We start from the raw sequence: 72089 nt of genomic DNA, 5'->3' as shown, positions 1-72089 counted from the left end.
TCCTTAATCAAACAAATCCAAAACCAATGCAAAGCTCTCCAAAACAAAATCTTCAAAAGCTTCTGAAATTTTCCAACCCTCGTGAATGTAGGGAAGCCGAATTAATACAAAAATCAAACTCAAAACTTTAATCCAAGCTGACCATTAATCAAAATATTCCATAAATCATATATTATACCTAACTTGCATAGTTTCAAAAAATATATTATTTACCCAATATAATTTGCCTACCAAATAAAATCACCCAATCACATGGAAGGATAGGTAAATATATTACAAATGCAATTACCAATAATATTAAATATATATAAACATACTAATTAACAATTCTTTACCCAATAAAATCAATTAAAGAAATTAAATGAATAAGGCCTTAAAAATAGGGTCCTTAATTAAAACTATAGAATCAAATTATAAATAACAATAAATAATTTAATAAAGCCAATAAGTCAAAAACCATAAATAATTATCAATTCAATAATGCAACACAACAATAAATAAAATAAATAAATAACTCATTCATCAATAAAATATCATAAATAAATAATAAATCAAATAATTGATAATTCATCAAATAAATAAATAAACCATTAAACATTATATCAACATAATTCAATCTCAGTGTTAATTAATTAAATAAATAAATCATCAATAAATAAACAAATAAATAATCAATAATTTGCCAATGCTTAATGATTAAATCGATTAATAATCAATAACTGATTAAATTAATCTCAATTGGCAAAAATAATCAAATAAATATTCAATAATCTAATAATTAAACAATAACCACATGGTATAATCATCTTATGCCAAAGGAACAAACTCAACACGAGACCCTAAACTCAACTTGCATTGTAGCGCAATCGACAAGGTACACAACTTAGACCTAGAGTGTGTGAGGGAAACTATGTCATCTCTGATAACTTGACATTGGGATAAAGACATGCCCAGACCTGTGAAGCTAGGTGGAGTCTATGTTTGATACCTACAAACCTACATCAAACACTAAAAACAACATATACAATACATATACATCATGATAAACAGACAATTGATAGAGAATCGCGATGACATGTCATGCTCGCAATGAGTGATATGACATCGTCTCTACTCACGAAGATAGTCACACACAATAACATCAAACATCGTATATAGTCATAATTACCAAATAGGGTTAGTATCCTGACAACATCGCAACTCATATAATCCATATACAAATGTCAATGCATATAATCCATCCAATAGAGTAACCGATAAAGTATCATCACCCACATAAAATCCTAATGACAAGCACAATAATATGTCTAGCATCCATAATGAAGCATTTGAATCATGAGTTAAACCATAAACATTTGTCTAGAACACCACAAGATAGTCTATACTATACCAAAATAGTTTATCGATGCACAAAAGGGATAGGTAAATCAGGGAGAGGCACTACATCCTACCCCCCTTGGTCTCGACTTACTCCTAGAATTCGAAAGGGTTAAATTCAAAGCTTCTTGAACATACACAAATTAAAATCTTTCCTTAAGCACATTTACCAACATTACACCTTATCTTTCTCATCTAAGAATTCATCAATCAATAAATCATCTTAATTCAAGCATTTTCTAGCTCATGTAAGATAATGACATTAAAGGTTGCTTTCCTATGTTTCAATTATTCAAAGCAATAGCATTACACAAGAGATAAAACAAGTCACAAAGCTCTTACTAGTCACAAAAAGCATGTTAGATCATTAGGATACCTTCAAAAGTACTGCATGTAACCATATTTTACAAGACAAATGTATGATTTCTTAACACCGAGCCAACATCTATAAGCAATAATAACAATAGTTCACACCATTCAAACATGACAACCTTAATTTAACATCTAGTTCATACAATTATGAAGTCAAATATGTAATTTATACAATATTTTACACATAAGTATGCATTAAATATAGGAAATTTGTGATTCATTTACATTTAACTACTAAACATTTCTCAAATCCAGATGTACTTTTATCCAATATTTCATAAAATCTAGATAATTAGCAATACATTTCACCCTATTAACATATTTCAATTTCTCAACTCATATCAACATTATCTATCTATTCACTAAGTCTAGTGCACTTCTCCGCGGTGTCCTCCCTTGCACACACTATCAAGGGTTTGTAGTGAACATGATAGATACTACACTTAACATAAAATGAGGGCCCAAATACTTAAAATTCAAAAAAAACACTAGAGACAACAACAACAAAAGAGAAAAGTCCAAAAGAAAAGATCATCAAACCAAATATTGTCAAATCATGAAAGATTACCAATGAAATCAACAAGAGATAAGACATGACAAGTGTCACCACAAAGAACAAACAGATGAAGAATAACTATGAAAATCCAAAAATCAAATTAACTCCAAATAAATCAGAACAACAATATGGCCAACTCATCTCAATCTACATCACGAGGTGACCATTATCAGTCACACCAAAGGGAATAATCGCTACACAGCCTCCAAGGGTATGATGCCCTGGATGTGTTAGAGAGTGCACAATAAATTTTATTCTTATGCCCATATTCCTTACTACTGTTCATGCATTGCAATCTCCTGTGAAAGTTTAGGTAAATGAAAAATAAAATTTACTAGGTAAAGATTAAGTGTTTCACACTAGCTTTCCAGTCACATAATACAAACATTTCAACTTCTATTCTTAAGGGAATCAATATATATTGTTCCACTATTGCAAGTTAATCTTGTAAGCATAACATTAGTAAAGAGGATGTACATTATTTATATAGCATAATCATTGATACATTTCTAGCATTCAACGTCAAGTACAAGAGATAAATACACATGTTACACATAATAAATGTTTTCTAGAGAGGGGTAGAGAGAGAACACAATGCATAACATCTTAAATCTCCAAGAGCATCTCAAGTCAAGAGAACATTGAGGCACACCATACAAGGCTAAGAGAAACAACCTTAACCAGAGATCCCAGTGTTTACAACACTCGCTCTAAGTAACATATCTCATACATAAAGGACTATGAAAAAAGAGAATGGGTGGAGAGGAGTGGCAAGCGGAGCGACGAGCAGGAAATTCAAATTTTAAATATGGGGATGGTGGAATTCTTGGGGATGGCAGTCATTCTGCGGGTGGAGTTGGTAATCATGCTAGACCCCAGGCTTCTCAGAGTACTAAGGGGGACAAGATGACAATCAAATCGGTGGAAGAGAAAGATTCCAAAATCAGGGACCCACATGATAGAGGTAAAGAAAATAAATGGTCTGCTCTATTTGGAGTCAGGCCTCTGGTGAAATCTGGTCTTTCGGAAGTTAAAAATATATCTAATCTGGTGACAAGGGTTTTTGCTATCTCTGTTCTAGATATGCTGGTTGATTTTACTATGTCTGGCTTAGCTATAACCTTGGTGGGAAGGTTTGTTGGTTTTAGACCTAACATTGATGATGTAAGGAATTTCATAAGGAGGAAATGGGTTCTTAAAGGTCAAGTGGATGTGGCGGCTTTGCCTAGGGGTTTTTTTTCCTTTGCTTTTAATAATGAAGAAGATATGAATAAAGTGCTTTGTGAAGGGCCATGGATGTTAGGCAAGTCAACCTTGGCTTTACAAAAATGGGCTCCTAACCTCCCTCTAGATGAATCCTTTTTTGTTTTGGTGCCTGTGTGGACGCTTCTCCTTGGTCTTCCATTGGAATTTTGGAATGAGGAAGTCTTTAAAGGGATCGCGGGATCATTTGGTGAACTTCTGTCAATCAATCCGATGACAACAGCTAAATCAAGGTTGGTTTTTGCTTGTATTTGTGTGAATGTTAATCAAATGACGGACATGCCTCAATCTATCAAGATTTTGTCTAAATTAGGGAAATGGACCCAAGTTATTGAATATGAATCTCTTTCGTTTGTTTGTTTTCATTGTAAAAAAATGGGTCACTGGGTGAAATCCTGCTTGCATAAGAACAGTAAGATTAGTAAAAATGATAGTAAAATGAAGCAGAAATGGCAAACAAAAGGAAAGAATGATGATATACCTTTAGAGGTTGCCCTAGAGAAGGAAGTTACTGAGATGGAAAATGAGGAAAGTAAGGGTGTGAATAGTAACATTGAAAAATCAGTTTGTGAATGTTCTAACAAAAATAAAGAAACTAACAATGAGGAAGAGTATGGGAAATAAGAAAAGATCCAAAAATTCGAATCTGTGGAACAAAAGGTTGGTCCCATCATCCAGGATAAAGATGATGAGAGTTCATATGATGATGCTTTGGCCTCATTTAACAATAAAGAAAATGAGGAAGACTTTAATGAAGCGCAGGACTATAATATTTTGAATATTGAGCCTTTGTTGTTATTAACAAATGGAAGTCTGAAGTAGAATGGAATTATGATCCTGAAATCCCAATGTAAAACTCCTCCTAAAATTTTGGAAATGGCAGTCCTGGAGGGAAATCTTAGGAGTCTCAGAACTAAAGAAGGCAAGTCATATAATGGAGGACCTAATGTAGGTATCTCGACTAGAAGTAAGAATAAGAAAGGAGCAGATGTTGGAAGTCATAGCAAAAAGAAAGGGAGACCCTCCCTAAAGAATCAGAGGGAACAGGAAAGTTGGAAGAACCGTGCAGATGGAACACAGAGCTCCATTGAGTCAGCCTTATCCCTGGTTAACGTATGAAGATAAACTCATGGAATATAAGAGGGTTGAATGCCCCCCATAAGCAGGATGTGTTGTGTAATTTTGTTAGAGATCATAAGCCGGATGTAATTCTTATTCAGAAAACTAAGATGTGTAAGGATAAAGTGAAAAGTATTAGAATTTTTAAAAGTAATGGATTTATAGGAACTAGTTCAGAGGGTGCCTCAGGTGGAACAACTATCTTTTGGAACCAGAATACTATTACAGGTAAGGAAATTGCTTTAGGGATCAATAGGACCTCAGTCTTGCTTGAGCATATTAAGGATAACTATGTTTGGGTTATCACTAATGTCTATGCTCCCAATTCTAAAGATGGAAGATCTAAGTTTTGGAGGAGTCTGGCTGAAGATAGATTAAGTTTTGCTGACAAAAGCTGGATGATCATGGGAGATTTCAATACTCCTTTGAAAGAGAATGAAAAGATGGGAGGCCTCCCTTTGCAAATGGAGGGTAGACAAGATCTTATGGATTTTATTAATGATCAAGATTTGATGGATGTGGATCTTCAAGGGATTAATTACACCTGGACCAATCGGAGAACTGGATTTGATCTTATTAAAGTAAGGCTTGATAAATCCCTTATTTCTCCCGATTGGATATCTAATTATAATTGTTCTTTGGCGTCAATCATAAAGATTGGATCTGATCATTACCCTATTTCCTTCACTACCAATTCAAATTCATCTAAGCAAAACTTTCCTTTTAGGTTTGAAAAAGCTTGGTTATCCCACTCGACGTTGGAAGTCTGTGTTGCTGAATGGTGGAACTCAGAGATTGAGGGAACGACCTTATTCAGAGTTGCTAAAAAGCTTAACATTTAAAAAGCTAAAGTCAAGATATGGAACAAAGAGACTTTTGGAGATATCTTTAAAAGTAAAGATCAAATTAAGATTAATTTAAAAGATGTTCAAGAAAAAATCCAAGAGGAAGGGCTTTCTGAGGATTTGAGAAATGTTGAAAATGGGTTGTTGTCTAAATACCATGAAATTATCTCTAATGAAGAAACCTTTTGGAGACAAAGATCAAGAGTGTTGTATCTGAAGGAAGGTGACAAAAATACAAGGTTTTTCCACTTGACTGCTCTTAAACATAGGGCGGTTAATAGAATTTCCAGATTATCTTGCAATAGGGGGATTTTATTGGAGGAAAATGAAATAAGAAAGGAAGTTATGGATTTTTTTAGCAATCTGTTGGGAGGGGTGGATGCATTGGATATCAGTAATCAAGACCTTCTTGTTCAAGCTATCCCTCCTATTTTAAAGGAGGATGATAACAAAAATTTATCTTAGAATCCTTCAAATCAAGAAATCAAAAAGGCAGTGTTTTCTTTTAATAAAGATAGTCTCCTGGTCCGGATGGATTCCCAATGTTTTTTTTCCAGAACTTTTGGCATATTTTGGAGACTGATATCTATAATGGAGTTAAAGAATTCTTTGGTTCAAGTAGGCTTTTGAAAGAACTTAATGCTACCTTCACTGTTCTTATTCCTAAGATCTATGGAGCTGATTCTCTTAATAAGTTCAGACCTATCAGTCTTTGTAATTCTATTTACAAGATTATAGCTAAGGTTCTTACTTCTATAATGCTAGATATTCTTCCTCACATTATTTCGGCTCAGAAGAATGGCTTTGTCCTTGGAAGACAGATTCTGGATTCAATTATTTTTGTTCATGAGAATATTCATTCTTTAACTGCTGCTAAAAAACAAGGCTTTTTTCTTAAGCTGGATATGTCTAAGGCTTATGATAGAGTGAATTGGCAATTCCTTTTTAGAATTATGAAATCTTTTGGGTTTGGGGATAAGGTGATTAAGCTTTGTTCTCAGTTGATCGGTACTTCTACCTCTTTAGTTATTATTAATGGATCCCCTTCCAGTTTCTTGAAAAGTTCTAGAGGCCTAAGACAGGGGGACCCCATCTCTCCAATCTTGTTTACTATTTTAGCTAAAAGTTTGGGTAGATTTATCATGAGAAATGTAGAAGAAGGTAAACTCAAAGGCCTTAAACCTTCATCTTCCAACATAACCTATACTCATGAACAATTTGTTGATGATTCAATCACAATGGGAGAAGAAACCATTAGGGAAGCAAGAAACATGAAGAGTGTTATGGTTTCCTATGAATCTGCATCGGGTCAAAAAATAAATTGGGATAAGAGTTCTTTGTTCTTTATCAATGCCCCTGAGGATAGACAAAGAAGGATTGAAAGAATCCTTGGTTGCAAAATTGTTGAGTTCCCTTCAACCTATTTGGGTCTCCCTCTATGTTTGAAGCCTTCGAAAAATTTCTGGATGAAGCTGGTTGATAGATTCAATTCTAAGTTGGCTGGGTGGAAAGGAGCCCTCCTTAGCCAAGCGGTAAAGGTGAGTTGCTTAAAGCTACCCTTCAAAATTTGCCTATCTATGCCCTTGGTTTGTTTAAAATCCCTAGAAAGTTTGCAGAGGCAATTGAAAGAATTCAAAAAAAAATCTTATGGTTGGGAGTGGAAGATAAAAATAGAATCCCCCTTATTGCTTGGAATAATATTTGTACTCCTAAGAAGTATGGAGGATTGGGATTAATAAATATTACTTTTATGAATAATGCTCTGTTAGCTAAACAAATCTGGAGAATGAAAGGGGAGGAAAGAGAATGGAATTTAATCTGGAAAAAGAAATATCTTTATATGAAACCATCTGAGGAAGAATTTATGGAAAATGCTTTTTTGGTTGAAGGTTCTTCTATTTGGAATGCAGTTCAAATGGCTAAAGGTTGGGCAGTAGCTGGAAGAATGTGGAAAATGGGAAATGGGAGAATTATAAGATTTTGGGAGGATAGATGGCTCATGGATAAACCATTGGAGGAAATTCCTATCTTTAAAGAATGGAAAGACTGGTTCAAAAGTAGGTATGGAAGATTTGTTAGAAACTACTGGATAAATGGTAAATGGATTGAGTTTAGCCAACATTGTCCGGGATTAAAATGTCTAGAGATTCTGCTATCTTCTAAAAATTTTATGGACAATGTTGAGGATTCAATGATTTGGAGGGAAACTTTGGATGGGAAATATTCTGTGTCTTCTGCACTGTCTATCCACAACAAAGTGCCAGATGATATCCCTTTGTGTGCTAAAGTTTGGATAAATAACTTGATGCCCAAAATTAATATCTTCTTTTGGATTTTTATCCAAAATAAGGTGTTAACTCTTGATAATCTCCACAAACATGGATTTGTTTTTCCTAACAAGTGTTCTCTTTGTTGCAGGGAGGAGGAGTCTGCTTGTCATATCCTCTACCAATGTAACTTCAATCAGGAAATCTGGAATATTATCTTTAGTAGGTGGAAGTTGTGTTGGGTTTTCCTGAATTCTTTGGAAGAGTTTTGGCAACAATGGTTTTGTCCTTCTCCCAATTCTAAGAATGTTGAGCTCTGGAAACATACTCTCCCTATTGTTATATGGAACATTTGGAAGGAGCACAACAACAAGATTTTTAGGGACAAAAGTGCTAACCCTCAAGTGGTGGTGGAAAAAATCTATAGAGGGATTTTTGAATGTTTAAATGGAATTGATCATGGTTTAGCTGCTAAAGAAGACTTTATGAAAGATGGAATTTATCCAATAACATAATTAGTGTGGATAAGGGAAGGGATGGTCTTGTTTGGTGATTTCCTCCTCAGGGATGGATTAAGGCCAACTTTGATGGGGCATCTAAGGGGAATCTGGGGAAAGCTGGTTATGGGGGAATTGTCAGGAATTTTGCTGGAAGTTGCCTTGTGGCAGTTGTTGGCCCCTTGGGTAATCAGACTAGTCATTATGCTGAAGTTGTTGCGGCGTTGAACACTTTGATTATTGCAGAAGATCTTAATCATGATAATCTATGGTTGGAAGGAGATTATCTTAACATAATTAAATGCCTTAAGGGAGAAATTGAGCCTTCGTGGACTATAGAAAATATTATTTTTAGAGCTAGAGAAATAATTGCTAGCTTTAAATTTGTCATTATTGAGCATGCTTATAGAGAAAAAAATGGGGTAGCGGATGGGTTAGCAAACCTAGGAGTTATGTTCAAAGCCCAATGTATATGGAATGGGGAAGTTAATATGGATTTTAATATTAAAGATCTTATCAGAAAGGACAGATTTATGGGGAAAGAGGGATCGCACGATTAATCATGAATGTTGTAATGAGTAATATTCAAATGTTTAGAAAGGTAATGATAACATGTCAGAACGGCAGAGTCCTAATCAAAAATATTAATTTATCGCACACTTTGTGGGTATGCATTTTTAAAATTTCGAGTGTCATTGGAAAGAAAGCTTTGAAGTTGCAGAGGAGAAGAAACTGTAAATCGAATTCTAAAATGGGGGGGGATCTAAGAAGGGAGGAACTTGATAATAATTCGACATGGAAGGAGATGCCTAAGGTCTGGGAAAAGCTAGAGAAAGGTTTCCTAACAAATTTCATGGAAACGCTGGTCTACTATGATAAAGGTAGAGTTAACCTAGCGGTCACCAAAGTCACTGAAAATTGGATAAACGACTCCTTCAAAATTTATGGTGTTAGGTTTAAGCTGGATGCAGATCTCATTGTGACGGCAACAGGTATGCCCCACTCTGGTCTTAACTTCTTTAGAGACCTGAAAGTGTCTAATAACGTTGTTAAACTTTTTCCGCGAAAAGAGAAGGAGATAACAAAAATTGGAAAAGCTACGGGGGGTTTTATGATGCATCCAATATTAAGAAAATCTGGGGTTGTGTGCTCAATGCAATCATGGAATATATTACTATGGAGGGTAATTTTACCAAGGTCCACACATATCATTTTGTGCTTTTAAATCATTTTAGACATGAGAAGAGGATATCTCTGCCTTATTATCTCTTTAGATCTTTGTCACAATCTTTGAATAAACATAGCAAGAACCCTGCATCACCTGCGATTAATAGCGGCCTTATTTTGCTCATTTATGAGCATTGCAAGATCCTCGCTATCTAGGAAAACAAGATATTGTCAGCATCTCTAGGGAAAGGTAAGAGGAAGATGGAGGAAGGCGGGCCTATCAAGGAAGATGGTACACAGAGCAAAAAAGATAAAAAAGCTACTTTGGAAAAAATTCAAGAGGAGAAGGGTAATCAGAAGCACATAGAGATTGATTCTGAGGGCATTGGTAAAGATGGAAATGAGATGGAGACCGATGAGTCTGAAGGAGAGGAGAGCTGGAAGGATGAGGAAGTGGGAGAAGAGGAAGGAGGAGTTGAGGAAGTTTATGATCAAAATAGTCTGACCCACTGTATGAGCATAGGAATTGGTAACAGTCAGCCTTTGGAAGAGCAGGACAAGGTTAATGAGGAAAAGGAAATGGAAATTGAGTAGGGAAAGGAAAAAAAAAGAGCAGGAGAAGGACAAGGAGAATTCAAGGAAGTGCCAGGATAAAGATGGAGAGGGGTTATTCTGGACAAACTTAAAAACTAGTCTGAGGCTTGCATGGGTTTTGACAGGTGGGTTTATGAAGGAATCAAGAAGCTGGAAAAAAATGATAAACAACAGGAAGAAAAAGGGAAGAAAGCCAAAATAAACCAGGATCAGTGGAAAAAAGGAATGGAGGAAAAATTGGAGAAGCAGGAAGCTTAGATTGGTAATCTTGAGGAAGGAAAAACAGATATGAAAAACTTTATGATGATGATTCTGGATATCCTTACCTCTGTCACTAAGAATTTAGAGGAAATTTCCAAGTTCCTTGATGGTTCCAGCACCCCCAAACCTGTTGTGGATCTTGATATTGATGAGGATGCTATTGAGGCAGGAATAGTGGAAAGTTATCCTAGAGGTGTGGTGAAAAGGACAAGGGCAAGCATGAAAAAAGCAGCTACGACCTCATCCAAGGAAATCCCTAAGCTTAGGGATAATATCAAAGATTTGCAAGGGATTAGTGGAAATTTGGCTAATGCCTTGAAAAACATGAAGTAATTTGTTTTCTATCTAGTGTATGTTTTAGTTGGACTTGGCTGGTTTTGTTGGGCTTTTTTGCTGATTTATGCCCATGATTGTGTTGGTTTTTTGACAGTTTGTCTTTTCTTGTTGCTTAATTCTTTTATCTCTTAAGGATATTTTGTAAAGGGTTTTAGGACCCCTTCAAAACCCACTTTTCCCATAACCAAAAACACTCGCTCTGATACCAAATGTAATGCCCGCCAAAATACCCTAGAGAAATAATCTAAAATTTACTAACAAAAAGGAGATAATTATTTTTTAAACAATCGGTATTCTAAGTTATCACTATCATACAATAATGCAACATAAATTCTCACAAGATATCATTTACCACAATGTACATAAAAATGAAACTATATCACGCAAGTGGAATTAAAACATTTAGAACATCAACATATTACATTATACTCTTGCAAACACATCCATTCCCTAGGGTATCTTAATATCACTACTTGACATCATACTAACATAACACTTATCCATCTAGAACATCATATTCTACTATTCAACTAACCATTTTATTTCCATGTCACTTACATAACATAACAAATGTACATAACTCATTCACATCATAATTTCTATTAAAACATCTTAGATCCACTAAACCATTTCATCTATTTAGCACCAATTTGCTCATTCAAGATGACTGTTCTATCATTTCTATCATTCATTCCATAGATTAACATTTCATAATTCCATCTCACCAATATAAATTCAACATAAATTTATATAAACTATCTCACTTATCTTCCACATAACATTCATAACCCCTATTACATAAGAATATCCAATACATCAAGAAATAATCAAGGAACACTTCTCCTAATCTCTTAATCAAGTTCATTTTCAATTTCACTTACAAATACATAAAGATACTTGATAAAAAGATGCATAATCTCTTTTACATACACAAATCATCATGATACAAGGTCTTGTTTCCCATGAACATAGAAATCGGCTCTGAAGGATAATCACATGAAGAATCCAAGAATCCAATCCACACACGCTAGCATCCAAGAAGAGGAATGTCCCAATGGAAGAAGACATCAAACCACCCAACCATGTGGAACCAAATAGGAACCACCCCCCATTCTAGGAGATGACATAAGGTTCCAACTCACACTCTAGCCCTAGGCTTGCACTTAACAACCAAAGGACTCAATATCACATCACATAACACCACCATGAATGCAACAATGAATCATATAATCACAACATAAAGAATAGAGACCTCCAGAGGCACAACAACAAGAAAAGCATAAGGAGATAGCACCTACATGTAGGTATAGGAGTGTCATCACATGAAGTCATCATGGGAACTTGGGAACCTATTCCCAACATCTGTGATACTCATGTTGAACCATCTAAACCTATGAGGATATATAAGGAGATCAACTTACCTAGGTCACCAAGGTCTTCCCAACCATTTCTAGATCCATATAACCATACCAGGGATGTGAGTTGAGGCCACAAAACCAATTTTATTATTTTTAATGTGAGAACATATCACTACCCAACCCTCATAGATTTAATTATGTTATCACTTGATTACAAGAAAACTCCCATGATATATTCTGGTAGTCTAGACCCTCAGATATCTTGGGTGTCTAATCCTCAAGACCCCCAGTCACTCGCTAAGAAGCCCACTCCCCCTAGCATGCACTTAGACCTTAAGTTGGAACAAACATCAAAATAACATCATAACTATTGTGAGTGTGAAGTAGGGTACTTGCAACTGCAACACAAACACTCAATAGATCATTATAAGCATGGTTAGAAAATTGAAGTCAAATGAAAGATAAACCATGGCAAAGCAACCTATCGCCTCCTAAGAGATGCAACTGTGGATTTTCTCTCAGATCTAGATGAGCAATCCTAGTGACTTGACTACACCAAGACAGAGGATTTAAAATGATATGATGTGCAAGATAGATGAATGCATGATTAAGATGGATTGACCCAAGAAGCTAATTATGCTAATGATATGCATTGATTATGCTAAATGATAGATGCTGGATGAGAGATTGATTATGCTATATGATTAAGCAATTATGCTAGAAGATGATCAAATTACACTATATGATGCAATAAATGATAACAATGCTAAACTAGAATTCTAGAAATGATATTCCTATAATAACAATGCTTAAGATGGGATCCTTTGTGCTCCAAAATGGGGGATATTTATAGGATTTCCAAGGCCAGGGGTGAGGTGGCAGGAATCAACGGTCAAGATTGAGTCTGAAGATATCAAGGGTTGAATTGGAGGAGGTGGGAAAATATGTTGGAGGGAGGGACACTTGTCATCTCTGTGGTGACAAGTGTCAAGTAACCTTGCTCACAAGAGGGAAAGTGTCCAAGGGAAGATACATATGGAGAAAGTGTCATGTGTCTCAAGGGGAGAATATCCAACCCATAGGAGGTTAGGATAAGGAGGTTAGGATGTGCAAGAGGATAGGGTTAGTTAAACCTAGGGTTAGGTGGAATGGGTTAGGTTAGGGGGTGGTTAGGTTAGGTGGTTAGAAGTTAGGAGGCATGTGGGGAATTTGAATTTAAAAATTCAAATAATAGGAAAAGGATAATTAACTTTTAACAACTCATAAATTGATTTGTTTTAATTGATTAGGGGATTAAAATAATGAATTAAATGGGGGGAGGATTAATTAATTTAGATTAATTAATCAAAGGGGACTATTGAAATGAACTTATTAAATAAATCCTTAGATTTATTATTAAGCAGGTGAATGGGGAATTTAATCAAATTGCTAGTGAATTCAATTAAATTGGGAAGGAGGATTAATTAAATAATTACTTATTTAATTAATTATCTTCAGACCATTTTTAGGTGTATATAATAACCACAATAATGAATGCTCACAAGAGATATAAAAGTACTCATAACACCATAAAGAACATAATATGCATAATAGTATACCCAAGGCCTCATACATGACAATAGCTTTCACCAATGCATAACAATCAAAGAGAAAATCATGAAAATAACTCAAAGGTGAATCAAAATACTTTATAAATACTCAATAATGATACATAAGACATCCCACTGGAGTCATAAGATCATCCCTCAATAGCAAGGAATTCTCCCTCTTGTCGGAGCAACACAATGCACAAGAAACACCTCAATGGTGGGGCTCAAATCCTCTGACCAGAGCACAAAGGACCTCATGAAAGATCAAAATACATCAAATACAATCTCAAATAAGATAAAAAAAAATCACCCATACCTCTGGAGAATGCACAAATCCCGACAAGACACTTACATGGCCAAAAACTGACTTTTTAGGACCTCCAGAGCAATCTGGAGCTCCCAAAATATAGTTCAGTGCTCCTGGTATGCAAAGTGGCATTTTTGGTAGGTTACATATCAATTTTGGTTCATACCATAGCATTCTTCGGTCATCCTATAACATTTTTGGGGAAAAGCCTTGCAAATGCAGTTTTAGGGCTTTTGCACACTTGGCATGACTCTCAACGCCCTAGGTACACACCATGGAACCACTGGGGTGCAGTATAGTTCCCCTGGTATGTCCCTCAGTGCCCATGGTTGGTCTTGTATTTTTTTTTGAGAAAATACATAAAACCACTCAAAACAGGGATGCAAGGCTTAGTAACTGGCATAGGTAGACTAAGGGGTCAAAAACGGCCCACATGCTATAAGAAGAGTGACTGGAAGATCCAATTTCCAAGGACAACCAAAATAATCACAAAAATACTCACTACTGAAATTCGCATAAGGAAATTCATCTCCCACAATGCCAAATATGAGACAAGGCTAAAACAACAAGGAAGGGAGAGAACAAGACTAGAATAAACATTAGGAGACCTATGCAAGGCTTTCAAGGTTCAATAGAAACCTATGCATATGCTTGAAATTTTTTGCACATCCAAATGTGCATTCTCAGAGAGTCACAGAGAACTTCTGGCAATCACATAAAGGTTTATACATCAAAACAACCTCAAAATGAAGGGAGATTCAAGTATACATCTCAAGGGATAAACCAATCCAATCTCAAACCAAAATCAATCAAATACAAGATCTAAAAAACATAATCATACACAAAGAAGACAATAATACACTTCCAGCAATTCAATCTTCTAAAAGAAAAAAATTAAAACCTTTAGAATATATTTTTTCCCCAATCAATCCCCTTTAAAGAGCACTAAATTTCTACAAATCACAAATCTAATGTCCCCAAGGAATCTTTTCAAAACACAACAAACAATCTTTTCCAAATCAAAATGTTGAGTGCACGAAATGAAGCCAACCTGGAAAATGAAGAAATAAGATGTAATTTGAAGGTGCAATCCAAAATCCAGTAAAAATCCTCAATCAAATGAATCCAAAACCAATACAAAGATCTCCAAAACAAAATCTTCAAAAGCTTCATAAATTTTCCAACACCCTTGAATGCGCAGGAAACCGAATTAATACAAAATTTAAACTCAAAACTTTAATCCAAGCCAACCAATCAAAATATTCCATAAATCATATATTATACCTAACTTGCATAGTTTCAAAAAATATATTATTTACCCAATATAATTTACCTACCAAATAAAAATTACCCAACCACACTCAAGGGTAGGTAAATATTACAAATGCAATTACAAATAATATAAAATTTATATAAACATACTAATTAATAATTCTTTACCCAGTAAAATCAATTAAAGAAATTAAATAAATAAGGCCTTAAAAATAGGATCCTTAATTAAAAATATAGAATCAAATCATAAATAACAATAAATAATTTAACAAAGCCAATAAGTCAAAAAACCATAAATAATTATTAATTAAATAAAGAAACACAACAATAAGTAAATAATACATTCATCAATAAAACATCATAAATAAATAATCAATTAAATAATTGATAATTCATCAAATAAATAAATAAACCATTAAACATTATATCAACATAATTCAATCTCAGCGTTAATTAAATAAATAAATCATCAATAAATAAATAATCAATAATTTTCCAATGTTTAATGATTAAATCGATTAATAATCAATAACCGATTAAATTAATTTCAATTGGCAAAAATAATCAAATAAATATTTTATAATCTAATAATGAAATAATAACCACACTATACCCAAATGAATAATAATCTTACGCCAACGGAACGAACTCAACACAAGACCCTAAGCTCAACTTGCATTGTGGTGCCATCGACAAGGTACACAACTTAGACCTAGAGTGTGTGAGGGAAACTATGTCATCTCCAACAACTTGTCATTGGGATAAAGACACGCTCAGACCTTTGAAGCCAAGTGGAGTCGATGTTTATGTTGGCATTGCATGAAGATTGCATTAATGAAGTATAGTATTGTCATTGATGTCAATAATAACCGGTAATGGAGTTGTATTGCAACTAGTAGTGATGCAGTAATGCAACCGGTAGTTGAGCAGTGATGGAAACCGGTATTGGTATTTCAAGAAGAGTGATCAACTAGTAACCCTAACTTGTTGATATGTCAAACCCTAACCGATGGAGTTTGGTGAATCAGTTATGTTGATCTATGATAGAATGGTGATTAGAGATAGAGATGCCAGGTATGCATGATGCACGTGATGAGTTTCAAAGTGGTTTTGGCACGTAGAGGTATTTGTTTTATCTTGGGAATGAGAAAATGCATAGCATGAAGTGAATAACGCGTGATGAGTTATAGGATCCAATGTGCGGTGATCCAGGAGCGGTCGAAGTTGTCTTGAACAATGTACAACTGATTGCTATGTAATCCAATGCTCATGTTTGAACCGATATGTTTGTAATCTCTATGAGATCTTAGGTTTTGTGATGTGTTACCGACCTATTGTATTTGCTTATAAGGTCTATGAGTTGTTTTGTAATTGTGTTAGCAATTTGGTTAAGTGTGGTAGTGTGATTGATTGCTGAACCAGAAGGAGTATCTGCAGAATATTTTGAAGGCAGATAGGAGCATAAAAGGATCTAATTAAGCAAGATAGTGATATTACTAGATCATCAAAGAGCATGTTGTTCTCTAACCATTACAATAGTTAAATCCCCTAACCGAGTAAGCTTTAACAGGCTTGGTGCTTTCTAAATTCCGTAACCAGGTGATCCATTAGCTTGGATTTGAAACCCTCTATAGAGGTTACTCCTAACAGGGTATTGACTTTAACAGGGTATTGTAGTCATTTCCTTGACCGGGTGGTCCTTAACCGGATCTGTTTATAATAGGACATTTTTGTAAAGCTTCTAACAAGGCTTGGCTCCTAACAGGGCAAACTTCAGAAGAGTTCACAATACTTGTGGGTATTCATCCCCACCGTTGTTTTTCCTATTTGGGTTTCCACGTCAAAAATCATTGTGTCAAGTGGTGAATGATTTCGTGGTTATGTTTTGATATGGTTGATATGATTAACTAGTAAAGCCACTTAGATATGATTAGATGACTGAAAGTGATATGAAATGAGCTATTACTAATGTTAGTAAAGTAGTTTGATGTTTTGGTTAAATGGTGTATATGGTGAAAATGGATAACAATAATAACGATATTGAAAGGATAAATAGATTCAACCACAAAACCCTAGCCTAACAACAACAAAGATCCACCATAACATATGAAGATTACCTAAGACAATGCAAATCAAATGAAATCACAAAGATTTTACCATCACATGTCCAATAGGGTTTGGATCTCCATTGATCTTGCTTGATATATTTGCTCTCAAATTTTATGTGCACAAGAGCTCAACAAAGAACGGAATGTGGTTGCAAGTAGGATTGCATATGAAAAGCGTAGTGTAGTCAAGTAGTCGGGTAGTTAGGTCATTAGGATGATTGATTAGGGTTTGATAATGAAGGAAGCACCTCCTTATATAGAAGACACAATATGAAATGGAGGGATAAGATTGAGAGGTGTAAAAGGAGGTCGGCTATGATTAGAGGGTAGGTAAAAGAAATAACAAAATAATGAAAGGGGTAGGTAGTGTATGAATTAAGAGATTAATGACATGTGTCATGGGTAGAAAAGGTTAATGAATTAATTAAATAAATAAAGATTTATTTAATTAATAGAGGAAGTGGGATGATTAAATAAATAAGATATTTATTTAATTTAGGAAAAGGATAATTTAAATAAATAAGTGTATTTATTTAAATGAGAAATAAGGCTAGAAGAGGATAAATGAATTAATTAAATAAATAAAGATTTATTTAATTAATAGAAGAATTAAGCTTAGATAATTAAATAAATAAAATATTTATTTAATTAGACATGACAATTTTAGGTGTCTACAAATGGTATATGAGTTTCAGATTTGTTACATTGTATCTTTGGTATTTTAGTCAACCGGTAAGCTTGATAGTGCAGTATCAGTTTTTGATACAGTCTCTAAACCGGTTAGTTCAGTGAATGGCTTATGAGTTGGGATTAAGTTTGGTGAAAGTTTAGTTTTTTGATATCTACTAATTCACCTCCTCCTCTCAGTAGTTGACCGGATCCTTATTGATTCATCATATTATCAATTGGTATCATAGCATTTCAGGTCCTCTTGTGTTTAAGCCTAACAACTTGAGGTAAAGATCTAGGATAACATGATTAAGAAAGAAGGTCTAAAATTCAATAGGGAAAACTACAGAATCTTTAGTGATAGGATGAAGATCTATATCAAGAGTATAGGAAGCCAATATTGGGAACATGTTGTTACTAAATATAACTTGCCTAATTGGATTTTGTTAGATGATCAAATAAAGGAGCAACATGAGAACAATCAAGCATTGGAGGCCATTATCAGTTCCTAGTTTGATTCAGAGTATGTTGATGTCCATGGTTTGGAGACTGGTTTTGAAGTGTGGAAGAAACTTGAGGATATCTATAGCGGTGATGAGCATGTAAATATTTCCAAAGAGGAGAGTCTGAGAGGTAAATTTTATGATATGTGGATGGCTGAAGGTGAAAACATTCAATAGTATGGTCAGAGGATCAAGGAAATAGTCAGTGAGATCAAAAGTGTTGGTGGTACAGTGGAGGATACCACAGTGGTTAGCAAGGTGTTGAGAACCCTTCTACCGGTCTACGTTATCCGAGTTGCATCCATTCAGGAACTCAAGTCTATTGATAAATAAAAAGGAACTCTTGAATCCATCATTGGTAAATTAACTACATTTGAATTAAATGGTTTTGATGGAAGTGTTCAGAGATTAGAATTTTCTTTTAGAGCCTCAGTTTGAAATCCACCAGTAAGGAAAAGAAGAGAAGCTAGTTACAGTAATGAGTCTAGATCTAGTAGAGAGGTTGATGACGAAGACAATCTGATTGAGCTTGAAGCATTGTTGGCCAAGAGGTTACCCAAAGGTAAATTACCTTTGAAGTTTTTTGCATGTAATCGGATTGGACATATTGTTGCTAACTATCCAAATGGAGATAATGAGCAAAAATGTGAGAAGTATAAGAAGTAAAAAGGAAAAGGTAAAATAGATTGTCTCATTGCAGTGGATGGAGGAATTACAGATGAGGAATCTGAGGAAGATGCAAATGAGGACATTGTCTTTGTTGCCATTAAAGAAGAGACATCATATCAGAAGGCATTAGTCTCTTGCATGGATAGTTCTGATGATTGAATTATAGACAGTGGTTGTTCACACCACATGACTGATGAATGGAGTAAGTTTCTTACTTTGAAGGAATTTGATGGAGGTGTTGTGATATTTGGGAATGACTCACCCTGCATGGTAAAAGGAAAGGGAACCATCTCTTTGAATGGAAAGAGCACTGCTGATGATGTCTACTGGGTTGAAGGACTGAAACACAATCTTTTGAGTGTTGCTCAACTCAATGACAAAGGTTATCCATCAGAATTGAAGAATGGGATGGGAAAAATCTATGGAAGCAAAGGTGAACCGATTGCAACCGACAAGCAGACAAAAGGTAACTTGTTTCATTTAAGTTCTAAAGTCAACAATTGTTTAATTGCAAAAGTAGAAGATAGTTGGCTTTGGCATCGGAGATTCTATCATGTAAATTTTGATAACATTGTAAAAGTTAGTAAGTCCAAATCAGTAAGAGGTTTGCCTCAATTGGACAAACCGGTGAATTCTCTGTGTAAGGAATATTAGTTAGGGAAGATGACATCCTCAAATTTCAAGAGAAAATATTTCTCAGCAAAACATTTGCTAGATTTGGTTCATACCGACCTTTGTGGACCAATAAGGACTAGGAGTATTCAAGGTGATCGGTATTTTATGATTTTTACTGATGATTGCTCAAGAATGATGTGGGTCACATTCAGAGCCTTAGTTGAAAAAGAAAGTGGAAGAAAGCTTAAGTTATTAAGAACTGATCAAGGTGGTGAATTTACTTCAGAGGAATTCACTAGATACTGTGAAGACAATGGGATTATGAGGCAACTTTCTGCACCTAGGACACCACAGTAGAATGGTATTGCAGAAAGGAACAACCGATCAGTTGTTGAAGCTGCTAGGACTATGCTAATACAAGGAGGTGTAGCTAAGACATTTTGGAGAGAAGTTGTCAGCACAACTATCTATACAATGAACTGGATATTGGTTAAAAGAGGTGACTATGTTGGTAAGTTTGATGCTAAGAGTGATGAAAGTGTTAGACAGTTCACATAACCAGAAGATAATTGAGAGGGGGGGGGGATTAGTTGTCACAGATTACTGGAAGCATTAGCAATTTCAACTCTAATACCAGAACCCAAAATAATAATATTGGAATAGCAGAAAAACCAATTAAGCATAAACAGTAATCACATAATAAAAGCCATCCACACAACACCAAGATTTGTACGAGGAAAACCCAGTAAAGGGAAAAACCACGGTGGGAAGACTACCCACAGTCAAATAATACTTCTACAATAAGTATGCAAATTACAATGAAGGGGCATGCACTTACAGGAAGGCTAACAACCTAGAGCACACTTCTCATTACAAAAGGAGCCTCACTGACTGCATATAAATCCATACTACAATCCGAAGAAGTGTGAACTACTTAATATAGCATCTCCAATGCCAGAGTATAGTTTTGGTTAGGCTCAATACCAGAGGACTAAATCCTCTTACACAAACCCAATTTGATCTCCAATGATCAACCAACTCCTCTGCCTGAATGATATTACATTATTCGCACATTACATTCCTTGACCATGACCTCTTACAATAACCATGATGATCTACAATGAGATCTTACAACTAATTTATACAAACCCTCGACCATAAACAATCAGGTTGGACACTAGACAATAAACCAATTTCATAATTACAAACCATGTCGTCCTAAGACCAAAAAAAATAATATTCACACATACGACATCCCAGAAATACAACAATAGGTCCTATCCACATGTTACATCACTGTTGGTCCTTAACCTAGATCAACCAGGACCAAGTATAGGTCAACACGCTTCAACAATGATCTCCAAATGCCAAGTATCAAACATGATCACCAACAATATCCTGAAACTCCATCAGAAGCTGCACCAACACCAATTATGCAATGCATCAAAGATCTCCACCAAAAGCTCTGTCGGTGAAACCCTCACCGAAACTAGAAACCCATCTTCTAAGTAAGCAAGATAGCATCCAATCACCAGACAAAAACCAACTAACCAAATATGAGTATGAGTATCATGAACAAGCCAATTCCATCACCAGATTATACCAGAGTACCGGATCATGTCGTATCCAAGTTAACCAAAAACTACTCAACGTACCGGGACAAGAAGGGTGTTGGTAAATCATCCAAACAACTAGTGTTGACATCAATGACAAAACATTAATTCAACACATAATCAATTCCACCAAATGGCCAACAATCTCCCCCTTTGGCATTGATGGCAACACTAGATGTGAAAAATATCTAAGTACCAAGAAATGCCAAACAAGTCTCCCCCTGTGGAAGACAACCAACAATCTCCTACATATAGCTCTAAATATCAATAAATCTCCCCCTTTGAATAATATCTCTGTAAAGTTCTGAATTTATTTTTCACATCACTATCTCTCCCCCTTTGACATCCATGCTAGAAATCTGATAGAAATATCAAAGCAAAAACATAAGCCTCTGAATCTCAAAGTTGACTACTCTCTCTGAGCAGTAGCATCCCACATAAATGCCATAATGAATAGTATCTCTGATAATATATGCCAGACTGATTCCAAACCGCATCAATCAAGTCTCTATCAGAGGGACAGAAACCCCCAATCTATCTCTCAGGTACTCAAATGATTCCTTGGATAAAGGTTTAGTGAAAATATCTGCATTTTGTTCTTTAGTGTTCACATAAACCAGTTTAACTTCATTTTCTTCCACTTTCTCCTTCAAAAAGTTATACTTGATAGATATGTGCTTTGTCTTAGAATGAAATACCAGATTCTTTGATATATCAATAGAAGCAAAGTTATCACAGTGAATAACTACCAGTGCATCACAATCCACCTTTATATCCTTCAACATTTGCTTCATCCATAAAACTTGTGTACAATTAGTAGCAACAACAACATACTTAGCTTCAGTAGTAGATAAAGAAGTACATGTTTGTTTCTTGCTAATCCATGAAACCAACTTCTTTCTAAGAAAGAAAGCTCCACCGAAAGTACTTTTCTGATCATCAACATCTTCAACCCAATCAACATCTATATATGCACATAAAGTAAAGTTATCATCCTTATGGTACCATAAGCCATATTCTGATGTACCTTGCAAGTATCTAAAAATCCTTTTCACCACCATCTCATGATTTTCTCTAGGATCACTCTGAAATCTTGAAACAATACCAACAACATTCATAATGTCAGGCCTAGTTTGAGTCAAATAAAGTAGACCTCCAATCATAGATTTGTATCTTGTAGGATTTACCGGTGCAAAAACATCTTTCCTTGTCAATTTCTCACTTGTAACCATAGGTGTACTTACCGGTTTAGAATCTCCCATACCAAATTTCTTCAACAATTCCTTAGCATATTTAGTTTGACAGATAAAAATACCTTTGTCAGTCTGAGTAATCTGCAAACCTAAGAAAAATTTCATCTCACCAATCATAGACATCTCAAATTCTTTCTCCATATTCTTAGAAAATTCTATGCATAGTTTATCTTCACCTCCAAAAATAATGTCATCAACAAATACTTCAACAATTAGTATATCATCATCAGTGATTTTATAATATAAATTACTATCAGCACTACCCTTAGTAAAACCTAGCTTCAAAAGATATTTATCCAACCTTGCATACCAAGCTCTAGGTGCTTGTTTCAATCCATATAAAGCTTTCCCTAACCTGCAAACCATATCAGAATCATCTGATAGTGAAAAACCATTATGTTGCTCAATATAAACTTCCTCATTAAGATCCCCATTCAAGAATGCACATTTAACATCCATCTGATAAACCTTGCAATTTTTATAAGCAACATAGGCAAGAAATAATCTTACAGCTTCAATCCTAGCTACCGGTGCAAAAGTTTCTCCATAATCAATTCATTCCTAATGAGAATATCCTTTACAAACCAATCTAGCCTTATTCCTTATAACTTGACCATCCTCATTTAATTTATTCCTAAAAACCCATTTAGTACCAGTAAAATTTTTATTTTTAGATCGGGGAACCAAGGTCCATGTGTTATTTTTCTCAATCTGATCTAATTTTTCTTCCATAGCTTTTAACCAAAATTCATCTTTACATGCCTCAATTACTGATACCGATGTTCAACTTGTGAAATTAAACATACCTCATTAGTTGTCAGTCTTCTTCTTGTCATTACTCTATTGCTCTTATCCCCAATGATTTCATCTTCAAAATGATTCAATCTCACATACCTAGGAGTCTTCTGACTCTCTGTTCCTCTTCCCTGATCTTCAGTTACTGTAGAATTCTTTGATGTTGCCAGAGTAACTGGTTCAACTCTCTATTCGATTAAAGGTGCTATCGGTTCAGATATAATCATTTCCACTGTCGGTTCCTTCTCATAAACTCTGATTTGACTTTTGCTCAGCTTGTAATGCCCCGCCAGGAAACCCTGAAGGGATAAAACCAAAACACAAGAATAGAGTGCAAATAATTTTAAAAAAAAAATTAAACACAACACAATGATACAATGAGATAGCAAATTTTAGATTACACAGTGGAAGACTTCAAATTACACCTAAAGAGTTTCCCAATGTGATTATTTAATTCAACAATTAACTCAACTCAAGCTAATTAATCCAATTAAGCTGATTAACTTAATGACAAGATAATACTTTAAATAAGGATAAGTTTCTTTCGGTAAGATAAAAATATAGATAACATGATAAGGTTCATCCATTGAGGTTAAAAGTATAGATAACATGATTAAGGTTCATCCAATAAAATTTAACCATACATTACGTTCAAACTTTCATTTAAACTTAAGTCATACATCTAATTTCATAATGCACTTAAATTTCATCATAAACTAATGGATACTTTTCATGCATATTTAATCTCATTATCAATAACTGAATATATTCCATTATTCTAATCTACATTCTTTCATGATCCAAATTACTGCATTTAATAAGATGACTACATACATGCTTTTAAGATTAACTTCATCTAATCTAGATTGTACTTTCTAACATAATGTCATCCATACATGCTACACTAAAAAGGAAACATAAGAACATAAGCATCACATAACACCAAATTGATATCGGAGTTCACCCCTTGAGGGCTACATCTCTGGGTTTGCTCAACTGCAAGACCCCTCTGATAATTAAATAATAGTGAAGAGTACATAAGTTCACATCATTTACAATCCTGCCATCAAGGCGAACATAACCAATAATACATACGACCACGTCGGTCAAATAAATACATAAATCATCCCTGAATAGGAAATGATCCAACTGAACATAATAAGAAACAATTACAAAAGATAAACTGGAGCATCCGCGAAACTAAGTCTTCGAAACCCAAAGTCTAACATGAATATCAGGTTCTCACATGGGTATAAGCATCAGGACGACTCCACAACAGTGCTCCTATCAAGACAATACAACAACTCACTAGCGAACATAAGGGACAAGAGTCATCACATAACTTGGTATGGTTACCATGGCAGGTCTTCATAGGTTCTGACCCCATCCACTGGGTTACCCTAGCAACCTAATCCAAACCTCCAACCCATCCAAGCCCCATGTGGACCCACACATCCTTTCGTGAAGACAAGGATGATGGTTCGCCATTTTAGGCCTTCTCACTGCATGTCGAGTCTGTACTAGCACTCATCCCATATGTGAGGCACAATTAACTTACTTAGTGATTCATTAACTAACACTCTAATATGCTATTAGGTTATCACTTATTTAGACACACTTTCGATGGGTTACCCAACAACCACTTTGGGCACGACCCCCAATCAAAGGCCACTTTCCCATGTGACACTAGACTATACTCAAACGAACTCCTAAACCAAGGAATACACAAGGTCAAGCAAACAGAGTTCAACATGGTAGGAATGCCCACTTGGTCAAATGAGACTTCATTCAAGGTGCACTAACTGATGGTACTCTAACTAGAGACCTGACTAGCTATGGTCAACCGCAAACCAACATTCAACACCCGCATAAAGGACATGATTAGATACAAACCATCACATGAAAACAGTAAATACTCAAGATCAAGGACATAAGAAGGTACCCAAATCAACAAATGATAATAACCAACAATCACAATCAAGGACTTGCCATTTCATAAGCAAATGCGAATACAAAAATTTAAACATGCATAGGCATAGATTGGAAAAGACAATCTTCTTTCCTATTATTTACACACAACAATTGATCCAGTTTTCTAAAGGATCTAAGTTTGATTCCAGTTATTTACCTTAGCTAGGTACTATCGTTCATGGTTTATTAACTCACTAAAGTTCAATTGCATCGTACAATAATTTAAATACTTCATCGGGAGTTTTCAAACCAAACTCACACGATAATAAATATAATGTATGCAGTATACACAATGGTATAAAATCAAATATTCATTAATCAGCTAAAATATGATATTCATTTTTCCAAATTAAACATCATTTTCATCCTTGGTCGAATGCAATAATCTAATTTCATCTCTTGCAGTACAAATATACACTTTCCAAAAATGAAAATATACATTAAAAAGGAAAATTAAAATCGATAGTCATTTCCCAAATAAACCGATACTTCCTTGCATACATAAAAAAAATACAAATTAAATATATATATATATATATATATATATATATCCACGATTAATAAAATATATACAATTAATAATTAATAACAAAATTTACAAATTAAGTATTAACTAATATATATATATATATATATATATTAATCCTAGATTAATAAAATATATATTAAATAATAATTAATAATAAAAAAAACTATATTAAATTTTTTTTTAATAAAACAAAATTTATTAACTAAAAAAAAACTTTTTAACAAATAAAAAAAAAAAAACTTTAATATTTTAAAGCGCCCCCCCCCTTGGGAAACCCACGGGCCCACCATGTGGGAACCACATGGTTCCCTTTCCTTTTGGGAAGGGAACTATGGGGACCATGACATGGTCTCCCCACAGCCATGGTTGTGTGGAGACCATGCCATGGTCTCCACGCCATGGTTCTCCCCATGGATTGGGGAAGCCACGACTCTCCCCGCCAAAGCCCTCAATTAAAAAAATAAAAATTGTTGCTTATAATATTTAAAAAATAAAAATTATTAAAACTAATAAATTCAGAACCCCAGTCTCTAGGCATTCTCAGACCCAAAATTTTAAATTTATTTATTTATTTTTTATTTATAAAAAACTAAAGAAAACAATACCCAATCTCTGGGTATTCACAGACCCAGACACAAAAACAAAATATAATCATTTTAAACATGAAGCCAACACTCAGAAAAGTTTTTTTGAGAACAATCACTGGGGATTTCTTTTTCTTTTTCAGAATTAAAAAGGAGATTTACACATACATATGCATTTTTTTTATTTTTTAAACTCAAACAAAACCCCCAAATAGAATAGACTTAGAAATTTTCTGAGACAAAACAGAGAATGGATTCAACCAATTTTTAAAAACATCATTTCTTCCCAAAATGAAGAAATGGATTTGCATTCATGAACAAAGGGTTCAAATCTTAATTTATTTCTCACTTCATAACCAAAATGAAAGAGTTTTTTGAAAGAAAAAGGGCAGCCACACACATAGGAAGCTCCTTAAATTTAGACAAATTTCAACAAAAATAAAGGGTTAACCAAAATGCCAACCTTGAATGCTATCCTGGAGGTGTTGAAGATGAGCTCCACCTGCAAAATACCCCAAACTCCTTCCACCAAAATTCCCCAAATTCTTCCATAAAAAAAATAACTCTTCCAAAAATAATCCTCTCAAAAATATTTTAAAACCTAGGTTAAATGGGAAAAATTTTGACCAAATTTTTTTATTTTTTTATTTAAAATATTTCCATTTAAAATAAAATCCCAAAATTCATTCTTTTCAACAAATCATATATATTAAACTTGCTTTTCAAATTAAAATTGATTTTCTTAAATACTTGAAATTAACCTTTCTATTCCAAAATGCCAAAGAGATTAAATTAATTCTATTTCAAATAAATTTAATCTTTCCTTTCAAAAAGCATAACTGAAAATATTTATGAATTTAAATTAACCATTTAATTGAACTTGCTACCAACTTGCATTGAGCAATTCTAATTAACGATAAATCGCATAAAGGAAACCTATTTAATTTAGTCCCCAAAATACTAATGCGCAAACACACATTAAATCAAATTAAGTACTAAGGATTAAATACCCAATTTAACCACACACAAAAAATGCAACCCAAGAAAGCCAAACAGACAGACGACCTGCATACCCAGCCAAAGGGGATACCGACGGACGATTGATGACGCTCGCTTGAGCACGACTATGGTCAAACGAGGGTCTTATGACCACCTAATCCAAATTATAAGGACCAAAGAAGTACACTCAAACCTGCAAATCCAGGTGGAGACAAACCTTGCACCCATGCGGTACTGTACCTAAAATCTCCTACAACCAAGAGTCATACATGCATACATATATAAACTTAATGAAAGTGTTAGCTTGAGATTAACAACATGAAATAGGAGAACTAATACAATTGCATACGAATTGGTGCGAAAGCCACATTAATGGGTACGCACAAAAATCAAAACATCTGACTATAAGATTATAACATGATAAACTAACCAAGGTCAAACCAAGATTAGAAATTGATTAGGGCAGGGGTACTTCAGATCTCATCTACTTTGACATTAGTACTCTCCACAATTCTCTGCAATCTCTTGTTATAACATCTATATGCTTTTATTTCATTAGAATAACCAAGAAATATGCCTTCATCAATTCTAGGATCAAATTTCCCAATAGTATCATCTCTCCTGATATAACATTTACTACCAAAAATTCTGAAATACTTAATTGTAGGTGTATTGCCAAACCATAATTCATAAGGCGTCTTACCGGTTTCTCCTTTGATATGTACTTTGTTGAATGTGTAAACCATTGTACTAACTGCTTCTCTCTAGTAGATATGAGGTAGATTTTCTTCCATCATCATTGTTCTAGCAGCATCCAAGATAGTTTTGTTTTTCCTTTCCACAACTCCATTCTACTGAGGTGTTCGGGGAGAAGAAAATTGTCTTCTTATACCATGCTTGTCACAAAAGTTATTAAACTCATCGGATGTGAATTCTCCACCATGATCTGATCTCAAACATTTAATCTTCAATCATGTCTCAGTTTCCACTTTAGCCTTAAAGATTTTAAAATTTTCAAATGCTTCAAATTTTTCTCTCAAAAAAGTAACCCACATCATTCTAGAATAATCATCAATGATTAGCATAAAATATCTATCATCGTGAAAACTTTTAACTCTAGTAGGGCCACACAAATTACTATGAATAAGATCAAGAACATCATTTGACTTATCTCTAAAAGAGGTTCTGACCTGTTTACCCATTTGACATTCTTTACATACCGGATTATAGGGCTTCATAATCTTAAGTATATCTCTAACATCCTTAGTTGAACTGATCTTCACAGTGCAATAGAAGTTCACATGACACAACCTTTTATGCCATAGCCAACTCTCATCAATCTGTGTAATCAAACATGTCTTCTCACCGGAGTTCAAATGAAATATATTACCTTTTGTCTATGTACTAGTTGCAATCTCCAAGCCAGATATGTTAATGATTTTGTATTTTCCATCCTTGAACTGTAATTGAAATCCCTTATCTACCAATTTTCCTACACTCAAAATATTATGCTTCAAACCTTCAACATAATAAACATTGTCAATATTGTTCTTACCATCCAATGATATAGTTCCTTTTTCTTTGAACATACATGCCTTGTCATATCCAAATCTAACTAGTCCACCATCAATTTCTTGCAAAGAGAGAAACTTCCCTTTATCTCCAATCATATGATGTGAACAACCACTGTCAATTACCCATTCATCCTTGTCCTCAATTTTAGCAGCAAGTGCCTTCTCCTCAGGTACATTCTCTTCCAGTTCTAGATCATCTTCCTTGATAGCCAAGAATACCCATTCTTTCCCATTGCCGGATCCACTAGCAGAGTCTTCTGTCAGTTCATCATTTGAATCAGTAATGCCTTCCTCATCCTCTATGTAGCATGATTTGTCTCTATTTTTCTTGAATCTATACTTGTTCTGATATCTAGGGTTAGGCTTAAATGATCTTTTAACTCTTTCTTCAAATCTTGAATTCCTTTCAGGACATCTAGATGCAAAATGACCAATCTTATTGCATGCAAAACATTTAAAAGGTGTTTTTCCTTCATACTTACTTCCTACTGGTCCTTTCGGTACTCTTCTAGCAAATAGTGCTTCAAGTTGCTCAAACTCATCATCTTCTCTCTTCATATCTGAAGAGGGAAAAATAGATTTGAAAGGTAAACTGATCAAAACATAACGAAATAAACATGTAGAATGCTAAAATATCATAAAAAGACCATTTCACCTTGCTATTTTACCTTCTCCTTCGGATTGAGCTTGATGAAGTGAAGGCGCCCCTTGATAATGCTCCACTTGATGTGCTCCTTTGATTGCTGGATGTGGATGGCTCTCCAATATTGTGCACAAATGATAAGGATGAGATGATCAAGTTGCCAAGATGATTTCCTGGGCTCAAAAGGGCAGCATAAGCTTACTGAATTTCAAGATGTTTTGAATGAAGGGATGGAACCCTATTTTATAGGAAGAGGAGAGGAAAACGGATGGCTAGGATGAATTCGAGATGAAGGGCTAAGATTTACTTGTGAGGTCACACAAGGTCCAAGAGAGGGTGTGGAGACCAAGAAATATGCCTTAAAGGCATTTCGTATCTCCACACTCTACAAGATGCATTGGAGGAATTAAAAATTCCTTGGGAGAGGGAAATGCCTAGAGGAATGTGAGATTTCGAAAATCTTACATTCATCTAGAAAAAGAGCATTTAAAGCTAGTGGCTGGATGAAAGGACAAAGAGTTGACTTTGTGGCTAATCATGATGATTAGCCATTAACGACTCATTAGGAGGGGAATTAGAGGAAATGTTAGGTGGGATTTATATTTGTAGGAGAATTTGACTAAAAGAATAATGTTAAGTGAGTTTAGGGAGTTTTTAGAAGAATTTATTAGGTTAATGATGAATTAAGAAGATGATTTGTAGGAATCATGTAGGTTAACTAATTAATTGAAATTAATTAGCTAAGAGGAAGATTTGTGAGGATTTGATTTTTTAGAAGAATAAAGAAAGGGATTGATTTATTAAATAAATCAATCATATGCTATAGTGACAATATTAATTATATTTAATTAATATTGAGAAGAATTTTAATTAACATAATTAATTAATTAATTATGTGAGGAATTAAAAAATAATTAAACTAATTATTTTTAAGTGTCTACATTTTGCCCCTCTTTGAAGTGAGGTGTGATGATGCATTGATTCAAAGAATAATCTTGTTTTGATGTTGATATTGGTTTGATAGGATGCCCCGGCTCTTGATTTATAGATTACGGTATGGTGATGCCCCCTCGGGAGATCAATTGAGGTATTTGATCTTTGGAGTTTTGCGAAATTGATATCCTGATAGATTTGATTTGATTCGATTGATAAGATCTAGATTCAGTCTGGTTTCAAGAAGAATTCATCCTATATAAGACAAAGATGATCAAAGTGTCTGGTTTCAGGAAGGATTCATCCTGTATAAGACATGATTGATCACAACGTCTGGTTTCAGAAAGGATTCATCCTGTATAAGACATGATAAGAGCGTCTGGTTTCAGGAAGGATTCATCCTGTATAAGACATGATTGATCACAACGTCTAGTTTCAGGAAGGATTCATCCTGTATAAGACATGATCGATCACAACGAATGTCTGGTTTCAGGAAGGATTCATCTTGTATAAGACATGATCAGAGTGTCTGGTTTCAGGAAGGATTCATCCTGTATAAGACATGATCAACTCATTTGGTTTTAGGAAGGATTCATCCTGTATAAGACATGATCAGATCACAACGTCTTGTTTCAGGAAGGATTCATCCTGTATAAGACATGATCAGATCACAATGTCTGGTTTCAGGAAGGATACATCCTGTATAAGACATGATCGATCACAACGTCTGGTTTCAGGAAGGATTCATCCTGTATAAGACATGATTAGATCACAACGTCTGGTTTCAGGAAGGATTCATCTTGTATAAGACATGATTAGAATCATAATTGATTATGTGAGGAAAAAAAAAGAAAAATAGAGGAAGAAAAATTAGGGTGGAAGGGATAAATGAGGAAGATATATGAAGTAGTCGTGAGGTATTTGGAAAGAAGAATAAGAGATGCAAGACCGCGGAGGAAAATGGGGGAAATTGAGAACTCCCTGGGATTATTGAGTTTAGGATTTGATGGAATGATGGTGAGATTTTGTGTACAACAAATGTGGAGAGCCAACCTAGTTTGATGTTGCCCTGAGTGACTTGCACCACTGCTTATAGAAATCAGGATGCCATGAGAAACCCAGGGCGTGGACTGACTCTATAGACAAATGGGAATTTCTTGCACACAACAATGCAAGTGTTAAGAAACACTAATACAAAGTTGTGGGTTTGTGCAAGGAAACCCTCAAACACACCGATACCTCTTGTATACGAGAAGGTAAGTGTTGATAAACACTAGTACCAGGTTGCCGGTTTATACAAGAAGGATCCAAAACATGCCATACTATGAAATATGCCCCAGTATGCACCTATCATAACATACCTGGATATGGAAGAACCCAGGCAGTCGTAAATAGTGGCATTTGTAGGGAAAAAGATGCAAGCCTATATGAAAAAAATCTAACAAAATCTAACAAGTCTCTTCCTTGTGACCAAATGATACCTCTTGCCAAGAGTAGAACTAGGATGGACTTGGGATTGTTTCTCAAGACTTCTTGAAGCATATACAAAGGCATGAAAGCTCAGTTTCACTCGGACATTTCTTGTTCATGACTTAGGCGAAGACTCATCATCATATGCATGTTTTATTGGGAGGCGGAAAAGAAGGAATGTTGTGCATGGGTGGGCTAGATGGCAGATGATTTGTAGTATCGACCTGATAGACAGTGGATCCGGTTATTTACCTTGGCACCTGCACAGAGCTTTTCACCAAGATACTTGCCCATAGCGCCACGAATTGTTTTTCTTTCTTTTTTCTTTCTTTTTTCTCTTTTTTTTAAAAATTTTTTTTGTATCATAAGGTGCCTGTTTGCCAGGTTTGCACCAAAGTGACAATTTTTTCAGGATCTTTTTTTTTTTCTTCATTTTTTTATTTTTTTTGACAATTTAAGACTTTCTGAGGACTAAGAATAAAACCTTTTGAGGTGCATGATATTCATCGGATCATCTAAAGGATCGCCTTCAGGAGTAGCCAACTGATAAGCTCCTGATCCATATTTCATTGTGATTACATATGGTCCAAGCCAGTTAGGCTCGAACTTGCCTTTCTTTTCTCGTTCTTGTAGATTTTTCTAATTCTCCATGAGGACAAGATCACCAACTTGGAATTCTCGGGTTCTGACTTTTTTATGATAACTCATGCACAGATGGTTTTGATATACCCGGAGATGATTCAAGGCCTTGAGGCGCCTTTCATCTAACAATTCTAGCTCTTGTAAGCAGGCAATTCTGTATTCTTCCTCTGGTAGGATGTTTTGCAGCAATACCCTTAGAGAGGGGATCTCGATCTCAAGGGGAAGGATAGCTTCAGAACCAAATACTAGGGAATAATGAGTGGCGCCTGTGAGGGTGCCGATGGAGGTGCGGTAGGCCCACAATGCAGGATGGATTTGGAGGTGCCAATCACGGCCCGATTCATTGATTGTCTTTTTGAGGATTTTTATTAGGGTTTTATTAGAAGCCTCAGCTTGGCCATTGCCTTGGGGATAATATGGAGTGGAGAAGCGGTGTTGGATGTTGAATTTTTGGCAGAGTTCTTTGACATCCTAGTTTTTAAATTGTTTACCATTATCTGTGATAATAACTTTTGGGATGCCATATCGGCAGATTAGGTAGTTCAAGATGAATTTGGATATTTGCTTGTCGGTGGTGAAAGTAAGAGGGATAGCCTCTACCCACTTGGTGAAGTATTCGATGGTGGTGATAATGAATTTATGTCCGTTGGGAGATGAAGGGTGGATTTTCCCAATGAGATCGAGCCCCCACTGCGAGAAGGGCCATGGTGTAATGAATGGCTGCAATTCTTGTGATGGTGCATGAATCTTGTCACCATGTTGCTGGCAAGGGATGCATTTCTTCACATAGTTGTATGCATCTTCTTCCATTTTAGGCCAATAGTATCCTGTTCTCAAAAGTTTTTTAGCCAATGTGAGTCCACTTGAGTGTGCCCCACAGATGCCCTCATGTACTTCGCGTAATGCCTATTCGGCTTCTTGTTTATCTAAACACCTTAGGAGGGAACCATCAAAATGCATTCTGAACAAGGTGTCTGCAAGGATGGTGTAACGGGCACATCGGTGGATGAAAGTTTGTTGTTGGGTTTTGGTGAGATGTGGGGGAATGGTGTTGTCTTTGAGGAAAGCAAAGGTTTCATGGTACCAAGGGGACTCTGGACCAACGAGAACACACACCATTTTAGATTCTGGTAGGTCGTATGCCGGTATAAACAATTGCTCGACCAAGAACTCGCACTTCTAACTATGTGCTGGCATTTGAAGGAGGGAGCCAATGGTGGCCATTGCATCTGCAGCCCTATTGTTTGTTCGTGGGATTTGATCAAACTTGATTGCTGTGAAATGTTGCTTAAGTTCTTCAACCATGGTACGGTAGGAAAGGAGTTTATCATCTTTTGTCTGGTATTCATCATTGACTTGTTTTATGACGAGCTGGGAATCGCCATAGACTTGTAATTCCTTTATTTTCCAATGGATAGCCAAGCGTAAACTTGTGATGAGGGCCTCGTATTCTGCTATGTTATTAGTACATGCAAAGGCTATCTTGTATGATTTGGGGATGCCATCTCCTTGAGGTGTGACCAATAATATTCCTGCCCTTGATCCATTTTGAGTGTAGGAGCCATCAAAATACAATTTCCATGTGGAGGATGTGGTAACAGTCATAATGAACTCATCTGGTAATTCTGTGAGAAGAGGATGGTCGCCTGGAAGTGGAGCTTCAGCCAGTTGATCTGCAATGACTTGTCCCTTGATTGCCTTTCTGTCCACATATTCAATGTCAAACTCACTTAAGAGCATGACCCATTTAGCCGTTCTGCCAATGAGAGTAGCCTTTGACAGAAGATATTTAAGTGGATCAATTTTAGCAATTAATTTTGTCTTGTTGTTTAACATATAGTGTCATAGTTTCTGTGTGTTGAATACTAATGCCAAACATGCTCTTTCAATGGGGGTGTAGTTGAGTTCATATCCTACTAGCGTCTGACTGATGTAGTAAATGGTGTGTTCCTTCCCTTGATCATCTGTTTGCGCCAGCAATGCCCCCAATGCCACTGTAGTAGCACATATGTACAAAATGAGGGGTTTTCCAGAGGTAGGTGGCATCAAAACTGGAGGTGATGCTATATATTCTTTTAATTTTTCAAAGGCCTTTTAACAGAGGTAATCCCATTTGAATTTTGTGTCTTTACGTAACAAATATGCAAATGGATGGCACTTGTCGGCTAGCTATGAAATGAAATGCCTGACAGACTGGAGTTTTCCCTGGAGACTGCGTAGTTGTCTGAGAGTTTTTGGCGGAGGCATTTCCATAATAGCTTTTACTTTTGTGGGATCAACCTCAATGCCTCTGTGGGAAACAATGAATCCTAGTAGTTTTCCCGATGTGACGCCAAACACACACTTTTTAGGATTTAGGCGCAGCTTGTATTTTTCCAATCTTTCGAAGATCTGTTTTAGAATAGGGATGTGCTCTTGTCTTGTCTTGGATTTGCCTAGTAGATCATCCACATAGTCCTCCATAATTTTGCACAAGAGGTCATGAAAAATTGTTGTCATTGCCCGTTGATATGTAGCTCCAGCATTTTTAAGGCCAAAAGGCATGACCCGGTAACAGAAAGTACCCCATGGTGTTGTGAATGTGGTTTTATGCTGATCCACATTTGCTATCCTGATTTGGTTGTATCCAGAAAACCCATCCATTAGCGATAGCATTTCATGTCCTGTTGTAAGATCCACAATCATATCTATGTTTGGGAGTGGGAAATTGTCTTTAGGACAAGCTATATTTAGATCTCAGAAATCTGTGCAAATGCGGATGCCCCCAGCAGGTTTGCCAACAGGCACAATGTTGGAGACCCATTCAACATAGTATATGGGTTTGATAAATTCTGCGTCTTGAAGTTCTGCCTTGACCAAGAGAGCAATATGTGGGTGCATTTTGTAGAGTTTTTGTTTTACAGGTTTTGCATCTGGACGGACAACGAGATTGTGAACCACCAAGGTAGGATCCAATCCTGGCATATCAGAATAGGACCATGCAAAATTGATTTTAACCTCTGTAAGGAAGTTGATGAAGTCTTGTTTCTTGATTTCGGTGAGGGATTTGGCAATGAGCACATTTTTTGGAATGACTTTAGTGCCCATGTTGATGCTATCTATTTCTTCTATCAACAAATTTGATTTGTCCTGTGGAAGGTAACCAATGGCAGGGAGGTCAAATCCCTCATCATCAAGTGCCTTTTCCAGTTTTTCACTTTCAGATATGCCCTTTGTTTTTATTTCTTGTTCATCCAAAGGTGCCTCAGGGAGGTTTTCACCTAGGAAATCATATCTTTTTCTTTTATTATCTTTTTTGTGGATAAGGGCATTGACTTGACTACCAAAATATCCCTTTTCGTGTAGTTGAATACCCTCAATTCTATTATCGTCTTCCATATTTTGCATTGTTAGGAGAGAAATGAGAGCATTATCGTCGACGCAGATATCTAAATTGGGTTTGTCTCATTGGCCCCAATCAATGAGTTCAGGATGGACAAGATGTAGCTCATGTGAAGTGGGAGGGGTTACGGGGGTGATGGTATTGATGTAAGCATCGAAGAAGGTATCTTTCTCGTATTCATAAGGCATTTCATGGAATTCCTCTTCGTCAGCGCTTTCGATATCCAAAGAAGGACTAGAAGGGGCACCGGCGATAGTAATCTTAGGCATCGGGGTGTACCCCAAGCATCTGTTGTATTTGTAGGAGATAGGATTTATGGGTACTTTTCTTCCTTTCTCCTCTGGTCCCAGACCGTGTCCTTTGTAACCCATTTTTTCAACTATGGCAAATGCTTTTGGATACATTTCTTTGGATATTCTTGTTGGATCATCGTCCTCTTCCCGGTACAGCCATGAAGAGATATCTACTTCGAGGTTCTCGTTATCAAGTGGGCCCCATTGCTGGAAGGTGGTGCTTTGGCATTGCATGACTGGTTTCGGGTCCTTTTTTAGCTCTTTTGGTTTGCCAAATGACTTAGGAGAGAGAGGGAGGTTTCCTATTAATAAGACGTCCTCCAATTTGTATTCTCCATAGCCATTATCCAAGATCTTGATTTGATTATTTGGTTGGGATGATGTGGAGGCAACATTTGATGTGTCAGATGGAAGCGTTGGCAAAGGTCTATTTAGTGGGCAATGATACGGATGCTTCCCCTCTAATAGTTTGCAATATTGAAAAGGTTGGGGATCACCTTTGATAGTGATCACTCTTCCATTATAGGGGAATTTGATGCATTGGTGATAGGTGGAGGGTACAGCCTGCAAGGAATGAATCCATGGCCTCCCGAGGAGAATGTTGTAGGGGAGATCAAGATCTAGTACTTGGCAAGGGGTTTCAATTGTAATGGGGCCCACTTGAAGAGGTAAGGTGATCATGCCCTTTGAAATTCTTTCTGCATCATCATATGCCTTTATTGTGGTCCTTCTTGATGTGTCTATCAAATCCTCAGAAAGTCCCAATTGTTTTATCAATTTGTATGTACACAGATTAAGCCCAAATCCACCGTCTATCAGGATACGTTTGACCTTGTGCTTGTGGATGAGAGCTTCGATGTGCAAAGGTTTGTTATGGTCCTCATCTGCGGGAGCATCTTTGGAGTTAAATACAATGTGTTGCTGAGCAACAAGGTTTCCAATGAGGGTTTGAAATTGGGTGGCATTGATGTTATCAAGAACGTGTGATTGGAGAAGGGCTTGTTCCAAAATTTCTTTATGGACTGGAGAAGTCTTGAGAAGTTCCAAAATGGAGATCTGCACAGGTGTCTTCCCAAGTTGATCAAGGAGGTCATATCAGTGGGTGGAAGACATGGGTGGAGGGTTTTGTGGGGGAGGAATTCCTTGGATGGTGACTCTTCCTCGGCGTGTAGTTGCATTACAGTCATTCTGGAAATGGGAGGTGGAAGGCGTGGCACCTTGAATGACTATTCTAGCCGGGTTTGGTCTGCTTTGGGAATAAGGAGGATTAACTCCTTGGATAGTTATGACATTGACATGATTGTCTGCAGGTTCAATGCGACTTACTAAAAAATCAAAACCGGTTACGTGATTAGCATAGTCATAATCCATTACGTTAGATGATGAGCCTTTTCCTTTATCATGCTTTGGGAAGGGTTCTTGGTACATTTTGAGTTTGTCATTGTTATTACCAGGTTTTGCATTTGCTACCTCAATCTCACCTCTATCAATGAGATCTTGTATGTAGATCTTCAATTTCATACACTTTCGTGTATCATGTCCCTTGATACGATGGTATTCACAATACTCATTTTCATTATACCATCTTGGTTTAGGTTGATTGGGATCAAACGGGCGAGTGATTGGAAAAACCACTATACCTGCTTGGACAAGTTTTTGAAACACCACTTCAATAGGCTCAGCAAGAGGAGTGAAATCTCTTGGAGTCCTGTTATTCGATCGGGGTGGTTGTCCTTGGATTGAGACATTGTTGTGAGGTTTTTGAGATTGATTTGAATTATTTTGATTGTTGAATTGATGAATATTGGTGGTGGATTTTGGGGGAGTGGCCACGGTTTGGACCCGCTTCACATCAGTTACACCATCATTGACCATGTTTTTATTTTTAGCCCAGAATTTTGGCTTGTCGTTATGATAAGAGGAAGAACTTTGTGATGACTTCTGGTAATGTTTCAAGGTTCCTTCCTCCAACAAGACACGTTTGAGGGCGAGGCCCTTATCGGTCAATTTTTGGAAGGATTTGATACATTGAGATATTAAAGGTCTTGAAAGTTCAGGCACCAAGTTCTTTTGAAATAGTTCAATTTGATGTTGTTCTGGCATGTCCCACTAGAATTTTTTGATAAGATGTCGCCATCTTTGTAGGAAATTGGCGAAGGTTTCTCCAAGCCTTTGTTTTGTATTACATAGGTCCATCATAGAAACATCATTACCCATGTTGTATGCATAGTGGGCCACAAATTTTTCTGCCAAGTCTGGAAAAGAGACAATGGAACCTCGTCGTAAAGATGAGAACCATGCTAGGGTGTCTCCCGTGAGACTCTTGGGAAAGAGTCTACGAAGATAAAGGTCACTATAGGAGACTTCTTGGCATAAGATGTGGAATTCGCGAACATGGTCGCGGGGGTCTCCTTTGCCTTCATACTTGGTGAATTTAGGGATCTGAAATCCTGGGGGATACGGTGCAACTGATATAGATGGGTCATAAGGACAAGGGAAAAACTCTTCGAATGAGTAAGCTTTCCTTTTATTAGTCTTTTCTTTGATGTTTTTGATGATATTCTTCATGTCTTGAATTTCCTTGATGAGGTCTTGTTGTGGACTTTGATATTGATGAATTGTATCTGCCCCAAGAATTGGATGAACTAAAGAAGGTGCACCACCACCAATATATTGATATGATGAGGAAGTGGGAATGTGGGATGTGATGACCGATGTTGCTGGGGTTCGTGTGATAGTTGGTTGCGATCCGCCAACTGTTGTGATGGGATTGAATGTGGTCTGGATAAAATTTGCGACATTGTTGGGAGAAAGGGAAGTTTGTGGAATAGAAAAATGTGGTTGAATAGAAGGAGGTGGTATAGAAGTTTGTTGGAGAATGGATGAGATTGGATTTGATAGTGGTATGGATGGTAAGGAAGAAGAAGGAAGGATGGAGATCATGGTGGGAGGTGTCGTGGGTGGCATTGATTGGGCTTGGATGATTGATGGGGCTGCAATTGATTGAGTTTGAATAGTAGGTGCAGCACTTTGTGTGGGAGCGAGGTCTCCTTGTGGTTGTTGGATGAGAGCGGATCTATTAAATTTAGGTGGAAGTTGAGCTCCATGTTCAAGAAGAGTTTTCAAAAGTGCAGTAGGATTGTGTTTAATAAACTTTTCTATCATCTCTTGGTTATAAGAATCCGCTAGGAAAGTTTGCACTTCCGGACAAAATTCATCTTGGTTAACCATGTCAATATTTTGGCTTTGATCTTGATCGCTTGGTTGCCCACTTTGTGTATGATCTTGCATGGGATCTTCATATAGGACACCAATGTCTGGCATGCCATATTGTTGATCAGCCATCTTTTTCTTTTGGGATCGAGTTGCGACCATACACGATATTTGTGATGAAAAGACTTAGGAAAAATGTGATGAAATGACTTAGAAAATTTGTGATGGAAGGATTTTAGAAACTTGTGATGAAAGGACTTAAGAAATTTGAGAATGAAAGGACTTAAGAAATTTGTGATGAAAGGACTTAAGAAATTTGAGGATGAAAGGACTTAAGAAATTTGTGATGAAAGGACTTAAGAAATTTGAGGATGAAAAGAATTAAGAAATTTGTGATGAAAGGACTTAAGAAATTTGAGGATGAAAAGAATTAAGAAATTTGTGATGAAAGGACTTAAGAAATTTGTGATGAAAGGACTTAAGAAATTTGAGGATGAAAGGACTTAAGAAATTTGTGGATGAAAGAACTTAAGAAATTTGTGATGAAAGGACTTAAGAAATTTGAGGATGAAAAGAATTAAGAAATTTGTGATGAAAGGACTTAAGAAATTTGAGGATGAAAAGAATTAAGAAATTTGTGATGAAAGGACTTAAGAAATTTGAGGATGAAAGGACTTAAGAAATTTGTGGTGAAAGGACTTAAGAAATTTGAGGATGAAAGGACTTAAGAAATTTGTGATGAAAGGACTTAAGAAATTTGTGGATGAAAGAACTTAAGAAATTTGTGATGAAAGGACTTAAGAAATTTGAGGATGATTGATGAAGAAGGTATGGTAGTGATGGTTTAGAAGAAAACTTGATGACTAGGTTGTCTTTTGCATGAACATGAAGGATCTATTTAAATGGCAAGTTGTATGAAGGGATATGACCACCCTGATTTGGATGATAGTAGGTGTTTCAAAGGACAAACTTGAATGTTGACGTAGAGGATAAACTCTTAGGCTTATGAAAAATGGGACGGATGGAGTTTTGACGCAATTTTGAACTTGGTGTGGGTAATAACTTGGACTATTTGTTTGTGTCTTGACAAATATTTTTGCAAAGTTTTTTGGGGATAGTGATGTGTTTTTAGTCTACTCTTGGCAAGTATGTATCAAACAAAGCAAACACAATGATTAAATGCATATTATCTCAAAGACACTCATGCTCATATACAACATTCTTAAGGCTAGCAAGGACAATAGTCATTGAATCCCAATTGGTTTCCCATCTACGCTTACCCAGAGTGGACACTTAGATGCTTGACCCCACTGGCTCCCCTCCACGACACTTACTTCTCGGGGCAGCCAAGCATCCCCATGAAAACTCCTCATGGCGAACTTTGTGTCTCTACTAAGGGCCGTAAGAACATGGGCCGCTTCAAAGGTCCGACCTCTTGCACCAATGACTAGAGGGTTTTTGGCCACTATGAACAAGGTGTTTAGTAAGTCTTCCCGTTAGGAGCTACCCTTCGAAGTTGCGCAAGCGCAATTGAGGCCTATAGCCCAACGAAGCACCAAGAACTTAGTAGTCACGCAAGCATGATTGAGATCTCTAGGATCCTACTAAGCACCCAATGTGAGAGTAAACTCTCATATAGCCCCAACCTTTAACCCTTTCGTAGTCAATGGCCTATTTATTATAGTGAGTTGGGAACCCCAGGTCCGAGTGTACTCACTTGGGTCGTTCCCCTCTTACCTTCTCAAAGAAAAAGTTGGGAGGGCAGGCCTGCTAGAGATAAACACACAATCAAACAAGAAAAGGTTGGAGGGTATGGATTTTTGATTGTCTAGTAAGACGAGAGCATACTTTCCTACATTTACGCTTTTCTTAAAGACACATAAGACAATGGTTCATTCCATTTTAATTAATATCTAGGTGCCTAATTTAAATAAATGCACAATATTTGGTTGAATTAGCTAGGCAACCTGCAAAACCACTTGATTAGTAGTTTGAAAAATGGAGTCTTCAAAAAGCGTCCTGCAAAACAACTTGATTAGTAGTTTGGAAAAATAGTCTTCAACAAGCGTCCTGCAAAAAATCAACAAAATGACAAAAATATTAAATTTTTTTTAATTTTTGGGAATAAATAGAAAAACATGAATAAAAACTTTTTTACTAATGACAAATGTGGATTTGAAGAAAGCTTTGATGGGTAAATGGGGTTTGACTAGGTTTTTACCACTTTCTAAGGGATATGCAAGCGAAAAAATGGGGATTTTGGAGGAGAGATGAAGGAATGGGAAAATTTGTCCAAGAGGGACAAAGAAGCAAAAGTTGAAGATGGATAATATGGGAAAAATTTGGAGGTGATTGGATGAAAAGGGAAGAAGTTATGGCAAACCCTAAAAATAGAGAAATATGGGATTTTGGGCTTCAAAAAGTGGATTTTTGAGATAAGGCCTCCAAGGAAGAAAATGTGGAAAATGGCAATGTAGAGAATATGGTGAAGTTTAACAAAACAGAAACCCTAAATTTAACAAAACAGAAACCCTAGATTTAACAGAGCAGACCCTAGATTTAATAGAGCAAATTGTCGCACTAAACAGAATAAAATAAAAATGTCAAAGGTGCGGATTTCTGATTGTCTAGATAGACAAGAGCATACTCTCCTACTTTCACACTTTCCTGCGAGCGGACAGATTATATTTAAACAGAGCATATAACAGGAAATAAATAAATTAAATGCAGACTACAGTTAGTGCCTAAAATTTTCAGACAGATTAACAAAGCAGACAATAGCACTACACAGATAGAAAAGTGTCAAAGGTCCGGATTTCTGATTGTCTAGATAGACAAGAGCATACTCTCCTATTTTCACACTTTCCTGCAATCATAGCATACAGTCATGCTAAACAGAATAGAAAAGTGAAAAGTCTGGATTTCTGATTGTCTATATAGATAAGAGCATACTCTCCTACTTTCGCACAGATTATACTAAAATAGAACAGACAACAAATCAAATAACAAATCAGATAACAGAGCTGTCGCGCTGCAACAGAAACAAAAAAAAAAGAAAGAAACAAAATAGAATAAGGAGGAGCTATCGCGCAGAAATGCAGAGCCACGATTCTGGAACCTGTGAAAAAGATATATATATATATATATATTTATTTATTTTTTTTTATTTTTTTTTGCAGTCGCACTATTCTGGAACCTGCATCTCACAACTCACAAAAACCTTAAAAAAAAACAATAACATTAGTTCTCAGAGACGTGAGTCCCACCGTGCCAAAATGAAGAGGGAAAAATAGATTTGAAAGGTAAACTGATCAAAACATAACGAAATAAACATGCAGAATGCTAAAATATCATAAAAAGACCATTTCACCTTGCTATTTTACCTTCTCCTTCGGATTGAGCTTGATGAAGTGAAGGCACCCCTTGATAATGCTCCACTTGATGTGCTCCTTTGATTGCTGGATGTGGATGGCTCTCCAATATTGTGCACAAATGATAAGGATGAGATGATCAAGTTGCCAAGATGATTTCCTGGGCTCAAAAGGGCAGCATAAGCTTACTGAATTTCAAGATGTTTTGAATGAAGGGATGGAACCCTATTTTATAGGAAGAGGAGAGGAAAACGGATGGCTAGGATGAATTCGAGATGAAGGGCTAAGATTTACTTGTGAGGTCACACAAGGTCCAAGAGAGGGTGTGGAGACCAAGAATTATGCCTTAAAGGCATTTCGTATCTCCACACTCTACAAGATGCATTGGAGGAATTAAAAATTCCTTGGGAGAGGGAAATGCCTAGAGGAATGTGAGATTTCAAAAATCTTACATTCATCTAGAAAAAGAGCATTTAAAGCTAGTGGCTGGATGAAAGGACAAAGAGTTGACTTTGTGGCTAATCATGATGATTAGCCATTAACGACTCATTAGGAGGGGAATTAGAGGAAATGTTAGGTGGGATTTATATTTGTAGGAGAATATGACTAAAAGAATAATGTTAAGTGAGTTTAGGGAGTTTCTAGAAGAATTTATTAGGTTAATGATGAATTAAGAAGATGATTTGTAGGAATCATGTAGGTTAACTAATTAATTGAAATTAATTAGCTAAGAGGAAGATTTGTGAGGATTTGATTTTTTAGAAGAATAAAGAAAGGGATTGATTTATTAAATAAATCAATCATATGCTATAGTGACAATATTAATTATATTTAATTAATATTGAGAAGAATTTTAATTAACATAATTAATTAATTAATTATGTGAGGAATTAAAAAATAATTAAAATAATTATTTTTAAGTGTCTACAATATCTTCTAGTTCTTTTGAATATAGAGTTTTCCAGTCTTTCTTACCGGTTGTAGATGAAGATGCATGAAAAGCAAGTTCAATCTTCACAACTCTAGCAGGTCCAAATTCCTCAAGCTCAAAAGCAGATAGTTTCCCAACCAAAGTATCTATGTTGACAGACATATTAGCCATTGTTTTCAGCTCATTAATAGCAGTAGCCTTCATTTTGTAAGTTGGTGGTAGGGCTCTCAGGACTTTATAAACAATTTCATCTTCACTGAGAGTTCCACCACAACATTGAATTCCCATATCAATCTCATTTACCCTTTCCATGAATGCAGTAATTGTTGGCTTGATGATGATTGTAATGTATGCATCACCTATCATTGATGAAACACTCTCACACACACATATGATTATATTGACTACTGGTGTAACTTCAATTGGTTTACACTGTCAACCAGTATGTTTAAGGTTCATCTCTAACCGGTACTTTGTGTCAACTGGTATGTGCATAAGAGACAACCCGCAGCTACACTAAGTCGGCATCAAAATGAAGATGAAGATGAAGATGGAGATCAAGCGGAAGATTTTAGGACAACGGTTCACATTTTTTGTTCCAACCGGTATTGACTGTTCTAACCGGTATCTGATTTTGTGAAGAGTTACAAGCACTGATTTCTTGGTGGTAATTTTTGTGATGAGTTTTGATCACTTGTCTAGATACACTGCACCTAGGAAATTGTGTTTTGATTTCCTTAGTCTGACATAAGATTTGAATGTCTATTTAAAGACATCTTAGTGAATCATTTATAGAGGATGTTATGCGAATACTGATATGCATCAAGAGTGAAAGCTTTTGTTGAAGAGCGATAAGTGTTAAGATGAAGAGCAGTGTTGAATGTACTTAGAAGGATCTGATCAAGAAAGTATTGTGCTACTCAGGATAGATCAAACCATTCTTGTTGTTTTCTAATCATTACAACAGAATCAAATCCCCTAACCGGGTAAGCTCTAACAAGCTTCATTATATAAATCCTCTAACAAGGTGATCCATTAGTTTGGATTCTCAAATCCTCCAATGAGGTTACTCATAACAAGGTAGTACTCTTAACAGGGTATAAGCTTCTAATAAAGCTTTGGGATCTCTAACAAGATTCACTCCTAGTAGAGCAATTTGTAGACCTTAACCAGTCAGTTATCTATTACTGCAGATAGTTAACTTGTGAGTTCCATCTCACCATGGTTTTTAGCTATTTGGGTTTTCCACATATAAACACTTGTGTTATGGTGGATTCTTTACTTTTTGTGTATATTGTTATATCATTTTGGATAGCATGTATTTTGTTTAAATGCTTGGTTAAGTTCATCTACCAGTTAGTGTTTGAAGTATTGTTTATTTGGTGTCACTGATTCACCCCCCCTCTCAATGCTTTTCAAGTCCATCGATATCATTTCATCTTCTTCCATCTTTAGGTTTTCATATCTTACCCGGTAACCATCAAGTTTAGTAATCTTCACTATAGGGTCACCTTCATTAAGAGTCTGCAACTTATCCCATGTAGCCTTTCCAGATGATTTGTCTATTAATCCCATTATTTCCTGATTAGAAAGTGCACACAAGAGGGCTTCTCTTGCTCTACAATTATTCTCAATCTCCTTCTCCAGGTTTTTTGGAGGAGGATTGCTAGATCCCGGATTAAAGGGCATGACACCATTTTGTGCGATCTCCCAAATCTCCTTGCCAAGACATCTTAGATGAGTCTCCATCTGAATATTCCATACTGTGTAATTTTTTCCTTCAAGCCTTGGTATATCCCTTCGAAAGATAGCTCCAGAAGAAATGGATGAACTTGAACTGTTAGTTGCCATAGGATCTTCCTCAAGTGGTTAAGCTTTCTGCAGAGAGGACCAAAGCTCTAATACCAATTATTAGATAGTTAAGATAATCGGAAGACAACTGAGAGGGGGGCGGGTGAATCAGTTGTCATAGATTACCGAAAGCATTAGCAATTTAAACTCTAATACTGGAACCCAAAACAATAATACTAGAATAGAAGATAAACCAATTAATCATAAACAATAATCATAGAATAAAAGTCATCCACACAATACCAAGATTTGTATGTGGAAAACCCGGTAAAGGGAAAACCCAAGGAGGGAAGCCTACCCAAAGTCAAATAATACTTCTATAGTAAGTATGTGATTTACAATGAAGGGGCGTGCACTTGCAGGAAGGCCAACAACCTAGAGCACACTGCTTATCACAAAAGGAGCCTCATTGACTACATATAAATCCAAACTACAATCCGAAGAAGTGTGAACTGCTTAATATAGAATCTCCTATGCTAGAGTACAGTTCTGGTTAGGCTCAATATTGGAGGACTAAATCCTCTTACACAAAACCAATTCGATCTCCAATGATCGACCAAATCCTCTGCCTGAATGATATTACATTATTCACACATTACATTCCTTGACCATGACCTCTTACAATAACCCTGATGATCTACAATGAGATCTTACAATTAATTTATACAAACCCTCGACCATAAACAATCAGGTCGGCCACCAGACAATAAACCAATTTCATAATTACAAACCATGTCGGCCTAAGACCAAAAAAAATAATATCCACACATAAAACATCCTAGAATTAAAACAATAGGTCCTATCCACATGTTACATCAATGCCATTCTATAACATAGATCAACCGAGACCAAGTATAGGTCCACATGCTTCAGCAATGATCTCCAAACACCAAATCTCAAACTTGATCACTAACAACATCCTAAAACTCCATCAGAAGCTGCACCAACACCAATTATGCAATGCATCAAAGATCTCCACCAAAAGATCTATCGGTGAAACCCTCACCAAAACTAGAAACCAATCTTCTAAGTAAGTAGGATAGAATCCAATCACCAGACCAAAACCAACTGACCAAATATGAGTATGAGTATCATGAACAAGTCAATTCCATCTCCAGATTATACCGAAGTCTATCGAATCATGTCGGATCCAAGTTAACCAAAAACTACTCAACCTACCGGGACCAAAGGGTGTCAGTAAAGCATCCAAATAGCTAATGTTGACATCAATGACAAAACATCAATGCAATGCATAATCAATTCCACCAAATGGCCAATAGAAGTCATATTTCATGGTTACTCCACAAAGAGAAAAGCCTACAAATGTTACAAAAACCAGACAAATAAGATCATTGAAAGTTCTAATGTCTGAGTGGATGAGTTTCTTGAAGATTTAGGAGAAATCAGTATGGAAAAGTAGGAAGATTAACCCTACATTTTGGTTTTGGAACCAAAACCGGTGAAGCTAGAAGTTGGTGAAATGAATACTACAGCACTAGTTCAACATGAACAAGTAGATTCTGTAGAAGATGAAGAAAGTGAAGAAGAAGAAGAAGAACTTGAAGACCATGATCATGTTATTCCAAGGTATATTAGACTCAATCATAATCCTGATCAGATTATTGGAGATAAAGATGCTGGTGTGTTAATCAGAAGAAGAATAAGAGAATTCCTCTATGATCTTCACTATTGAGCCTAGAAAAACAAAGGAATCTTTTGGAGATGATCACTGGATAAAGGCTATGGAAGAAGAACTTGACTAGATTGAGAAGAACAATACTTGGTCATTGGTAGCTAGACCGGAGAACAAGAATGTAATAGGTACTAAATGGATATTCAAAAATAAACTGAATGAAGATGGAGTAGTGGTCAGAACTAAAGCCAAATTGTTATGCAAAGGTTATGCACAAGAAGAAGGTGAAGAATATGGTGAGACATTTGCACCAGTTGCAAGATTGGAAGGTTTTAGGACTCTACTTGCATTTGTAGCATATAGAGGATTCAAACTATATCAGATCCAGATGTGAAGTCAGCATTTCTAAATGGAATATTGGAAGAGGAAGTCTACATTGAATAGCTAGATGGTTATGTTTTGACTAAAGCAAAGGATATGGTGTGAAAACTACACAAGGCACTATATGGTTTGAAGCAAGCACCTAGGGCATGGTATGAAAGACTACATTCTCACTTGGTGAAGATAGGTTTTCAGAGAACCAGTGAATACGACAATGTATATCTCAAGACTGAAGGAGATAAGATACTAGTTAGTCAGGTACTTGTGGATGATATCATTTTTGGAGGCAATGATGATATGTGTCATGACTTTGCCAATGAAATGAAGAATGAGTTTGAGATGTCACTGGTAGGTGAAATAAAATTCTTCATAGGTCTACAAAGTCAAAAAATGAAGAAAGGTATTTTTATCATACAATCCAAATATGTGAAATAAGTATTGAAGACAATTGGAATGGGAGTCTGTAAACCAATTGGAACACCAATGGTTACAGGCTATAAAATTTCTGAGGATGAATTTGCATCAATGGGTGAAAAGGAGTACAAGTAAATGATAGGTAAACTACATTATGTTGTCCATAGCAGACCAGACATTGCTCATGCAGTTGGATTAGTTGCCAGATTTTAGAAAAGCCCTAAGGAGACACACATGGTAGCAACTAAAAGAATTTTTAGATATTTGAAAGGCACAATTAATTATGGATTATGGTATCCATATGCAGGTAACTTTGATTTGAAAGTATATACAGATGCAGACTGGGCAGGTAATGTTGATGACAGGAAGAGTACAAACAGAGGAGCATTCTTTCTTGGAGGAAGGCTTGTATCTTGGAGCAGCAAGAAACAAAGTTGTATATCACAATCAATTGCTGAAGCTAAATATGTTGCAACATATATGAATTATACCTAGGCAATTTGGATGAAACACATTCTGGAAGGTTTCAAGTTGAAAATTTCATAACCGGTAAGGATTTTCCGTGATAACACCAGTGCAATAAACATTTCTAAGAACTTGGTGTTGCATGAAAGAACCAAGCATATTGAGCTGAAGTATCATTTCTTAAGAGAGAAAGTGCAGGGAAAAGATGTGTCATTGGAGCATGTATCTACTAAGGAACATCTAGTGGATATCTTTACTAAACCTTTACCTAAGGCTACTTTTGAGTATCTTAGAGGTATGTTAGGGGTTGTACCCGTACTTGAAGTTGATTAAGCCGATGTGGAAGACATCAGTCCCAAAGCTTATTGAAGATATTGAAGCAGGATTGGTGTAGAGTGGAGTTGTTCCATAGGGGGAGCAACAAGTTGCAGATCGTTGTTGCAGATCGGTGAAGCATGGAATGGTTAACCAGCTGATATTGGTATTCACTTTGGCATTGATGTCAAAGGGGGAGAAGAACTGTATAATGTGATTGATAGCTAGTTACCAACTGAAGACATGGATTTTCCTGTGTATGTGCATTACTCTCAATCATCACAATTAAAAGGGTTTTTATATTTGTATTGCCATCAATGCTAAAGGGGGAGTTTATTGGCATTGCCTGAAGATTGCATTAATGAAGTATAGTGTTGTCATTGATCCCAATAATAACCGGTAATGGAGTTGTATTGCAACCTGTAGTGATGCAGTAATGTAATTGGTAGTTGAGCAGTGATGGAAACCGGTATTGGTATTTCAAGCAGAGGGATTAACCAGTAACCCTAACATGTTGATATGTCAAAACCTAACCGATGGAGCTTGGTGAATCGGTTATGTTGATCTATGATCAAATGGTGATCAGAGATAGAGATGCCACGTATGCATGATGCACGTGATGAGTTTCAAAGTGGTTTTGGCATGTAGAGATAACTATTCTATCTTGGGAATGAGCAAATGCATAGCATGAAGTGAATAATGCATGATGAAATATAGGATCCAATGTGTGGTGATCAAGGAGCAGTCAAATTTGTCTTGAACAATGTGCAGTTGATTTCTATGTAATCCAATGGTCATGTTTGAACCGATATGTTTGTAATCTCTATGAGATCTTAGGTTTTGTGATGTGTTACCGACCTATTGTATTTTCTTATAAGGTTGATGAGTTGTTTTGTAATTGTGTTGGCAATTTGGTTAAGTGTGGTAGTGTGATTGATTGTCGAACCAACAAGAGTATCTGCAAAATGTTTTAAAGGCATATAGGAGCATAAAAGGATTTGACTAATCAAGATAGTGCTATTACCAGATCAACAAAGACCTTGTTGTTCTCTAACCATTACAACAGTTAAATCCCCTAATCAGGTAAGCTTTAATAGGATTGGTGCTTTCTAAATCCTCTAACCAGGTGATCCATTAGCTTGGATTTGAAATCCTCTATCGAGATTACTCCTAACAAGGTATTTCCTTTAACAAGGTATTGTAGTCAATCCCCTAACTGGGTGGTCCTTAACCAGATCTGTTCCTAACAGGACATTTTTGTAAAGCTTCTAACAAGGCTTGGCTCCTAATAGAGAAAACTTCAGAAGAGTTCACAATACTTGTGGGTATTCATCCCCACCGTGGTTTTTCCCATTTGCGTTTCCATGTCAAAAATCATTGTGTCAAGTGGTGAATGATTTTGTGGTTACGTTTTGATATGGTTGATATGATTATCTAGTAAAGCCACTTAGATATGATTAGATGACTGGAGGTGATTTGAAATGAGATATTACTAATTTTAGTAAAGTGGTTTGATGTTTTGGTTAAATGGTATATGAGTTTCAGATATGTAACATTGTATCTTTGGTATTTTAGTCAACCGGTAAGCTTGACAGTGCAGTATCTGTTTTTGTTAGTGTCTAAACCGGTTAGTTCAGTGAATGGTTTGTGAGTTGGGATTATGTTTGGTGAAATTTTAGTTTATTTTCTATCTATTGATTCACCCCCCCTCTCAATAGTTGACCAAATCCTTATTGATTCATCATATTATCAGTCTGGTACCTACAAACCTGCATCAAACACTAAACACAACATATACAATACAGATACATTGTGATAAACAAACAAGTGTTAGAGAATCATGACAACATATCATGCTCATAATGATGTATATGACATTGTCTCTACCCATGAAGACAATCACACACAATAACATCAAACATCTTATAGAATCATAATTACCAAATAGGGTTATTATCCTCATAACATCACAACTCATATAATCCATATACAAATGTCAATGCATATAATCGATCCAATAGAGTAATCGACAAAGTATCATCACCCACATAAAATCCTAATGACAAGCACACATCATATGTCTAGCATCCATAATGAAGCATTCAAATCATGAGTTAAATCATAAACATTTGTCTAGAACACCACAAGATAGTCTATACTATACCAAAATAGTTTATCGATGCACAAAAGGGAAAGGTAAATCAGGGGAAGGCACTACAATTGTAACATAATTGTACCTTTTAGTTACCAATAATATAACATGTGTTGTTGTCACCAAGAAAATCTCTCCATCATAATCTTGATATGATGAAAACTATTCCTTATAAGGATTCATAGGGAGGAGCAACTCAAATCAATCATTCAATATTCATTGCTAGTAACATTAGAAAAAAAAATGCATCATTATCACCATCATCAAATAAATTATTTATTTAGGAATCATCAAATCTCTTCTTCTTTGTGTATTCCTTTTGACATGTCCTCTCTTTTCATAATTTTAAAACTTTATTTTTACTAGGTTTTTTTATGATCCTTTTGACTTTGACTTAGTATCTTTATCATTCTCCTTTCTTTGTCCTTCTGTCTCATTAAAGATGGAAAGATGTCCTTAAAAAAATAATCATTGGACTTCTCTTTTCATTGAGAAAATTGCTAATAAGGGAGAACATTTCTAATAAGGGAGACTATTTTTAGCTTTCCAACACTACCACCAATATTCAATATTTAAGTAAATTTCAAGATGCATTTTCTTCTTTAATAATTTTAACATCTATTAAAACTAGTTGACTCTAAATAAAATTAAAAGTATTCAAATATTTTACAATGGAATTACCTTCATTTATTTTAAGGAGTAAAAACATTTTTGAGATATAGCTTATCAGTCAAATTTATAGTTTTAATAAATATGGGCTATCCTCCTTCATGGTGTGAATGTGGTGGTCTCCTCTCAAACATTCAAGATGATGGAATCTACAAGACACAACAAAATAGTTTCTCATTCCTTCTTGTCTATTTTTTTCTTGTCTTTATTAGACATACCATTGAGTTTTCCTCCTTTTGTAACTACTCTTTATTGATCCTTTTCTTCCAATAAATCCTATATTTTTAAACATCCATAACTCATACCCAAAACCATTGAATTTCTTATTCTCTAAATAGGAAGTAGATGACATGAAAACAACCATAAATGGGTCTAAAAAATAAACTAATTAAATATTTCCAATAAAATTAAAAAACTCACAATACTTTTAGAAAGGTGTTCTCCTATCACAAAAATTGACTTTAAAACTAAATATTTATAAATAGATGAAAACGTGTGACAATAGAATAATAATATTTAAATAAAATATAGAATGAATAATAATTCATTTAAATATAAAATATAACTTGGATAAGTATGTAATAATTTGGAAAAGAAATTAAAACTAGCAAGCATACTTAATTAAACACCTAACACTGTGTGTACATAGAGAAACCCTTTAAGAAAAACTCTACAATCAAATAGAGGATAAATATATATTAATCCAATAGAATATTTACATTAGGAAAACCAAATCTATCTTATTAACTTGATAGAGTTTTAATTGCATAACATTGCTCAACTTGTAAAAAGATTAATGAAACAACTATCTCCTATATCTAATTTATACAGGATTGGAGAGGTGAAACTACAAGTGGACTCACTAAAATCAGCTACCAAAAAATACAATTCCTCCATGTGATAAATATTCAATGTACCATAAATAAAACCACTCATATTATCATTTTTCACTATTCACAATGAATGGAAAACTTGTTAAGCACATTGATATACTAAGAGGGGAGGGGGCGGATCAATATATGCTGATTTCAACTTGATTAAACATTAATTATCACTAATAACTTCTAAATGCATGAAACCTAATTCATCAAAGTAGAATTTACCAATCTTTCCTTAATGATAAAGAAACTTATCAACACACACACACAAATGAACACCAGACTTACATGGAAACCTAGAAGGGAAACATTGCAGTGAGAATAGCTACATGGATCTACTACCCAAATCTAGACATGCAAAATGATAGAGAAATTACAATATGATATAGGAACCAAAATATTGAAGACACCATACCCCAATTGCATTTACATACACCAATCCCCTATTTCAAGATATGAGCACCAACTTTGCATATGAGACACCAATGTCATCAAAATACAAGATATATAAAATGTAGACCCGGAAGGTTGTATGATCTTCAAATGAAAATGCACCAAATAATTGAGATGCTACTCACACATCAATTATACCTTCTGATCATGCACATCAAAGAACACCTTGGGAATGAAACTAGTTCAACTATATATGTGAATTACAATGATAATTGTTGTCATAGGGATTTGCACTCAAAAGCTAAGCTAAAAGCTCATCAATCCTATGAAACATGGAAACATCTTCGAGTCTGTGGGTTGCTCATGTTGAAGATGAACCTCCAGATTATGGGTTGGCTCCCCGTTTAATAACCTATAAACTACTGATTTTGCTGAGAAAAGAGGAAGAAAGGTACTCCTAAATTGAAAATACTGACTAACAAGGTGATGCATCAATGACTGAAAATGACTTGATATGCTAATAAACTCACAAAAACCTCAACTATGAAGCTAAATACTCACAACTCAACAATAAATGCTCTACATAAATGATTCACATGAAAGGTCTAAGTTTTTCCAATGATTGTAAAAAGGAAAACAATGTTATTTTCACAATTTCACACAACAAAAATGACAACACATCCACTGACCTGCACTCTAGCATGCTAATCTTGAATCAAACATTAAAGGATTTTATGAAAATGAAGGATTTTGATACAAATCATAATATTTCAATTAAACTATTCACATACAACAATTTGACAAGATGATATATGAGAAGGAATTGAGAAAAAAGGTGTTTCTGCATTACAAGTTTAGAAAATAGCTCGTACAATGATTGATATTACTCATAAGGAAAAGAGTTACAAAGTATCTTTGTAGTTGTTATAGCCAAGAAACTCAGAACTCCAGAAAGAAGAGAGAAGAAATCTAACTTATAACAAAAAGGCTCCAAAATTTGAAAATTTGAAATGCTTGGTTGTCTTTTACTCCTTTGAGATAATGTTGGTTTCTCCTTCTCCTTAAAATTACGCACCGACTGGCTGTGACTTTGAAATTAGACTTGCTTGGGTGGATGGCCTTGAAAATCCCCCAAAACTAGGGTTGGGACTAAAGTTTACTGGTTGTTAACTGCCTTAAAACTCCCCTTGGGTGATGAGTCACCCTTGGGCATCACCCTTGGGGGCCCTCAAATCAGGGGTAAGTCTATTGTTAAGATCTCACATACCTCCTCAAATCAAGGGTTTTGTCTTTGGTCACCCTCTTTTGACTCATTTTTAAATTTTGAAATTGCACTGATGAACAATTTGGATTTGAAATTCAAATCACTCTATCATGCTCCATAAATCTACCCTCCAAGATAGAGTTCTCTTTAAATGTGGCATAATATTTCAAGGTTTTGTGATGTTTGAGGCCACTGTCTCTCTGCTACACTGTAAGAATGAGTGATGCTAAGTTCTTTGATGAAGATTCATTATGCATTAGTCTAGCTCATTGTTATTGTTCTTTGTTTTATTACTAATGAATTCTATTCTGAGTCTTTCTTTTGGATACCTCTCATCCACTGGTCATTGAAAGGAAGGACTGCCATTATTCTTGATGAGGACTGCTCTATCTCTTCTCTTTGTACTGAGAAAATCTATCTTTGTTTCTCCCTTTACTGTTGTTATGAGAATGTACTGCTTTCAGTGTTAGGTTCTATGCTTGAAGCACTGGGTGACTGTCATATCCTAGGCCATCTCTGTTATACAATATCATGTGTGCTATTACCTATTCATGTCTAATATCTTTGCATATTATACCACTGTTATAAGACCGTCAACATATTGTGACTACCTTTTTAATGGTGAATGGCTCTTGTTCATTGCCAAACCCATTATCTTATGATATTTTATGCAAGCTTGGTGTCTAAACAATTCCTTTCTTTATTTACAAAACCTAGACTTAAGAGGGTTGTCCCAAGTCCATTCATTACTATTGTAGTAGTATCTCTTTTACTTACTTCTCAAACTATACCTACACCCTTGGTGATAGTTTTTGTATCTATTTTACAACTCACATTATAATAGTTGTCTTCTTCCATGCTTTCTAAGGCTTTGATAGTAACCTTGAGTGATATAACTTTAATGCATTTGTTTTCTTAAAAGAATATGACTGTTCTATAACCTTTGGAAGGTCTTCCATGACCATATTTACCTTTGAAATTACCATGAATAATACTCGGGACTTCTCTTTATGGTTGTGGAAATGTCCATGGTTGTTATCCCTTCCTTATGACTGCAATCTCCGAGTTCACTACTATATGGCTACTTGTATGAAGACTCTTTGATGGTTGCTATGAAAATTGTCTTTATCCCCTTCTTATCACTGCATTGTGGTTGACTACCATTAGCTCTGTATTTGCCCCTATGCATCCCTTTCTTAAAGATCCTTGTCTTGGGACACTCCTTGGACTAGTGTTTGATGGTGACTATTATTTGCTATGATAGTGGTACTCTTTATTCACTATTGTGATAGTGATTTGGCTCTGTCTTTCTTTGAAGGCCTTCAAATCCTTGTGATCATGACTGTCAAAAGGAACTATAGATCGCAACTTCAACATATAATGCTCATGTATGCCCTTGCTATGACCATCACAAGTCTTTTAACTATCCTTGATGAAGACCATTGCCCTTTATTGTGACTTTTTTATGTTTGGACAATTACCTTCAACATTGTTTTTCTCCTTATTGTCTAACCCATGCATGTGATTGTTATAAATGGAAAATCATTGTGTTCTTTGTCTTTTCTTTGGTTATTTGTTCTATGATTACATGAATACCCTAAATTATGATGACCTAGTATGACTATCACTTCATGACACTGTCTTGACAATGGTTTGTACTGTACAATGCTTTCAATATCTAATATCTTCCTCTATCACTATGACAGGGTCCTTGCATTTAGTCCCTCTAAATCACAAAACCTCGCCATGAGCCATTTTTACAATGCCCTGCTCTATATGCTTGATTGTTCTTGTGGATCCATCTAGTCACTATTTGACAGTGATTATGAAGCTATTGTCCCTCCTTGGTATAGATATTACTTGTCTCTGCCCCAAAGCATTGTATCATTGCGTTTGTTCAAACAAAATTATCTATCATTATTTTTTCTCTTCCACTATTTTGGGGCAGACCTTGGCCTTCTTGAAAGATTATGACTACTATTGCAGCACTTGATAGGGTCCTCTTCTATTGATTGAGTTGTTCCTCCTTTTATGCTGAGCCTGTGGATCCTTTTGGATTATGGACAGTTGTTCATTCTGTTATAAATTCTTATGAGAACCATCTTGGTGTAAACTTTCACTACCTTAGGTCTGAGACAAGATTGTGCACTATTACTTCTTTTTCTCTAACACTCACTTTGCATATGAACCCATATATTGGCATTTTTTTATTGTCTTCATTGGATTGATCTTTTCCTCTTAAACAGTCATCCTTCATTCTTGTTTTGAGACTGCAACATACCCTTTTCCTCTTTGTTATAACAACAATCCTTAACAAAACCTACATAGGCATGGATTTGTTCATGACCTTTCTTACTACTCTATAAAGACTCTTGAAATGTTGCAAACACCATATTCATTAATAATATACTTTACTACCTTGTATCTTTTGAATCACTAATGTCACTTTAAACCCTTTGTGTATTGTTCCTATGCATCTTTATCTTGGATCTCTTTACCTTTAGTCTGATCTTGAAGCATTAAGGATTGTATTCTTCCTTACAACTTCTCTGAGATTATACTTGATGCATGATCTAACTATCATTGCTCTGTTGGAAAGCTCTGAGGTCTCTAATGTATTGATATTCTTGATTTACTAGCTTCTACATTTTGTTCTTTATCATTTTAACTTTGTTACCTGTGCTACTCTAAGCTTTCTATCTTGACCACTTCTTGAAGGTCTAAAATACATTCCTTTTATTAGACAATAAGAAGAATACTTGAGCATAACTTTGGCATTGCTTCTCTATATCTTTGTCCATGAATGACTCTGGGTTTTTCTACATTCTCATTCCTTCAATGTCTATGGGACTATATGGTATCTCTGAGATTTGATTCCTTGTTGAGCTATTTTAACCTTTTGACTACTCATGGATCCTAGTTGTTATAATGATCTGTTGTTCACTGGTTATTTGGTTTTGAGCTACTTCAAAGGGGGGTTCACCCGCTAGGGCAATATGATATCACATGCGTTCATATTAGGGGTTTTAATATCCCCAAAATTCAAAGCAATATATTGCTGATATATTAAGGATGTAGGCGTTTTATAGAATTCTATCCCGAATAAGAATATTCAAACATATTTTTTATTCGTCAAATGTCAGATTTAGGGGTTGGAGATAGGACTTCAACATGTGTCATTGTGGATCACCAGAGTCAAAAATTTGAAAGCATTATTAGCTATAACAAGATTTTGTCGATGGTCATCCCTTTTGATGTGTGCCTCCACGTATACATCGTCAAGTCGGCAAAATGAGATTTGAACTTTGCCGAAACTCAGAATTTCACCGATGAGTTTCATTTTGCTGAGTATATTTCACTCCAAAAAGTGAGAACAATTTGAACATAGGCACAAATTGGCTCCGCGAAGGACAAGTTGGATGCAGTAAATGCGTTTTTGAATTTAAATTATATTCATTTTAATTCAAACACACATCAAACAATGTTCATTTTGAAGGTGGGAAGTAAACCTCATAGAAACCTGCAACTTCAAGCCCTTATCAAGATTTATAGTCAAAGAGAATCAAGGAACCACTGAGGAACAATACTTAATTAGGTATTTAGAAAAAAATGTTGTCCCCTCCATTTAACTATTATTCTCATTCATTTGTTTTAACTTAGTAATGTCAACCATGGAAAGCACTATTACATCTATGAAAAAAATTAGTAACATAGGGTGAAGAACACATGAAGAACCATTATTTGATTTGTAAGTAAGAGCTAGTGAATAGTGATTACAATTTACAATATCTAACAATACCAATAGAAAAACACTAGAAGAAATGTCCATGAGCGAGTATGGAGATCTCAAATAGAGAAAAAGAATCTGTCACAACAATATAATATATTAGAAAATTATAAAGTTTTTTTACATAGGTACTGCCATAAGGGGGAAACTCCCATATGTTCAAAAGCTGAAAAACAAGAACATAGATATTAGGAGGGGGACACCATAGGGACACAAGGGGGATCATTGATAAGAGAGGGGACACAGGGGTGATTAGTGATACAGATAACCAATCCACTTTCCAATAACTTTCATCCTTTCTACAATCTTTGCAGGGAACAGATCACCATTATCATTCATGAAGGCCTCAAACTCATCCAGATTGTATTTCTAGCCTACCCCAACTGTGAATAACTTCCATGCTTTAGCCATTTTGGTATTTCTACCTTCCAAATTAAGATTGAAAAAACCAAGCATGATATTTGACTATGGCACAATCTCAAGGGTCCCCAGTGCAGTCTTCACACTTTGAGCATTCTCCTCCTTCACTGTGCGATGCACAATACCATAAGCATCAAGGGCATATCCCAAAATATGGACTATGGGGGAGAACAAGTTCTCATAAATAATTCCATCATGTACATGCCCATTAGCCCAGAAATCCTTCCCTAAGATATTTATCATAGACATCTTCTCATCATCATTCCCTTTGTTGAATAAGCAGGCAATCAGCTCCTCCGGGTATTCTCTGAGATTGTTCGTGCTCTCACACAAAAACTTAACACCAAAGGAATTCGCCATTTTTTGTGCACAACCTTGATGAAGGAATCACTTCTATATAGACTTCATAGCTTTCATATCCTCACAATAGAAAAAAATCTCAAAGAAAAGTATTTTGGGATTTGTTTCTAAAATTATTGCCCAAATTTTTAGTTTTCTACAGATCGTCATCATTTTGTTGAAAAGGATAAGACCCTTTCATCTTTATGCCACCTGTTATGTTCAAACCTACATATTTTACCTTTGACTACAAAAATAGATACGATTAGATAATTACTTTTTAATTCTGGTAGAAAATCAACTCATTGAGTTCCAATGTAATCTTTGTTTAATCCTTTTTATGGCCTCACGGATGGTAGACCATGCCGCCAAAATGGAGATTTGCAATCTTACAAAATGCAATTGTAGTTCCATGTGAAGCCATTTCATTATGTCCAAGTAACAAATGTTGATTTACAATTATCTGAAATTAAAAGATCTCATAAACCATGCCTTCGTAAGCCCAATTGGAATAGAAAGGAAAAGAAACAATTCCTTGGGGCAACTGACAAGGAAAACAAACACCTTCATTGACTCTTAATTTTTCCATTTCCAAATTAACCCCTTCATGTGTAGACTTTATTTTTTCATTTAGTTATGGATGCACCAGGATGAAAATACACATCATTTCATAGCAATATTATAACTAGACTTCTGAATTTTTTATTATAATTTTATCCATTACTTAGCCAACTGATAGGTACATGTGGAAAATAATGCAGATGGATCCAATTGTAGAAATGGAATATGTAATTGTTACCGGTGAAGAATGTTTTTTTTTTGGCACTGTCATTTGTTGAAAAGGTTGTACACTTGCTGACATTCATCATGAAATTGTAGATGATGAACTCATTGGATATCCTTTTGATTTTATTAGTGGGCTTGGGCATCCTTTAAATATAAAGCAAGAACAAAAAAGGAAAGCTACAACAACACTTATAGGCATTAAGAGGAAACATGACACAGTGTATATTGGTACAGTTGAGTCAAATATAGTAGAAATTAAACCAAACCCTCAACACAATAGAGATATTGTGGAGGTAGGTATACATAAACAACCAAAAGTTGGAGATGGGTCTGAGTCATTGGAACAAACCATAGTTGTTGATCCTGATGTATTGGCATCTTTGAACCAGAAACTGAATAGTTTAATGGAAGAATTTGTCAATGAGAAACTCACTCTCAAAATATATTTAGAAAAGGGAGAACCTAAATTAAAGATCCATTGTAAAAGTTCTGGCATTGATTATGGAATAGGGGAAGTATTCATGGCAGCATGAACAGTTCATAACTTCAGAAACAATCATATGAAAATAATGTCCCATCGACGTCACATTTTAATGGAGGGGAATGGTGAAAATTATTCAAGTAGCATAGAAAAGAAGACAATCGTGGTTAGAGATTGATTTGAGATTGATCAAGAAATTAAACATCTATATGATTTCAATAAGATACAAGAGCCTAATTTGTTCAAGGTGGTGGAGGCAACACTTGCAGGCTATGCGGATAAGAAAAAAGTAAGCGTGGAATGTACACGATGCAATAAATGGTTTTGTTTGGTGCTAGCAAGTGGTAATATTGTCAATTCTCTAGATGACCACATGAAATCAAAGAAGCACACCATTGCTACAGATGAGGATTCACTTGATATGATTGTTTTAAGGAATGGCACAGTTGGGAGACCCAAGAAGCCTACCAATGAAAAGTCCCAACAAAGTTTGACTAGGTTCTTTCTCCCATCATCACCATCTATATTACACAGGGGTTATACAAGTGCAGATCCCTCTACTTCAAGTGTGTTAACTACACAAGTTCAAATTTATTTTGAATATGATCTATTGTAATTTGTTCATTTTTGTTTTATCATCTTATTAAAGGTCATTCATCCCCATTGATGTTGCAATGTTGAGGGTATTAGTATTCCTATTGTTTCTTAGGGGTAAATTAATCATCAAGATAATCATATGTAAAAGAGTGAATCATAACTCTAAATCCAATTACAATTAACTCCTAAATGACAATGAAATAATGCTAAATCAATTGAATAATGAATAAAATCTAATTAAACTCCCTCAATTGATGTAACAAGGCTTCCATTGCTCTTCTCCAATTTGTGTGGTAGGTGGCTCTCAGGTGTTGCACTAGGATTTCCTACGTATGCTTGACACAAATATTTTGAAGACTATGATTCCAGGAAAATTGATGTCAAATAAGGTTGAATTTATAGATTTTTGAGATAGTTTGGGTGAGAAATTGAGCTGGAGTGTTGATTGTGAGTGAACTGATTTAGATTGATCAGTTAACAGAGTTGATTGATTTGTTAACTCATTTGAGTGATTTTTTAACTCAGATTGATTAATTAGTGGACTGAATAGATTAGCCAATTGACTGGGTTGATTGAGGAGATGACCGATTTGATTGATCAGATGACTGAATTGATGGATTAGTCAGAAAAGTTGATTTGGAGTGAAAAGGGGAGATTGAAGAGTTAACTGAGTTAACTGATTAGTTAACTAATTTGATGAACCAGTTAAGATTTTCAACATGTGTTGCAGGAGATTGAATTGAAATTCAATTTCATTCTTATTTGGATTTGAATTTTGATTTTTGAATGCTGAAATGCACATGAAATTTTATTGAAATGTGATAAAATTCAGATTTGGTGAAATGTTAATTTGATGATTTGGAATTAGTTGAAATTCGAATTTGGGGAATTGGAAGAAAGAATTAATTAATTAAATTATTTAAATGAAATTATTTAATCATTGGAAATAGGGTTAATTAAATAATAAAATATTATTTAATTACAAAAATAATCGCAATTAATTAAATAGATAATATTTAATTAATATTTGAGAAAGGGTTAATTGATTAATTAATAAAAGAATAGAAATTCGATAATTAGAAATATTGAATGTGATGATTGAGTCAGTTTAGAAGAATAATTAACTTAATTAAAGAATTACCTAACTAATTAGATGAATAATTAGTACATAATTGATGAGACATTTTTAGGTGTCTACATTTGCCCCTCTTTGACACAATGTCAAGATGATGTTGTTTCAAAGAAAATGAAAAACTTTCTACCCTGGTATGTCGAGAGATGGAGGTAGGATGCCCCCTCAAGAGATTGTTTGTGCATTGAAGGAATGAATGATCTCTCAAAAGAAGAATAATACTTGATATGATCTATTGGATTGATAAGATAAAGATAAAGTCTGGTTTCAGGAAGGACACATCTTGTATAAGACAAAAATGATCAAAACATTTGGTTTTAGGAAGGATACATCCTCTATAAGACGAAGATAGATGATCTTGTTTGGTTTCAGGACGGATAAATCCTGTATAAGATAAATGATAGATGAAATATGATGAAAGATGAAGATATTATGAAAGTGAAGAATGATAGGAAATAGAATTGATTGATGGAATGAATAGTTGATGTGAAGAAACAATTTGAGATGGAATTAGAAAGATGTGAGTAGCAATTGAAATGAAATGATTGAAAGTAGAATCTGTTAGATGAGAAAATTCTCTTTGAGATAGAATCAACATGATGAGATGAGAAAATGAAATGGTAAGATTGATAATGATACACAAACTTTTGTGTCTTTATTCATAGTGCAACACATATTCATCACTGAGCCTTATTTTGTAACAATGAAGCTGTGTACATCAAGACATAAAGATATCTCATTGCAAGAAACAAACACTCAACAGACAAGGAGTGAACCGTCCATTCTAGCAATAATGCTAGGGGTTGAGGTATGTGTGGCATTCACAAGCTGAATGCTCCTATCACAAACACCCACTAGAGAAATTACCCCAAAAATTCATTGGTTCGCACAACAAACAACAAACAAAGAAAAGGATCATGCTCATCATAGCTCCTCTAGTCACTTTTGGACATCCTTGAGTAGCATAGAAACATGATCTTCGCCAATTGATAAAAGATAAAAACCAAATTAGACAAAAATCAATAGCTTTACTAATTGTGCCTTTCCTTTTATTTGTTTGATGTGATGGTTGATAATGTCTGGTTTCAGAAAGTTGCGGACCCCGTTTAAGACTGATATGTATGATTTCAAGTGTATCCTCTTTTGTTTAAGACAAGATAATGATCACGTTGATATGGATATTGATAATTGATAAGACTTGATTAGTTTGGTTGCAGATTTTTTATAAGATTGTTATATCCTTTGTTTAACTTCGTGTGAAGTGTTTGTTGGATATTTGCTATGGTATTTGTTTCTCACGAGACATTTTATTGCAAGTTTTGATTTTTTTCGATTTTAGTTCTTTTTTGAAGAGCTTTTCGATGTTTAGAGTTTTTGTGGGTCGATATTTCAATGTTTTTGGTATTTCTTCAGGATCTTTTTATGACTTTTAAGATTTTTTCAAGACTTTTTATAATTTTTTAGGATTTTTTCAAGACTTTATCCAGTTTTTAGGAATTTTTCAGGACATTATCCAATTTTTAGGAATTTTTCAGGACTTTATCTAATTTTTAGGGTTTTACAGGACATTATCTGATTTTTAGGATTTTTCAGGACTTTTTACAATTTGTTTTTTCAGGGCGTTATCTAATTTTTAGGGGTTTTTTAGCTATGCCCCCAGTATGTAGACCTATGATGACATGATGATCTAGGGAATGCATATGGAGACAATGAATTTTTTATATGAGTTATGCTAATGCAAGATGCATGATGAAACTGCAATTTTTATTTGAACAAGGATGATTGTGTGTCTTTTGTTCTAAATGCACTAATTTGATTAAAGGTGAGAAATGTTTTAGAGATAGGAGTTCAATCCATTCTTAGAAGACCTTAGACCATCCAACCTAACACAGTTTGTAACCAAGATTTATGAATGGAGGTGCGGAAAACTTCTCCATCAATTCTTGAAAATTTGATCTTCTTTTGTCTATGTGTGTGCATCTAAGTTTATTCCTACCCTTATAACCATTACAGACCCTTGGAATCCTATGTGACTAGTTACTTGAGTTATTCTGACTTCAAAAGCAACCTAGATAAAGCCTCATTGCTAGCAAGCATTTAGAGCTCCGACAAGGTTATACACTATAATCTCTAGAATATTGCTCCATTGCCAACATGCGTCCATGGCCCTGATGGAGTTATTCGCATGTTCCCTTAGTCAAGCTTTATTGCACATTTTTGTATGATGTTTCAGTTATGTATCTTTGGTCATTTTTTCCTTGAGATGGATATTGGCATAGCACTTTTTTTTCTTTGTTTCTTGCCTTGACTTGTAAGTAATGAAACCTACTTGGGTATGATGATTACAGTGACACTGAAGCAAAATTTTAGATTCTTCACTAGCCACATGACCAAATAGGTATCTATAATGACTTAGATCATGTGATTAATGTATGAGATATATAACAATTGATAGATTTTGGGTACCAAGACTCAATAGTGAAACCTCTACACAACCATGGATAAACCTTAATCACAAGGTGACGTTGAAGATAAATGACCAAAGACCTCCTAAAGACCATGTACAAGTGTATACACATAAAAATGGCTATGAATGATTAAATAAATATTTTATATTTATTTATTATTTATTCTTCTATTAAATAGTTAATTTGAAAAGATTAATTCATTCCATGTCCTTCTATTAATTAATTAAATTGAAACATTTTATTAATTAATTCGTTTATCTTATTCTTCTAATCAATTAATTAAATATCTAATATTTAATTATTCTTCTAATCAATTAATTAAATATCTAATATTTAATTATTCTTCTAATCAATCAATTAAATATATAATATTTAATGGCTATTCTTCTATCCTATAATCTCAAATATTAAATGATTTCTTAAATTATTTAATTCATTTCCAACTCATGTTCCATCTCCACTTCATCTTTCCTTTTCCAACTCATCCATCATGTGGCTAAATTAATTCAACAAAACTAATTAAATAAAACATTTATTAGCCACTTATCTTCAACTTCCACAATAAATGAAATATTGTGTACGTACACATATTTATTAACCTTCTTCTATATTATCTCCAACATCCCTATATCTTAAGAAGGACTTGAGTCCACTTGTCCTCTCATGCCTAAATCTTCTCCAACCATCCCTAGATTCCCTTAGTCAGCAACCCAATCAAGGTGAGATGAGTGACACTTGTCTTCTCCTTCCCCCTTTCTCTCAACCTTCACCTTTGCTCACAACCATCCAAATTTATAGATCTGATCATGACTATTTATCTCAGACACATCATCTTATCCTCTAAAATTCTATAAAAATAGGAGTTTGAGTTGAGAAAGAGTTAGTCTTCAAGTTAACAATTTGAGTAAAACTTATGCATCCATGAGTTTTATCTTGAAGCAATTTAGAAATTTAGCTTTTCTCATTTAGCATAACCATTTATCTTTAAATCATTTGCATTGCATATCATAGTATCAGTTAACTATCAATTATCAGTCCATTCTTCATATGCCATCTTGGAAGCTACCAGTGCTTGTCTGAGAGCAAATCATCTGCAACTAAAAATAGTGGAGTTAGGACACAATGAGACTTAAATTATGAAGGTAATAATATGGTTTTTATTTTATATCAATTTCATATAGTTTCATTGGTTGAGTTTGGATTTCCTGTAGCATTTCTTTTGTATTTTGTGAAACTAGCATGTTGCAGGTAGTATTCTGATGATGAAATTCAAGACGACACATTTTGGCGCCCACCGTGGGGCTCGAGCCTTACACATATCTTTCTAATATCCTATCTAGTTCTTGGAAGCATAATTTTAATGCATTTGTAATCTAGATTCAGGCCTGTGTGAGTTCTGGCAGCACTTTTATTTAATAGATTAACACTTTTGTCTCGCAAGTTAGCGCATTTGGCATTTAGGTTAGCACTTTTTTTGACAAATCAATGCATTTGATTCTTAGATTAGTGTTTTTGTCTCTGAGATTAATGCATTTTCCATTTTGGTTAGCAATTTTGTCACTGAATTCTCGCATTTTAGTCCGCAAAGCAGCACTTTTGTATCATAGGTTCTCGCTTTTGTCCTCTATGTCAGCGCTTTTGAGGTGGAAGACAGTGCATTTGCTAGGATAGTGCTTTTATTTGCAACTAACAAACTTTTTCTGTAGGTCCGAATGTCCAAGAACTAAAAATTTCAAACTACTAACATATCTATGTGCAGGATTGTTTTTAAGAAAATTTCATTCATTTCCTCGCATGGTTAATTAAGAGTTTTATTTTGGAAAGTAACACATCATATCTTTCTCATTTAGCTTAACTAAGAGATAAATTGACAACATGCAACTTGCATTTTGAGTGACTTCTTTAAAGTAGTTGCACATAGATTGTAGAGGGTTAAAATAAACTTGTGTTTTCCATGCTTGATGAAGTAGTAGGTAAGTATGCTCTCACCCTCATATGGTAATTAGAAAACAAGACCTGCTCTCTTTTATGTGTAACCTTTAGAGGGCCTATCTTCCTGAGTTGCCTTGAGGGGGCAAGTGAGAGGGGAATGACCCAAAGTGGAAACAGGCTAATATCGAGTCCTTCCGATCCACTCTAAATAAATTGTGTTTGTGACAAAAGTCACAAACAATATGTGCTGATAAGTTCATACCGACACTATGTTTCCCTATAAACCCTATGGAGTGTAACCTCTATAGGCTGGGAACCTTCTATATTTACAGAGCTGAAAGTGCCACATGTATGGCCACTTGACCAGAAGCCTTTACTAAAAACCACTTGTACTAGTTGCCAAAATCCTTCTAATTGTTGGCATAGGAGGTCGGACCTCTAAAGCGGCTCACACACATATGGTTCTTAGTAGAGGTATAAATTTTTCCATGGGGAGTTTTCATGGAAACTGGTGCTTCACTGCCCTAGAGAAGTGAGTGCCGAGGGTGGAGCCAGTGGGGTCAAGCATCTAAATATCCTCTTTGAATAGCGTAGCCTCGGGGGAAACCCCATGTGAGATTCAACAATTATTGTCTTAGCCTACCATAGGATTTGTACTTGCTTGTGCATTTTATTTTTCAAACATTGTGTCTTCTATGTCTATAACATGCTCAGAATGGTCAAAAATTGAAAAAAATCATCTTCTAAAAATGAGCAAAAATCCAACAACTTGCTGGAAAAATTGAAAACAAATCCTTGAAACATAGTCAGAGCAGCGCTTTCAAGCAACAAAATAGTGCATTTGTCCCATAAGTTAGCACTTTTGACCAAAAGTTAGCACAAATGCTTTCTCACATTTGAGACAAAGCATATCAAATCAAAATTTCAAAGTCAGTATCAAAACACTTCTTAGTAGAATTGTCTTTAAACTATCACATATCATCAAACTAGTTCGATAATTGGGTTACTAATCCAACAGGCTATTTCCAAAAAGGTTTCCATAAGCATAAAACATTCAACAAGCTAGTGATTCAAACATCTTAAGTGCAAAAAAATCAACATCATTATCAGTTTCTCATCAGGATATATCAAATCCTCTATCGCGAAACTTGATCAATCCACATTGTGTTTATTATCTTGGATATATCTTTCCTATTTTGAACCTAGGTTATGTCAAAATCAGAATTGCACTCACATTGGAATCAAGCAAACTTGTAAACTATCATATGCTTATATTACTTTTAAGTATCGCCTTAAGAAAAGAAAGCCTCATTATAAAGCTACTTAGAAAAGGATAAAATTCTTGTATATCAATCACAAGATCTTATTAAAACATAGGACATTCCTACACCATTTTTGTCAATATTTACGCGGTTGCGGGAGAGAATTTGACGGAGAAATTTTGCAAGGATGTGCTTTTCAACAAAGAGACGCTTTATCACAACTAACCAACAATAGTGGTAAAATCAACAAAGCATACCTTCCTAAACCAATAATCACCTATTGAGTTGTTTTTAGAAGGTCAAAACTTCAAAAAATTTGAAACAATCACATGCCAGTTTGGACTAGATCTCAATACAAACAACTCATAAAACAACAAAAACAAATGGAAGAAGAAGATAATTCAATGTTCCAAAATTTTGGGTATACGACTGTTGATGAAGAAGCATTCAATAACATCATTAGAGACCTTGAGAAAGATTTCAAATTTGATAGACTAATAGAAAAATTATTAGCGAAGCAAAAAGAAAAATATCTTTTGATGTTGACAAAATCAGGAACTAAATTGCCACGAGACTTTAACATAGAAGGATTGAAACAAGATGCAGAGACAAGTGACACTCAAAACACAGATGATCCAAATAATGAAGATATAAACAAAGAAAGTCATGAAGAAACAAGGGGAGATAGAACAAGAAAAGAACATGATGACACAAGAAGAGAGTGCAGTGATAGAATAACTTATGAAGAGATAAGGAGAAACTGTATGGATAATCCTTTGTTAAATCTCACTCACCAAATGCAAACTCTACAACAACAAATACAAGATATGTAGAATGGAACAAGTTCCAAGAAGTATTCATTGGAAGATATTTGCCCATATCCTTTTGATAAAAGTTTAAATATGATACCATTTCCACAGCATTGTGAGATCCCTAAATATGATAAATATGATGGGAGGTCTGATCCTCAAGATCACATTAGGGAATTTTGTACTATGAGTATGGAATTTGCACATGATGAAACTTACCTGATGTGTCTATTCCCTCAGAGTTTAAATGGATAATCAATGGAATGGTTCTCAAGATTACCATCTGGAATCAAATCTTTTGAAGAACTCATGAATAGGTTTATTTCAAAATACTCCTACAATGTAAGAAATGAGATAACAATGCTGGATTTATGCAATGTTAAGCAAAAGCATGGTGAATCTTTCATGATCTTCTTACAACGATGGAAGCAAATGTTTAATAGCTATCCAAGAAATATACCTGATCAAGAAAAAATGGACATATTCATTGATAATCTTATCAGTGGAATGAGTTATCGTCTAAAAATGCAATGTCCTCCTTCTTTCGCTAAGATGATTGTGAATGGTCTAAAAATAGAAGACGCAATGGAAAAGAAAGGAGAGCTAAAGCTTTACAATAATTCCTACAATATCAACCACAACAACAACAACAACAATGACAAACCCAAGTTCTGGTCAAAGAATAGGAATGTCATCAATGGAGGAAATGACGACAATAATGCTATGAAACAACAACCAATCTTTAATCTATCGAGTCAAATCCCAAACAATAACAATCAAGAAAACAATAAATCCAATTATTTTTTCTCTAATCCTTGCAGGAAATTCACAAACATTGGAGAACCCTTGGAATCAGCTTTGAAAACTCTTCTTGCGAATAAACTAATTATTTTACCAGAAGCAAGAAGTTATGAACCACAAGTCAAACCTAATTGGTGGAACGACAATCATTTTTCCAATTACCATCGAAATAAAGGATGCCAAACTAATGATTGTCAAAGATTGAAACACCTTATCCAAGATTTAATCGATAATGGAACTATCACAATGGATAGTCATAAGACAAACGAATCACATCTAGCCTTTAAAACTCTACTTCCAAACTATGAAAAAGGTGAACAATATAAATAAAAAGATGACAAAGGCAAAGCCAAAGTGAACTACACTTATACATATGATGATGTGGTAAATGTCATCATCGTTAAAGATAACATGTCATGCCCAAACTTTTGGGCAAAAATGCAACAATAATTTTTTTTTAAAACAACACTAAAATACTAGATGTTCTACGATCAAAAGATGTGATAACTAAATTTGTTTACACTAAAGGTTAACTCATGCATTAATAAGAATGGGTTCCTAAAGATAGTTTATTTAACTCAACAATTATAATGTTTACATTTCTGACACTGAATTATATTACCCTAAGAAGTCATCAAAACTTAATTAATTAATTAATTTGCCCAAATCAATCTTCAATTTTTTTAATCTAGAGATAATAATAATCCCTAGTAGTATTAATATACTTCCATTATTTATAAAATTAATATTAGTACAATTCCATTGTATTAATAATAATTCATTGAGCCAATAAGAATAATGTTTTCAAATTTGTCTTTTTAAAGTTAACTAAATCAAAAATAATATTTCCTAACAAATAACCTTCCATTATTGACAAAATAAATCCCCCTCAAATATTTAATATTCATAATAAATTACCCCTTTAGCTTAAAATAATCATTATACTTAACAAATCCCATTAATAAATATTTAAGTAAATTAAACAAATATATAAAAATATATATGTATATATATTTGCATATATATACATATATATTATAAGCTAACCCCCAATATTATTTTATAAAATCAACTACCTTAAACATTTATCTTTATTTAAAATGGGGTTTTCCCATTCCATTCATTTCAAAATTCAAAAGGGTTTACCCCTATTATTATTTTATTTCCCTTTTTTTTAATACACCCTAACTAGGGTTTACTTTTCTTTTATTTCTTTATATCATAACCCTAATGTTTTCTTCTTGTTTTATCTACTAACCCTAACCTGAAATTGGGTTAGGGTTTTCATTTTCTTCTAGTTGTTTGCAGGTCACGGGGAATGGGGGATAGCAAACTTGGCTATCATCGCAGGGCCGAACCCCATGGATGATGGTGCCACACAGTGGAGGGGAGTAAGGGTTGGTGTTGTCATGGTGCCACACAATGGGTCGCCCCTATGCATGGGTCGCGGCCCACACAGTGGACACGACTGATGTGTGGGTCGCAACCCGCATAGTGGATGCGGCCCGTTGTGTGGGTCGTGAGCCGCACAGTGGTTGCCGCCCTCTGTGTGGATCATGACCCACATAGTGGTTGCGGCCCACTATGTAAGGCGCGGCCCACGTAGGTCGCCCCTTACTCTATGCTACCGAAAATGCAAAAAAAAACAATGCAGATGTTTTTAAAAAAAAAAATCTTCTCAAACAATATTTTTTTTGTAAATTTTTTATATGGTAATTTTAAAGGTATTCACACACACACACACACACACACACACACATATATATATGACTGTAGCTCTACTCATTAAATAAATGACTATAATCTAATCTACATTGCATACTATATTTCATTAAGTTGTTGTTTATATATGATTAGATTAAATAAATGGAGTACTAGTAGCTCTACTCTACATTGCATACTAGATTTCTATACTAAGCAAGTTACACATAAACTAAATAAGAGATAAATCTGCATTTGATTCTAATGTTTATCTACCCTTTTTGTCTTTACATGCATCTCTTTTCAATAGATGATAAAGCAGAAAATAAGATAACATTTTCTAATCTACTTCAAGGTAGTAATTAACAATAAGGAATAATATTAAAATGCTTCTTTGATTTCTTGAAATGAATATATAGCTAAGTAAATATACAATATTTTCTTTTTTGAATCCTTTACACAATAATAACAAAGTTCTGATTAATTAGAAAAATAGGTTTCAAGGACCCAAAACCTTTTACAAAAAGATCAAGAGATAGTTCAACAAAGATCAACTAGACCAGCAACATAAAGACAACATACAAAAGACTGGCAAGAAAGCTAGCAACCTGAATGGACAACAAAAAACTAGGAACAACAAAGCAGAAAAAACCAAAAATAAAGACCTAGACAGCTAGCAACACCTATAGAGACTTTAGAAGTTCAATAGCCTTGATGACCAACAGATCATAATTTGTCGAAGCAACTTTGACCTCTTCGATTTCCTTGTTTGGATTTTTCTCCCTCTTCTTGCCTCCGGTCCTTGTTCTTGGTCCTTGCACACCTTCCATGCCCTCAATGTCAGGTTCCTTCTCTAGGGATCCCTTCTCATTCTCTAGCTTACTGATCAGGATTTTCATGTTGTCAGCCGAGGCCTTCAGAATGTTATAACTTTGTTCAGCAATGCTTCTAAGATAGGTATCGATTTTGTTGAGTCTATTCACAACATCCACCATTCTCTGGTCCCTAACAGTGTCATTGTTTTCAATTTCCTTCAGGGCCTTCTCCACTTGCTCAAACCTTGGATTGAAGGCATCCCTAATCTCTTCAGCTCTGGCAATAGTCTTTCCCAAATCCTCAACATACTCAGCCATGGATTTACCTTCACCGATGCCAATAGCCTCCAGAATTTGAATCCCATGACTCAATTTCTTGTTTTCCTCCACAACTTTCTTGTGAC

General features: G+C 35.1%; 1 protein-coding gene across 1 annotated transcript in view; it reads right to left on the bottom strand.

Moving 5' to 3' along the window:
• Positions 1 to 71553: 71553 nt before the first annotated feature.
• LOC131857664 (uncharacterized) overlaps positions 71554 to 72089 on the bottom strand; it is a 1140-nt gene continuing 604 nt past the window's right edge. Inside the window, exon 2 of the mRNA XM_059210365.1 lies at positions 71554 to 71784. Within this exon, the coding sequence (XP_059066348.1) occupies positions 71554 to 71784 (231 nt within the window). The remainder of the gene's footprint in view (positions 71785 to 72089) is intronic.

The sequence above is a fragment of the Cryptomeria japonica genome, chromosome 8 (assembly GCF_030272615.1).
Source record: "Cryptomeria japonica chromosome 8, Sugi_1.0, whole genome shotgun sequence".
NCBI classification, from domain to species: domain Eukaryota; kingdom Viridiplantae; phylum Streptophyta; class Pinopsida; order Cupressales; family Cupressaceae; genus Cryptomeria; species Cryptomeria japonica.
Note: the sequence above shows the minus strand (reverse complement) of the source record. Positions and strands in the feature narration are given on the sequence as shown.